Below are 65,541 nucleotides of genomic sequence, written 5' to 3'. Positions count from 1 at the left end.
AATATATGTAATAAAAATGAGAAGAAAAGAAATTTAATCCAATGATGGGATTCTAAAAGTATGCCGAGTAGAGATGCTTTAAGAAATCTTTAGGTGAGAAGATTTTTTATAAAATATTACAAGCGTATTGGAATATTTATAGAAAATCTTCAATATAATTAAATTCCTTTTTCTTCAAAATTTCAATAAGAATATTAATAAAACAATTAATAAAATTTTCGAAAAAGAATAAAATGTGTGCATCAACATGTTATTATTTGCATTGCATACATGACATAATTTTCTACGAAAAGTAAATTTAGACCTCCCAAAGATGAGATTCTAAAAGTATTCCGAGTAGAGATGCTTTAAGAAATCTCTAGGTGAGAAAGAGTTCTTTTAATGTTACCAACGTACTTGAACATTTTAAGAATTATTTCAATAAAAAAGTTTTAATTTATTTTTCTCGAGAATAAATTTTTTTTAACATGACATTTTCTTATGAAAAATAAATTCGAGCCTCCAAAGATGAGATTCTAAAAGTATTCCGAGTAGAGATGCTTTAAGAAATCTCTAAGTGAGAAAGAGTTCTTTTAATGTTACCAACGTACTGGAACATTTTAAGAATTATTTCAATAAAAAGTTTTGATTTATTTTTCTCGAGAATAATTTTTTTTATATAAATAAAAAATTCAAGGAAATTATTTTTCAAACACTGAAAATTGGACTATTTTCATCAAAATCAAAAGATAACATGTTGTTAATTGATACCGTTTTTAACGGGCGTTGTAGGGGTGCTAATCCTTCCCCACGCGTAACCGACTCCCGAACCTAGACTGTTTCGCAGGCCGTAAAATTATCTTTTTAATAAATTTTAATTAATTTTAAAACTTTATTAAAAAGATATGTTTTAGTAGGTGACCAATCGCACCTAGCAAAAAAAGATTGGTGGCGACTCCGTTAATTTTTTATTAGTTTCCAAATTCGTCGGGCGGACATAAAACCGTTACGACAAATACCATCGTTCCTTCCATAAACAGCAGTCAGGAAAATTTTTTGGGATTCAAACTGAATACTGCAGGTTATACTTTGATCCATGATCTCCGTCATCTCAATCTGCACATGTGGCCTTCATACTATCCATATAACCATATTCTCCCATTGTATGCCTCTGAGTAATTATGAAGCAATCCCCAACCATCAAAATGATTCACAATATGGCCTGCATTCTATGCTCCTTGACTCTGGTTTCAATTAAACAAACCATATCTTTATTTAGTCTCCTTATTCTATCCACTACCTCTTTTCTCTTAAGAGGACAATTAAATCCTCTTGTATTCCAGGCTAACATTTCATTGCGAAAAGATGGAATGAGCACCTCCATAGGCAGAAATACCTGCCTTAAGTTGCTTCTTCCCCTTATCTATTGGCCCTTTCTCTTTACCCTTAATAGCTTTCATAAAGTCGACCACGGCAGCAGCTCGCATCTTCTTTGGCGATTGATCCTCCATTATCAAATTGGATTATGCCTCATTTCCCTTAGCATCTAATTCCTTCATTGTCTCTAAAATAGCAAATCGATTGGCAGAGTTAGCTTTACCAGGTGTGCAATTTAGAACTACTACTTTATCCTTTTTCTTCTCCACACTTGCATCTGGTTGCACCTAGCGCCACTTCCTCCATTTGGTCCACTTTATGGTAGTACGAGCCTTATCATCAGTCGTCTTTGGCACCCACACCTTTGCATCGATCACACTCATATTTTTCGGACAAGTTTTATCCTAGCGTCCAAACGAGTTGCAACAAAACCATCTTGGTGGCATCTAAGGGATCTCTACTGATATTGATCCATGGATCCATCCCACAATACCACATCCATATATCTTGGAATTTTCAGCCCTACACTCACTTCCACACAGACTTCTGTGCATGCGAACCTTTGTTGCCTAGCAGTTATTGTGTCCACGTGTAGTGGTGTCCCCAATACACTATTCAGATAACTCAGTCCTTTCTTGGAGTATAGTTCCAGAAGAACTTTACCCAGATGAATCCACACAGGCAGCTTTTCCATACTGAATTCCAAAGACTTCATACCTGGTTCCCACTTCCTTATAATGAGTGGTTTGTTCTGTATGTGCCATGGCCCATGCTCAAGTACCCAATCCCTCGCCTCTGTACTTGGAAGCTAAACGACAAACAGATTTTGCCATGCCGGTTTAATGTCTACCTCTCCATCCTTTCCCTAGAGCATATTAACCATTTTCTGACACAAACTAAAATTTGGAATTCTCCCTATGAATTGCACAATTAGAGAGCTCTGCCATAGCGTAATTCCTTCCTCAAACACTTCCTTTAGCGGTTTCACCGTCAGTCTTCCTTCCCTCGTCAATGGAGGATAATACTCCGATGCTTGATCTACGGTGGCTAAGAATAGTTTCCTTTTATAAAAACTTTGTTTTATTTATTTTAAAATATTTTAGTGTATATTTTATTTTTAGTTAAATTGATAATTACCCTAAGCATATATAAATAAAATATTATAAAAATATTAAGAAAATGCCCTAACTTTTTCTAAAGGCAATAAACTGAGTTTATGCCAAATTGTTTAAGACTGACCGAGTTTGAATCTGGGAGAACTAAGTCAAAGTCTCTGGACATAAACTTAAAATTTTTAATAAAATTATATTTAATAATTCTTTTATTACCTTTCATACAATCGATCTAGTTATAAGATATAAGATATTATTATTTTAAAAACAAATTATTTATCAAATAAAATAAAATTAACAAATTATGTTTGATGCATTATTAGTATATAAATTTCATCTACTATTAGTGAATTATATGATATTATCTCATTAATGAAATAAATTAGATGATACTACCTCATTAATGAGTAAGCCTTTAAAAAATATTAATTTTTATATATTTATTTTAAAGGTTAATAATTACTCATTAATAAAGTGGCATTATCTGATTTACTAATAGTATATAACGTTTAAATACTGACAGTTTATCAAATATAAACCCTTCTAAAAAAGATTTATATTTGATACATTACTAGTATATAAATTTTATACATTGTCACTAAGTTAGGTGATACCATCTCATTAATGAAGTAAATCGGATAATTCTATCTAGTTAACAAGTAAGTTTTTAAAAAAGAAAATATTAATTTTTGTATATTTATTTTAAGGGTTGATTTTTTTTTTATTAATGAAGCAGTATATTTGATTTACTGACAATGTATAGAGTTTATATTAAATTTAATAATTTAAAATACGACATGATGACGTAATATTAAAATGATACAAATAAAGGATATGGAGATAACACTGCTTAAAATTTTACAAAAATCATAAATATGTTTAATAAAATTAATATTTTATATTTTATATTTTCGTGTCGACATGAACTATGACATGTGATTTTCGTGTAAAACACGACTTGAACATAATGTTTTACACAATATAATAACACGAATTGTCAGGTTTAGTTTATACACTAATAGTATATTTAATATAAACTCTTTCAAAAAAGGATTTATATTTAATGTATTGTTAGTATATAGATTTTATATACTGTCAATAAATTAAATAATCACATCTCATTAATAAAGTGAGTTAAATGATACAACTTTATTAATGAGTAAGTTTTTAAAAAAATATCAATTTTGAATATTTATTTTAAAAGTTGATATTTATTCATTAATAAGGTAAGATCATATAATTTACTGATAGTGTATAGAGTTTATATATTAATATCAAATATAAACTCTTTAAAAAAGGATTTATATTTAACACATTGTTAGTATATACATTTTATACATTGTTAGTGCATAGATGAGGTATAGATAAGGAGATATCATCTGATTTATTAACGGTGTATAAAGTTTATATACTGATAGTGTATCAAATATAAACTCTTTAAAAAAAATTTATATTTGACGCGCTGTCACTGTATAGATTCTGTATATTATTAGTGAATCAGATGATATCATTTCATCAATAAAATGAATTAAATGATACTACTTTATTAATAATAAGTAAGTTTTTTCAGAAATATTAATTTTTATATATTTATTTTAAAGAATAATATTTGCTCATTAATAAAGTAGTTTCTTCTGATTTACTGACAGTATATCAAATATAAATTTTTTTCAAAAAAAATTTATATTTGATGCACTGTCAACGTATAGATTCTATATATTGGTAGTGAATTAAATGATGTTATTTCATTAATGAAGTGAATCAGATATGTCATCTCATTAATAAGTAAGTTTTTTTAAAAAAAATATTTATTTTATATATTTATTTAAAAAATTGATATTTATTCATTAATAAAATAATATTATTTGATTCATTGATAATATATAAAATTTATATACTAACACTATATTAGATATAAAATTTTGTAAAAATGTTAGTATAACTTGGTACAAAACTATCTTTTAAGAAAGACAGATGTTTACGAGTTATATTGGATCAATAGATATTTAATTAGTACCTTTATAATTTTGCTTGAGGTCCGATTCATCAATGGGTGCCCAAATAAATTTGATTACTATTAAAAATATTAAAAAACAAAATATTTTAATATTTTAATTTTTTTAGTAAAATTAAATTTACATAAAAATTTTATTAATAAAATAATAATTCTGAGCTGAGTTAAGTTTAACTTAAACTCCTATGGCCAAGACATTGTTTGGGTCAAATGAAGAACCCAATCCATGAGTATCTAAATAGGAGAGACTATTTAGTTGGGCTCATGAACAAATTTCTTGTCTTACCTCTCTATCCTTAATACAGTTTCTGCGTTGGCTACATGATTACCTACCCATTACCTAATAATTAGTAATACACTGAAAGTGAAACTTGTAAATTATATTTTTAGCTTATAATTGGCTATAGTTAATTTCTTACAGTCAAGTTAGTTATGGAGAAAAGAAGACAAAAGTGATATATAGCAAAAAAGGGATTAATTAATTGGAATCTTGCTAATTATGACACCTTATTATCTAGTTCAGATGATAGGATAGAATTAAATGGCATCCTTCTTTCTCCTTTTGTGTACTTAATAAAAAAAAAAAAAAGGTGTGATCAGAACAAATTAATTTATAAAAGGCCCGAATGACAATGTTTGCTAAAGCTCAGAAGGAAAATTTGGGAACATATATATCTGCCAGAAATGAAATGGAGACAAAGGGATATTAGCAAAAGTTTCCTACCAAACTCCAATTAAAGAGGTCAAAACCTTAAACGTGTGGGAAAATCCTATTACAGCTCCCTAATTTCAATTCAATTGGCAATGCATAAAGATTTTCAAAGTTGCGGATAATAGCAACCCATTTTTTAAAGAGAGAAAAAAAACTATATATGCAAGTAGATATTGCATTCATGATTAACCAAATTTAAGTATTTCATATTTAAAAAAAAAAACCAAACAAATGAACAAACAAATTAATATATAATTAGATAAATCCAACATAAAATTATATTAAAACCTTATCTTTCTTGCTAAGACATGGCCCCGCTGGCATAACAACTTTATGGCCTCGTTGGCATAACAACTTCTTTTTGTTGCCACAAGACATTATAAAATAGGAGGACTAGCAGCTTGGTATTTGTGACAAAACATATATTCTCCATATCTGGAAGTTCTAGCTAGAGAAAATTGGTAATGGAGGTATACTGGAGATGGGGCTGTCTGCGTCTGATAATGCTGTTTTTTTGCTGTTTTGAGTTTCATGTTATGGCTAGTACCAAACATTACATATCGGCCATCGGAGATCCTGGAATGAGAAGAGATAATCTCAGGGTGGCTATGAGTCGTGGAACCAATGCAATGAGGTAGGTGAAGAGGTTTCCGACATGGGAAGTCCAAGAATGGCGGATTGCTTCGACATTGACAATACAACATCTTCAGGTAAATCATCTTAATTGTCAAATGTCAATCATCTTTGTTATGTCAAAACCCACTCAATAATCATTCAAGCAAGCAAAAGCGTAATCAAAAAATAAATCATACACAAAAAAAGAAAAAGAATGAAAAGTGATCTGCATAAAAGATTTAATATCAATTTTTAATCCTGAAATGAGTGAATTAGTTTATGGAACATTGAAGGAATTTGATTTTAAACTATTGGCTTAATTGGAATCATATTTTTATCAAATCGATTATTAATTTGTTACGTCTCCACTAAACTTCGTCAATTCCTTATTGTTTTCTTGGAGTAAAGTCAGGTTAATTCACAAGGTGGATAATGATGATAACAAGCTCGGAATGTTAAATGGGTCGTATGGAGAAATAAAGGCAAAGGACATTGACTTATATGCTGCTGAGAAAGAAATTTATTTGGGAAAAAAATGCCAAGTTGAAGATGAACCAAGGCCATGGCAATTTTGGATGATAATGCTCAAAAGTGGTAACATGGACACATTAGCTGCTATATGCCCGGAAAACGGCAAGAAAGCGAAGCCCTTCCGGCAGGATTCTCGGTTTCCATGCTTCGGCAAAGGTTGCATGAACATGCCTACGATATACCATGACTATACTAGCATTCACGGGATGGATAACAATACACTGAGGGGAAGCTTCTATGGGACATGGGATTTAGACGCTAATGTTAGAAATGGTGTGATTGGCAATGACACTTCTTATTATAATGTGACATGGGTAAAGGAAATTGGAAAAGGAAGTTGGATTTTTGTAGACACCAATTTTGTCGGGGTCTATTGTTTTAATAATAATAATAATAATAATAATTTAAAATAAAATAATAATTATTAATTATATAAAAAAACACAAAAAAATAAAAAAACAGAAAGTAGGGTGGTTGGCTTGCTGCCGCCCCCGACCAGCCACCCTATAGCCCTCTGACCCCCACACTCACCAGCCTACAGTCACATACAGCCACCCTACAACCACCTAGATCCCCTTTTGAACCCATTCAAATACGGATTTGAACCCCTTCTAAAAAAAAAAGCCCTATCGAACCCCTTTCAACCTCTCTCTCGGAGATTCCTTCTCGAAATCTTTCGGACAGTTCTTCACCTCCAGACACACTGCCTACAATACCCTCTCAGACACCCAGACACACCAAAGAAAATCCTTCAACCCACACCAAGCACGAAAACAGAAACACAAAAACAGAAACAAAAAAAAAAGTCAAACAATCCTCCTTGTAGGGAGGAACCTCAGCGCCAGAAAGCCTTGTAAACAAGCAAAGAAATCATCAGTGTCTTTTTCATAAAAAAAAAGAGAGAAAGAGAAAGGAAACAGAAACTTTGAGCCCCAATCTACGCTGATCGGGACTGTTTCTGGTAAAACGAACGTCGAATCTGGAAAGATCTCGTTGAAAGGAGCTTCTAGAAGCTTTTTGGTCTTTTCAACCGCCGACGACCCAGACCGCTGCCGGAGCGACGGTCCGACGCCAGACGCCGACGGAACCTAAGATCTCTCCCAAAAAGCTCTGAAAATTTTTTTTCGGAAAGGGGGAAGGAATGAGTTGAAAAAAAAAAAAGAGTCTTTTATAGGGGAACAAAGAGCCAAAACGATGTCGTCTGGACCAGGGAGGATCTGCGCACGCGCCCGTGACCCGACCCGAGATCCGCGCAAACTGACCCACCAACCCGCTTTAGCCAACCTTGAATCGGTTCAGATGAACCGCCAATAAACCGATCCGAACTGTTGGATCGTCGAATCGCTGATTGAACCGTCAAATTGGTCAAACCGGTTTAGACCAGCGTTGACCGATCCAGTTCAGGTAAAAAATTTTTTTTTTTTGAATTTTTATATTATTATTTTTGTTATTTTAAGTATATTTTTATATTTATGCATGATAAATTTCTAAATTTGTTAGAATAAATGTTTAATTGTTTTAATAATAATAAATTTGAAAACAAATAATAATTAAATATATATTAAAAATGCTAAAAAAAAATTATCATTATTATTATATTTTTCCTGCCTAGATGTTGGAGGGAATAAAAAATATTTTTTTAAAAAATAATTTCGCCTAGATGTTGGAGAATTATTATAAATTTTCATAAAAAAAAAACATAAGAAATTTTTAATTAGTTTTCAAAAATTATAAAAAATTGAACATGCTCCGAAAGTCCGCCTAGATGATGGGGATTTTTAGAGATGTTCGCATTTTGCTTAAACCTTAAACACTAATTTTTAATTTTCAAAATCCTAAGTTATTAAAACCCCCTAAAAATCTAAAATCCCCTAAAATTCAAAACCTCTTAAAATCCAAAGTCCTAAAAATCCTAAAGACACGTGTGAAAATTCTATTTGAAGCAATTTGTTCCCGAATGCCACCTAGATGATGGGGTATTTAGGAAATTTTACTTCGTTAAGTCTTTTCACACGATTTCTTAATTTGCATTAATAATGAGATTAATAAATAAAAAGTATAATAGTAAATTGGGATCTTAACTATAAACAGTCGCACCTAAGCTCTGCCTAGATGTTGGAGAGTTAGGGTGGTCTCATTATACTTAAGAATTCAACTTTTAAATTACATTTCATTTTACATAACATTCATTGACATACACATTAGCATGTTATTATTAGTATTTATTTGTACTATTCTGTCTTTAATTTTTATTTGTGCTACTTTTAAAAAAAATTATGATATTACAAAATAAAATAAAAATAACATTTCAAAAAAAATAATTCTTGGTACTCTGCCTAGATGTTGGAGAGTCACCAACAATTTTCTATAAAGAGTGCTATTTCATTTTAAGGATTGTTGTGTTAAATCTTAAGCGAAAAGAGTTATTTTAAATTCTGCCTAGACGATGGAGAATTTTAAGATAATTCTTTAACTTAAAGATTTTCTTAATAGTTCTAAATAAATATTTTAGCAAAATTTTATTTTTTTAAGTGAAGGGAATTAGTGTTAAATTTTAAATTAAAAATCATTTTTATCCAACACCCAAAATAGCGCGTAATTAAATGGTACCAATTTATGGGCATTGTGGGGGTGCTAATCCTTCCCCACGCGTAATCGACTCCCAGACCCAACCTGATTTTTCATAGACCGAAATTATTTTTTTGATAAACTTTAAATCCGTTTTTATAGTTTTATTAAAAAGATAAATTTTTGGGTGGCCAATCATACCTTAACAAAGATTGGTGGCGACTCCCTACTTTTTTATTTTCCTTGATTTTAAACATCATCTTTTACGTCTGGCGGTCCCAAAATCGTTATGACAGCTTGGTGATTCCACTGGGGACTTATTTGAGAGTCATGCCAAAATTTTAATTATGCGCTATTGACAATAGTTGGATTTAATTGATTTTATTTGATATTTAATTTAATTTCTTTTATTCTATTTTTTGAAAACATTCATGTTAATAAATAAAATAAATTAGGTGTTAGTTATTACTTCATTTTGATTTATTCATGTTATTTTGATTAATACATTGCTTTACACACACTTTCCATATTCATTCGCATGCATGAGCTCTATTCCCGGGCTCCATCCCTTTTAAGAGGAAGTGAAGTAGCTATGCTCTCGTGAGGTGATAACCTCCGTATTTGCTAGCAAAATACTTCCACTCAGATTGAACCCTTTTCGTTAATAACCCATAATGGGTGAAGATCGGGGAACCTCATTAGTTTCTAATAGGCAATAATGTGATGAATAGTCTGGGAACCTTTAGACATATAAATCATAACCCAACATATCGTGAGCCATAGGAAACCTACCTAGGATAGAGCCATGCCACCTTTTTCAAAAATTACCAAAATTAGGACATTATACATTATATTATTTGGTTGTATGGTTGTTATATTATTTCTCTTACTTGTTTGTTTTGAATTCTCGAGTCATTTTTTTATTTTTTATAATCTTTGATTGTGTGCATTATATTTGAATATGTGGTATTTATTTTAGGTCAATCATTGAAAAAAAAAAAAGACAAAAGAACATTTCCAAAGATTAAGGATTTTTTTTAAATTCTTTGTTTATTGGTCGAATAAAGACTAATTTTCAAGCCTTATTTCTTTTTTTTTTCCTTCTCAAAATAAATTTTTTTTTCGTATTTTATTTCATCCTTCGCATTTCATACATCATACATGTATCTCACCCCATGTGCATTATAATAGGATAATACGTGCATTCCATCATATCCATATCAATAAGTAACACACGTATTTTACTTCATGCACATGCATCCCATGCACTTCTTGACAAGTAGTACATGCATTCTATCTCATTACGTATCTTAAGGCAGTGTTTACCTTATTAAGCTAGCATAACACATGCATTGCATTTCATACATACATATCTCATACATACAGTAGGTCCGTGCATTCCATACAAGTATGCTGCATTAGTCATAAGAATACATTTCATCATTCACGTAAATATGTCATTGCATTTCATGCATATAGATTCATGAATAATAGGGTCGTATGGAACATACATTGCATTTCATATCCCACCATTCTTGTAACATAACATTGCATTTTTTTGCATACACATTCATGGTTGACGAAAATTTTTATTTAGGTCTTTGTACATATAAAAATCCATTGTCATGAGTATATATGCATTTTGTGACATTCTCATATTCATGTATTCATAAACATACTTTGTGTGTCTTGTTTTTGTGATATTCATTCAATAAGGGTAATAGTCTAGAATTTTTTATCTAAGTTCTGGAATAAAATGTCTGTCTTGGTGAGAATCAGAGTGATGAAAATGAGAGATCAATTGGAAGCAAGGATTAGTGCTTTAGAGTTGAATCAAGAGGAATTATGGCTTGAGCTTCGAGAGATGAAACTATAGATGGCTCAATTGATAGAAATGGTTAAATGTAGTGATGGAGTTGAATTTGTTCCTCCTCAAAAACCGTTGTCACTACCGTCAAGTCAAGGTTAATTGGCTCTCGTTAGTTCCAGCACTCTGTCAGAGCATGCTAAAGTATTGGGTGATTTGAACAGTGATCGAAGTTTAGGCGAACTCAAGAGAGGAATTAGTGAACAAGCCACGCAAATGACTGAACTCAAGAGTTTGATTTCCAATAAGGAGTCACTTGGCTTCAAACAACCATCACCAACTATCTCGAGTCCTAACCCATACCTAAATCCTCCTTATGACCATTTTCAACCTCCTTTCCAAACACCTAGGATTAGACCCCCAATTTTCATGCAACCACCAAGAATTTCACACTTGAACCCATATCCACCATCTCATATTTCACAATCGCTTGTTCAGCATGATATCCCGTCATTACCTTTTAAACCCGATCTTCGACCCAGAGTTTCTCAATTCACCTCAAGACCAACTATACCAACACTTTTTCAGCAAAGCAAACCAACCATAAGACAAAAAAACTCTGGTAACACCAAAGAAAAAGCTCCTATTGATCCAATACTCATATCCTACATAGAGTTATATCCATTGCTCATAGGGAATTACCTCATTGCCCCTATCCCTGTTGAACCTCACAAACCACCTTTTCCTAAATGGTATAGCCCTAATGCCCAATGTGAATACCATTTTGGTGTTGTGGGCCATTCTTTGAAAGGTTGCATAGCTTTGAAACATAGGGTGCAGAGATTGATGAAAGTCGGATATCTGAGTTTTGATGTCAAGATGAAACCAGTTATTCATAAGAACCCTTCTTTGATCCATGTCGAAATAGTAGGCAGTGCTGCAGGTAATAGTAAAGTTGGTCAAGATGATGAATAAAAAGCTTTTTAAGCAAAGAGTTATCCTTTCTAGTAATCATAGTCAATTATTTTTTAGGTGAGACAAAGGGAAGTGAGAGCAGGTCTGGCACCTTTTGGCCCTAACCCTAGAATCGTTCATAATATGTAAACTTGATGCTTTTGAAAATGAATGGAAACTTCTTTTAACCTAGATTTTCTATGAATTGATGTATCTGTTTATTTTATTGGCATGCCTGAAAGAGTGTAAGAAAGAATGATAGTTGCAAGTATGTTTTCACCAAACTTTTGAGACAGAAAGGATATATCTAGATGACCCATTTTGAATGTAGGTTGGAATTCAAGTTTCCCCTCACTAAAGTAACAAAATTTGACTTGCATATCATGCATCATTTGCTTGAATTCATTATTTTTCATGCCAGCTAAGGACAAGGAATGATAATTGTAAATATACTTTCGTCAAACCTTCGAAGCAATTTTTTTTATATAATAGAATTCGTGCCATACATTTCTGACTTCTGGTAATTAATAAAATGTTCAAGGATAGCTATTCTAAAAAATAAGGTCAGTTGAGTCTGCACGCTTATAACATTCAAGTCAATACCAGAATCATGGAAAATGAAGATGCCAATCGAATGGACAGAGTAGAAAAGGCCCAAGGAGATATCAGTGAAACAGTTACAGGAATGCAATAAAACATGAACAGACAGTTGGCAGAATTAAAATAGATTTTAGCAAAGTTGACTAAAGGAAAAAGAATTGTTGAAACACACAGGGCAAGGGAGGAAACAGCTATTAAGACACCATTGTATCCATCTGGGTTCACATATATTCAAGACTCTCATATTCTGCAGGTACCTCCAGTAAATCATCAATCTTATGTTGGCCTTCCTGCCAAGATGCCATCAATTCAGACAAATATCAATCCTGGGCATACTTCTCATGACTTCATTACTGTGCCTAATATGGATGATTATAAAGAATTGAAAAAATTGAAAAGGGTGCCGATCCATCAAAAGATATAGTGATGAAAGATAAGTATGATCTGTTGAAAGAGAATTGAAAATAATTGAAAGCCATGATGTCTATGAGAATGCTGGCTCCAACGAGTTTAGTCTAGTGCCTGATCTCGTTATTCCATCAAAATTTAAAGCCCTAAATTTTAAGAAGTATAACAAAACTGGATGTCTTAAAATACATTTGGCTCAATACTATCACAAAATGGTTGGGTATACTGGTGATGAAAAGCTGCTTATTCATGTCTTTCAAGAAAGTTTGAGTGGAACAGCAGCTAATTGGTATCATAGTTTGAAAAGCAGTCAAATTCGTACTTGAAGAGATTTATCACGGGCATTCTTGAAGCAATACCAGTATATGTTGGAGTTGGCTCTGGACCGATTAACCCTTCAAAATATGAGAAAAAACCCTAATGGAAGCTATAAAGAATATGCTGTTAGATGAAAGAATATGGCATCGTAGGTACAACCACCTCTTACCAATAGAGAGTTGAATTCCCTGTTATGGATACCCTTCTTTTTCCATATTATGATAAGTTGATCAGTAATACTTCATCAGAGTTTACGAATTTATTATTTACTGTGGGTAGAATTGAGGATGGGATAAGAAGGGGAAGAATTATAAATACTGGTGATGAAAAAAGAAGAGATATTTTTGTAAAACAAGCCCAAAAAATAATTGTTAAAGGGCAAAATGAGAGAAATCTCACCATGATGCAGGAAGATCCAACGGATGATTATTCACAATGGTTACCATATTACCCCCAACCAATATTTTTGATCGATGATTTTTCTCAACCACTTCATCTGTGTGCTCAAATTCCTTCACCAAGAACAGAACCAAGGATCAACTTAAGCCATTCACAGAGTCGTAAGAGAAAGAAAGCCAAAGTGTATCATTCACTTTCGATACCTTACACTGAGCTCTTTACTTTGCTGATAGAGAATCATATGATCTCTGTTGTTCCTGTAAGACCCAGAAAGCCTTTGTACCCAAAATGGTATGATCCTAATGCTAAATGTGAATTTCATGATAGAGTTAAGGGGCATTCCATAAAAGATTGTACTACCTTCAAGGATAAAGTTCAAGCTTTGATCGACGCAGATACTGTAAAGTTTAAAAAGCTAGCTGGTGGTTTTGATGATTGATAGTAGTAAAGTTACAAGTTAGTGATGCTAAAGTTGAAACATCAACGGAAAAACTTTTGTTTATGTAACTTTGAATATCACCTCAAGAGTATGATCTAGATAATAAATTTTTTTTGGTCAAGTCTTAAGGTTTGCATTGCATGAGTAAACATTGTGCATCATAGTGTTTTATTTCGTGTAAGTTTCGATATATAGTTGATTTTTCTATAAAAAAAAAAGAGGAAGGATGTTAGATATGAATAAAGCCCTATGTGGTTAAGTACCGAGGCTAAAGAAATATCTTGAAAAAAAAGTAAAAAAAAAAAGAAAAAATGAAGTTTTAAGTCTAAGATGAATTGGCGATCACTATTAAAAAATTTTTCAAATACCTAAATGCCAATCTGCTCATTCAGTTGACCCCATTTCATCAGTCATGTCCCCTTGATAGCCTTGAATTCAAATTTGTGAACCTTATTTTCACTTGATATTGTTGTTATATCAAAAGGTAATTTTTTTTCTAAGGTAATGAACAAATGAAACAGCCATTGAAAAATATGTGGTTTCGAGGAAATCAAGTTTATATGACTTTCTTTTTCTTCTTTTTTTTTGGAATTCAAATGTGATAATTTGATATGACAAGATTATGCTGCAGTTCCAAAATTTTCAAATCCAAATCTTGTAAAATGCACTTAAGCATACTACCCTTTCAGCTTTTTATCCCAAAATTAACTCGATCCTTTGTCTTGAGGTATATTTGTCAGAAAAAAAATACCTCCTTACCTCTAAGGCAACTTGAGTTATGATTAACCCTTTTGTTCTTTTTTTGTGGAGTAACTTTGATCATTTGATACCTTAAACATGTTTGCCCCACATAATCCTTTTCTTATCCATTTCATATGACCCTTCCCTTGTAATTACCATTCTCTTGGGTGGTTTGCTAAAATAGGGCATCTTTCATAAAAATGTGTTACTGGCAAAATGAATCTAAGTGTGAGCTATGGGGGCAAAAAAAAAAACAAAACAAAAAAAAGAGAGAAAAAAAAATTGATTATGACTTCATGCACTAAAAAAATTTCAGCAAATCCAAAAAGGTCATGACAAAGTCAAGGTTTTGAAAAAAAAAAAAACCAAAAAATTTTTTTTAAGATAAAAAACCTTTTTTCAAGTTCATTTTCTTGAAGAGTAGTCTTCAATTTAAGTGTTTATGCTTGAAGTGACAAATGGCTATCTTTCATTATCTCTTCACAAAAATAAAAATTTATCTCTTGTTACCCTTTTAAGCCTGATTGAATTTTTTCAAACCATGACTAAAGATCACCTTCCATATTGGGGGTAAAAAAAAAAGAATGCATTTGAAGGATAAGAATGAAAATGTCTAATGGAATCTCATGTGATAGGGGCACAAACCCAGTATAAAAGTTCATAAAAGTTTTGAATCCATTCAGTGAAAAGATGTAAAAAAAAAAGAAAGGAAAGGAAGAATAAAAAAAAAAAAGAAATGAATGGGTGGAAAGCATAAAATATAATATACCTTAGAGTGTATCCTTCCAATGAAAAATGATCCTTAGTTTTAAATACCCTCAAATACTTGTTTTGGGCTTTTTTATCCTTTTCTTTGGCAACCATGAACCTTAACCTACATTACAACCTTTAAAAAGTCCATATTGGATTAGGCATAAAAGCTTAAACTTGAAAAGTTTCTCTTGAAAAAATGAACATGAATTTTTTTAGTTTTTCTTTTTGAAAAAAAATTCTTTTCCTCTTTTGGATTAGATTTGAATTCTCAAGTGCATGGTGTGTAAAAAAAAAAAAAGAGAAAAATAAAAATAAAAGTGGCTCTAAGGTGAAAACCCTCAAAAGGGCAGTCTAGAGCCAACCCTAAAAGGTCACTCCTGATGCTAATTATGGTGGATGCTAAACAAAAGTAAAGCCAAACATTTTTGAAAGACCTGAAATATCAAAGCCATAGAAGTCTGAGATGGGTTGATTATTCCCATATAACCCTTTAAAATCTCAAGCCCTTAAAGCTGATCTTGACATCTATCAAAATGTCGCATTTGGAGACTAAGAAAAATATTGAATATGTTTGATTTTCAAGGAATTCATGCTTTTAGAAAAGCTTGTGTTTCATTTGTGAGCTTATATGCCTCTTTCACTCCCTCCAAGGATTGAAACATTTTGAATCAACATCACTATCTATAGAACTATTACATCCATTTGGAAAGAAAATCCTCACATTTTTCATTTTTTATAGGGATCGTCAAATTATAAAAAAAAAAATTTAAAGCCTAGTTTATCTGGCCATTAATGAAGCTTTAAGCCCAGCTTATCTGGCCATTAATGAAGCTTTAAGCCTAGTTTATCTGACCAACAATGACATTTAAGCCCAGTTTATCTGGCCATCAATGAAGCTTTAAGCTCAATTTATCTGGCCATCAATGAAACTTTAAGCTTAGTTTATCTAGTCATCAATGAAACTTTAAGCCCAATTTATCTCGCCATCAATGACACTTTAAGCCCAATTTATCTGGCCTCAAATGAAGATTTAAGCCCAGTTTATCTGGCCTCAAATGAAGTTTTAAGCTCAATTTATCTGGCCATCAATGACATTTAAGCCCAGTTTATCTGGCCATCAATGAAGCTTTAGAAGCTTTAAACCTAGTTTATCTAACCATCAATGAAACTTTAAGCCCAGTTTATCTGGTCATTAATGAAGTTTTAAGCCCAGTTTATCTGGTCATCAATGAAGATTTAAGTCCAGTTTATCTGACCATTAATAAAGTTTTAAGCCCAGTTTATCTGGCCTCAAATGAAGTTTTAAGCTCAGTTTATCTGGCCATCAATGACATTTAAGCCCAGTTTATCTGGTCATTAATGAAGCTTTAAGCCCAGTTTATCTGGCCATTAATGAAGTTTTAAGCCCAGTTTATCTGACCATCAATGAAACTTTAAGCCCAGTTTATCTGACCATTAATGAAGTTTTAAGCCTAGTTTATCTGACCATCAATGAAGATTTAAGCCCAATTTATCTGACCATTAATGAAGCATTTAAACCCAGTTTATCTGGCCATCAATGATATTTAAGCCCAATTTATCTGGTCATTAATGAAGCTTTAAGCCTAGCTTATCTGGCCATCAATGAGGCTTTAAGCCCAGTTTATCTGGTCAAATGAAGATTTAAGCCCAGTTTATCTGGCCATCAATGAAGCTTTAAGCCCAGCTTATCTGGCCATTAATGAAGCTTTAAGCCCAGTTTATCTGGCCATTAATAAAGATTTAAGCCTAGTTTATCTGGCCATTAATGAAGCTTTAAGCCCAGTTTATCTGGCCTCAAATGAAGATTTAAGCCAGTTTATCTGACCATCAATGATATTTAAGCCCAGTTTATCTGGCCTCAAATGAGGTTTTAAGCCCAGTTTAGCTGGCCTTCAATAAAATTTAAGCCCAGTTTATTTGACCCCAAAAGAAGTTTTAGAGTTTCAAAGTTCTATCCAAAATAAAAATTCTCGATGCATAACCTTTTGAAAGATCTTGCATTTGCATTACTTGTATCATGAAAAGACATTTAACCTACAAAAAAAAAATAGAGATATTCAAATTTGCATTGCTCATCTGTGCATCATGAAAGGGATATTTGCATTTGCATCAATTACATCCGTACCATAAGAAAGACATTTATATTTGCATCACTTGCATTTGCACTTGCACAAGATATTTGCATTCGCACCATAAAAAAAATCGTATTTGCACAACCATGGCATCCGCATCCTAAGAAAAGGTATTTGTAGAAGCATTTACATGAAAAAAACATTGTCATTGTCAAATATAGTTGCATCAAGCATTGGTATTCTTACATTTGCATTGAGATTTGTATTTTTATCAACATTTCCATTAGCATCATTTAATCAAGATGGACATTTGTATCATTGATTGCATTCATTAACTCTGATTTTAAAAAAAACATTTTCAAAAAAAAAATTAAAATTTTTAAAGTTTCATTGCCTCTGATTATAAGGAGCATTCAAAGATTTTGAGATTTGTAAGACCTCCGGGCATAATCTTTAAAAGCCTCTACGCATGACTTTCAAGATTAAAAGATTTTCAAATTTTAAAGTTTCATCGCCTCTGATTATGAAGAGCATTCAAAGATTTTGAAATTTGTAAGACCTCCGGGCATAATCTCTAAGACTTCCGGGCATAATCTATAACACCTCCGGGCATAATTCTATAAGACCTCTAGGCATGATTTCTAAGACTTTCAGGCATAAATTTGATTTACGGTGTTATCCCGATCAATTCTTTATCTTTTGACTTGCGGTATTATCCCAGTCAATTCTGTAAGACCTTCGGGCATGATTCTGTAAGACTTCGAGCATGATTTGTAAGACCTCACGGCATAAATTTGATTCGTGATATTATCTCGATCGATTTATTATTTTTCGACTTGTGGTATCATCCCAATCGTTTTGTGTTTTTAAAAACAAAAAAAAAAAAATGATTCGAACAAAATCGTTGTCTTTGTTTTTGCCCTATTCCTGATTCTCAGTAATGTGCAAAGATGGACAGCTATAGACATCGATTTTGTCCGGGTCTACTGTTTTAATTTTAATAACAATAATAATAATAATAATAATTTAAAATAAAATAATAATTATTAATTATATAAAAAAACATAAAAAAATAAAAAAACAAAAAATAGGGTGGCTGGCTTGCTGTCGCCCCCGACCAGCCACCCTACAGCCATCTGACCAGCCCCCACACTCACCATCCTACAGCCACCTACAGCCACCCTACAACCACTTAGATCTCCTTTTGAACCCATTCAAATATGGATCTGAACCCATTCTTAAAAAAAAGCCCTCTCGAACCCCCTTCAACCTCTCTCACGGAGATCACTTCTCGAAATCTTTCGGACAGTTCTTCACCTCCAGACACACTGCCTACAATACCCTCTCAGACACCCAGACACACCAAAGAAAATCTTTCAACCCACAGCAACCACGAAAACATAAACACAAAAACAGAAACAAAAAAAAAGTCAAACAGTCCTCCCCGTATGGAGGAACCTCAGCGCCAGAAAGCCCTGTAAACAAGCAAAGAAATCATCAGTGACTTTTTCATAACAAAAAAAAGAGAAAAAGAGAAAGGAAACAGAAACTTTGAGCCCTGATCTACGTTGATCGGGGCTGTTTCTGGTAAAACGGACGTCGGATCTGGAAAGATCTCATTGAAAGGAGCTTCTGAAAGCTTTTTGGTGTTTTAAATCGCCGACGACGGCCGCCGGCGATGACCCAGACGACGACCGGAGTGGCGGTCCGACGCCGGACGCCGGCGGAACCTAAGAGCTCTCCCAAAAAGCTCTAAAAAATTTTTTTCTGAAAGGGGGAAGGAATGAGCTGAAAAAAAAATATGAGTCTTTTATAGGGGAACAAAGAGCCAAAACAACGTCGTCTGGACCAGGGAAGATCCGCGCGCGTGCCCGTGACCCGACCCGAGATCCGCGTAAATCGACCCACCAACCCGCTTCAGCCAACCTTGAACCGGCTCAGATGAACCGCCAGTAAATCGGTCTGAACCATCGGATTACCAAACCGCTGATTGAACAGTCGAACCGATCAGATCGGTCCAGACCAGCGTTGATCGGACCGTTGACCGGTCCGGTTCAGGTAAAAAAAAAATTTTTTGAATTTTTTTATATTATTATTTTTGTTATTTTAAGTATATTTTTATATTTATGCATGATAAATTTCTAAATTTGTTAGAATAAATGTTTAATTGTTTTAATAATAATAAAATTGAAAACAAATAATAATTAAATATATATTAAAATTGCTCAAAAAAAATTATCATTATTATTATATTTTCCCTACCTAGATGTTGGAGGGAATAAAAAATATTTTTTTAAAAAATAATTTCGCCTAGATGTTGGGGAATTATTATAAATTTTCATAAAAAAAAAAAAAACAAAAGCAATTTTTAATTAGTTTTCAAAAATTATAAAAAATTGAACATGCTCCGAAAGTCCGCCTAGATGATGGAGATTTTTAGAGATGTTCGCGTTTTACTTAAACCTTAAACACTAATTTTTAATTTTCAAAATCCTAAGTTGTTAAAACCCCCTAAAAATCCAAAATCTCCTAAAATTCAAAACCTCTTAAAATCCAAAGTCCTAAAAATCCTAAAGACACGTGTGAAAATTCTATTTGAAGCAATTTGTTCCCGAATGTCGCCTAGATGATGGGGTATTTAGGAAATTTTACTTCGTTAAGTCTTTTCACAAGATTTCTTAATTTGCATTAATAATGAAATTAATAAATAAAAAGTATAATAGTAAATAAGGATCTTAAATATAAACAATCACACTTAAGCTCTGCCTAGATGTTGGAGAGTTAGGGTGGTCTCATTATACTTAAGAATCCAACTTTTAAATTACATTTCATTTTACATAACATTCATTGACATACACATTAGCATGTTATTATTAGTATTTATTTGTATTATTCTGTCGTTAATTTTTATTTGTGCTACTTTTAAAAAAAATTATGATATTACAAAATAAAATAAAAATAACATTCCGAAAAAAATAATTTTTGATACTCTGCCTAGATGTTGGAGAGTCACCAACAATTTTCTATAAAGAGTGCTATTTCATTTTAAGGATTGTTGTGTTAAATCTTAAGCAAAAAGAGTTATTTTAAATTCTGCCTAGACGATGGAGAATTTTAAGATAATTTTTTAACTTAAAGATTTTCTTAATAGTTCTAAATAAATATTTTAGCAAAATTTTATTTTTTTAAGTGAAGAGAATTAGTGTTAAATTTCAAATTAAAAATTATTTTTATCCAACACCAAAAATAGTGCGTAATTAAATGGTACCAATTTATGGGCGTTGTAGGGGTGCTAATCCTTTCCCACGCGTAACCGACTCCTTGATCCAACCTGGTTTTTCATAGACCGAAATTATCTTTTTGATAAACTTTAAATCCGTTTTTATAGTTTTATTAAAAAGATAAACTTTTGGGTAGTCAATCACACCCTAACAAAGATTGGTGGTGACTCCCTCCTTTTTTATTTTCCTCGATTTTAAACATCATCTTTTACGTCTGGCGGTCCCAAAACCTTTATGACAATTTTTCATCATTTTTTGAAGACCTCATCGAGGTATCCATGGCTAATGCTATACTTAAGATCTGATGCCACAATAGGGTTTTCTGGTGGGTATCATTATCAGACAAGGGGTATGTCTAAAATTGTAAGTCATTTCTTCTTCTCATTACTTCAATTTTCAATCTAATGAAATATATAGATACAAGTTTTACTTCTCTTTAGGATAATTGAGGTCTAAAAAACTTCAAATCCATGCTTCTTCCTTCGAATTTTTCATATGTAAAGTTAGGAAATAAAAATAATTAATTGGAATAAAAATGATGGTCCAAGTATTACTCGTTCACGGTAATAATACATACAAATGCATACCGAATTTCAATCATGTTTAAATAGAGTTCATTAATTTTGATAGACTGTCAAGAAATTGTTTTTTCACAAATGTGATTAAGAAACTGATACATCCCAAAGAGTTTAAAAACTTCACTGCTATTAATGGATGAAATAATTTTTAAAAAATATTTATAATTCAATAATTAAATTGTTCCACATTTGACATATAACATAGGTTCCAAGGTCACCCAATTTCAAAGTGAGATTTACACTAAGCATAACCAAAGGAGGAGGTCCAAAAAGCCAGTTTTACCTCTTAGACATGGGAAGTTGTTGGAAAAACAATGGAAAGCCTTGTGATGGGGATGTGACCACAGATGTTACAAGGTACAGTGAGATGATCATAAACCCTAACGTCGAAGCATGGTGCAAGCCGGACCATCTCGATGCCTGCCCGCCTTACCACACACTTCCGAATGGGACTCGTATCCATCGAACTGATAAGAACAACTTCCCCTACGATGCTTACCATATTTATTGCTCCCCAGGTAATGGTGAGCACCCTGAGGAACCATACAATTTATGTGATGCCTATAGCAATCCTCAACCACAGGAGATATTGCAGATTTTGCCCCATAAAGTTTGGGGTGATTATGGGTATCCTACCAAGAAGGGTGAAGGTTGGATTGGAGATCCAAGAACTTGGGAGCTTGATGTTGGTAGACTATCTCAAGCAATTTATTTTTACCAGGTATGCAAATCTATATATATTTTTTTTTGTACAAAAGAGGTTGTAATGTAAAAATAGGAGAAAAGTTACAAGTGATGTGATTTAAACCTCAAAATTATTGGATGCTACTCTTTAAGTGTGATTGTATAAATAAATTGAATTAAGTTTCAAGTTTTATAATTCATAACTATAATCAAATAAATCTTACAAAAAGTAAAAAAATTATAATTAATACTTGCCAACTATATATTTACGGTTGTTTTTTCATACTAATTTCTTATACATGTTGGTTGATATGGCAGGATCCAGGCACAAAACCTGTGGAGAGACATTGGCCATCAATTGATTTGGGTGTTGAAATATACATCAGCAATGATGAAATAGCAGAATGGACTGTTAGTGATTTTGACATAATCATGCCCAAAGATTATATATCGTAATTCAACCCTAAAAATTAGCAAAAGAATTTTAAAAAAGAAAAAGAAATTGAAAATTCTTTTCCTCTCTCCCTTTCCCTCATATATATGTACATCAAAAAGTGATTAAAGATCAAATTGTATGTGGAATGTGCAGAATTATTATTCTCCAACCCTATTGAATTCCAAAATGTTCAACTTTCAATTCTATTTGCTTTTCTTTATTTCAAATAGCCATGTCCTTCTCTACCAACCTTCATAGTTCCTTTTCTTAATTCAGTCTTGCCAAACTTAGTTTTCGCCGATGAAGCCATGAAAGCGTTTCTTGGACGAAGCCATGAACATCCATTAATTTCACAAACAATCCTACATTTTTCATGTGAACCAATACAAAAATTTCAAAAAAAAAAAAAACATTTTTTCTTAAAAACTTTTGTTTCAAATGGATGTTAACAAAAAATTAATTCAAACTTTTCACAAGCAAGCTTAAAAGAGCAAATAAATAATTGTGTGATTTATTAGTAGAAGACTCTTGATTCTAGTGAAAAAAAAGTAAAATAAAATGCAAACCCTAAAAATAAACTTGTCTTAAGGTCAGACTACGCATTGCCAAAAGTTTCCTTGTTCCAGACTACCCTTTGATTTGTATTATGCCCCTCTTACTAGATGATACTGATAGGGTTAGGATGTACCTTACCTTAGTTTAAGTTATGCACGATTCCTTTCTCGACCGAAAAAGGAAAAAGACATGTCAAGTCTGGGCCCAAAAAAGTCACCCAATTTGCCGCGATTCAAAGCCAAGCCGACTCGGTTTATCATAAAATGTCAACAACGTTAACCCGTCCAACTAAAAATTTGAAAACCACCTTACCCAAATCAACTCAAATTCTTGAATTCCAAATGATACAAAATCGAAAAGTTCAACAACGAAATGATTCAAAATTAATTCGAAATAATTGAGACCAAATTAAATATAATTTTATTTAGAATATTAATTTAATAAAATAATAAATATAACACAAGCAATGATTTATTAAAATTATTAAAAAATTTATCAAATTAATATACATTTGTAATTTACAATATGATTTAAAATAAATTTTATATATTTTTAATTATAATGGGTGAATATATCAATGTAATATTTTGGAATAAGTTATATAATTTCTTATAATTATACATGAGTATCAACTATCATGTAATAAAATTAATAACACCTTTTGTTCCTAAATTTTAAATCAAATTCTATATTAGTCTCTAATCTTAAAAAGTTTTAGTTTGATCCCTAATTATTCAAAATTATCTTATTTTGATCTTTTTCTCTATGAATCGTTTAAATTGATGGTCAACACCAATTGATGCCATGGGAATGACGTCAATTGGCATCTCATATAGCAGAAAAAGATCAAAATAAAACTTTGCTTAAAAGTTTACAAACCAAGGATGCTACTATCTTGAAATTTTTTATAATTTAGATATATTTTATAAAATATTAAATTTAAAATAATATTTTATATTTTTATTGTAACATAATTTGTTAATAAAAAATAGATTTTCAAAAATTAAAATTAAGTTAAAATTTTCAAAATCCTTTTAAAAAAATTCATACCATTTTAAATACTAAAATAATATTTTTTTATTAAAAATATTATTTTACGTGGAAATCATAATAAAAAAATATTATTTTTTATCCAAAAAATTTATTTTGAATTAAAATATTAAATATCTTCTATTGTGATCACAATCTTAATGTGATACATATAGAAAAGAATGATTGTGATAACATTCTTAGTATATTGATTGGGCAAAAAAAGAAGTCAAAAGATAACTACAAAGAATGACTTGAGCTTGTCGAAATGGGTATAAGAATGTTCTTCATCCAAAGACTCGTCTTAGCATTAACACCCAATATTTACCTTAAAGCTTCATATCAGATTAGCTTAATTGAAAAAAAATTCTTTTTTTAAAGATTTTTCAAGAAATGAAAACTCCAGATGAATACTCTTCAAATATCTTATGTTGTGTGCAACTTAAATAACGGAAGCTAGTAGGGCTCTAAAGTTATGATTATCATCTCTTGATGCAAGAGTTCCTTCTTATAGCAATATAATGGTCTTTACTTGATAAGGTGTACTTGGTTTCTATTGATTTGTGTACCTTTTTTAAAGAACTTTGTTCTAAAGTTCTTAAAGAGTATAAGCTTGAATTACTTAAGTCTTGGGCTACATCAAGTTTATGTGAAATGGAGAAGATTTTTCCTTCATATTTTTTTATAATAATGGTACATTTAGTTGTCCATTTGGTAAATGAAGCAAAATTGTTGGTCCAGTCATTTATCGGTAGATGTGTCCTATTAAGAGGTATGTCTTAAAGTGTTATAGATTTTTTTACTTAAAATTCAACTAGGATGTTTGCTAATGATTTTTTCTATTGAACTTCCATTTATATAGGTTTTTTTCTTACTCTTAAATCATATGTGCACTATAGAACTTATTTTGAAGGTTTAATTACAGAAGGGTACTTAGCAAATGAATGCATAATTTTTTGTTCAAGATACTTTGATGGGATGAAAACTATTTTTAATTGACCCATTTGAAAAAAAAATAAGAATCCTTTGATAGAGGAAGAAATATCCATTCTTTCTACCATAGAAAGACCATTGGGAACATTAAAACATAAAGGTAAACGAGTCTCACGAATTATACTTGATGTTATAACTTTGGTTCAAGCACATTGATATGTGCTATTTAATTCTGCTAATGTTGCTCCTTTTATAAAGTAAGATCACTTATCTACATACATATTATACTTGATAATTTTTTTTTTGTAGTATATTGTATAGTCTTCTAAGAATTTTTTTCATATAAAAAATATGAGCAATTTCTTAAAAGGTGTAATCGGTCTCTTCCGCTTACACTATATGATATACAAAAGTTACAAAGTGAAACTTTTCATGATTGATTTCGTGATCATGTAAGTTGTACATTATGGTTTGGAATATGTAATTAAAGTTTTTATAGTTCGATTATTATTTTAACCAAATATGAAATTAGATAGGTTACCATTTTGGATCAACAAGGAGATGCAAACATCATAGATTAACTTAGATAGCTTGTTTGTAGTCCAACTAATATTGTTAGGAAATCACTAGTTATATCGTTAATGGTTTTAGATTTCATACCAAGACACATGAGAAATACTTAAAAACTCAAAATAGTGGGGTTGTTGTAACAACCAAGATGATAAGTTATGCAAGTACAAGAGATGCACAACCTATTAAGAGAGAAGTTAACTATTATGAGATTTTAAAAGACATCAATTAGTTGAATTATACTAGTAAAATGAAAGTTATGTAATTTAAATGTGATTGGATTTATATAAATAGAGATTGCAAGAAGGATAAATTTGATTTTCCTCTTATGAATTTTTCACATCTAGCTCATAGTGAAACTAATTTGGTTTATGATCTTTTTATCTTTGAATCACAAGCTAAGAAGGTTTTTTATGTAAATGATGAAAAACATAATGGTTGGATTATTGTCAAGCATGCAAAACATAGAGATGTATTTGATATGGGTGATGAATCATCTTTATATAAAGAGCAAGAAAATGAAGAAATCTATGTTGAATTTAATGATACATATGATACTTCAAATTGGGTTAGAAGTGAAGTTGATGATAAAGGAATGAAAGTCACAGTGGAAATGGAAAATAAGCATATAGAAGAAGATCCTATAGATGAACATAATGGGGAAGACATTTTTTAATTCTATGTAATAGTTTAAATTGTTGTTAAGGTTTTGCAATGTGAGACATAGTTCATTAAATTTTATTTTTATGTTACTAGTTTAAATTACTTAATTTTGTGTGATCATGTGATATATTAAATTGTACTTTATGCTTTATATGGTTTGTCACTATCAAGTTCTCTGTTATATTATACTTAGTATATTTTATGTATTATTAGACTTGAGATGGTAAAGTGTAGATGATTGAATATCATTAAGGCAAATCATACCTCTTATTCTTAACTGTAAACACAATCTGAAGAATAATATGTGCCTGTAGATCCAAAAACTTCACAACATAAGCGTCTACAAGAATCTTAAGAACCAATTTCTCAATCTACAAATAATAAAGATCAAGATGAACAAGTTGAACATAATTTAGGTATAAAAATACTATATTCTTTTAGTACAATTTTTTTTGTGTTATAATGTTGTACTTGTTTAAATTTTTAATAAATTTAATTACTTTCTTTACATGTAATTTTTTAATGTAAGAAATGTTCAACATAAAAAAGCTCGAGGTCCTACACATATGGCTAATATTTGAGATTTGGAAGAAGGGAAGCATGTTGTTGTTAAGGTCAAAGATGATGCTATACCTATCAATGATGAATCTTGCTCTTTAACTCAATTCATTGGCAGCATGGTGAGAATACCTAACTTTACACCAATTAATTATACAAATTGGCATGAAATGTCGAATGCTAAGAAGAAAAAAATGTGAAAAACATTATAGGTATCAATACGATAATGTTTTAGTTGCTGGCTAATGCCATGACAATAATCTTTTAGTTTCTAGTTAATAGTAGCAATTCATGTAATATATATTAACATTTTCTTTCTAATTATCTCTTTCAAATTGTAGTCAAAGTTTGAATTTCACAAATCTGATTCTGATGAGCTCATTAATGAAAAAATATTTCAAAAAATTAAGTCTTAGGTACTAACAAACATGGGTAGTAAATAGAGACAATGAAAAAATAAATTGAAGTCTAAACTTTATGATGAACACAAAACACTAGAAGAAATGGCTGCAAAGGTTGATGATTTTCAAGTAGACAAAAGTTAATTCATATTTCTTGCTACACATTGGTTGACTATTAAAAAGAAGATAAATGTTTACAAAATATACAATTAATTTGTTTTAACACTATAATGATAATTGTAAAATTATTATAATATATCTTTTATTATTCATTTGTTTAAAGAAACAAAGTGAGATAAACAAAACAAACCGCTCAAAATTAAATAAGCCTTATTGCACAGAAACAAAATCATTCTCGAAGATCATTTAAACTTTGGTACATAGATCAGTTATCCTTATCTCACTCAGTTAAATGAATATGAAGTTTACTTTTTATATGTTTGATTTTGTCATTACAATAATTAATATTGTACCTTAATAGAAACAAAAAGCTAATGGAATTTTACCATCACGTGTTAAGATGCATATTATTTCTTATACATGTAAAGATGAAAGTATTGTGAATGACAAGGCAGTTGAAATTATGGTATTTAATTTAGTTATTACTCGCTTTTATTTATGTTTAATTTTTTTTATACTAAAATATTTGTTTACAATTTTAAGAACTCATGAAACAAAGATTGACTGAAACTAATGCTTAGAACTCCGAAGAGAGTTCATGAAAAGATGATGTTTATTTAAAAGTTAAAAGATTGGAGAGAAAATGGTGTGTTTGTTGTATGGGTACAGTATTTAATTCATCTAAACAATATGGTTCTTCATATTCTGAATTGATTCAACATAAGAAAGGGGTATAAGAATTGAAGATTGAAATTAAATATTTGAAAAAAACTTTAAGTACTATCTTATCGATACTTAAAAAAAAAATTTCTAATGAGAATATGGATATCTTAAATACTATTACTCACATGGTGAATAAAGAAGTGTATATAACATCTATTTTAGTTTATATATATGTAAATTGTCATCTTGTTCATGAATCTTGAACTTTATTGAAATTTTTTTTGAATTAATTTCAAGTTCCTGCTACTAATAGTGCTCACGTGAAAGCTATCATTATTTAAATTCAAGTCATCAACCTAATGAAAATAAAAATGGTAAACTCGTCATCACATGATATATATATGAAAATATTTTGTTTGATACTTGTTTCGTAGATAGAATGCCAAAATTAATTTTGAATCTAGGTTTTGAATAATGTAATTGTGATCTTGAAACATGACCCATCGTCTTTGCCATAATTATTAAATTACACTACGATTAAAGCCTGTTCTTTTTCTCTTGAAAAGGCATTTTTGTCTTTTTTTTCTTTGAAAAGGCTTTCTTATGATGTAAGCATGCTTTGTAGTTGTAGACTTGAATGTTATAATGAAAATATTTATTTAATGATAGTTTGTTGACTAAAATAATTTTAGGTTGGTTTCATTAAGTTATTATTTAGAATTAAACTAAAAGAATAAGGAGATTACATATGCAAATTAGGTTATTTTCTTGTTCATTCATGTATTATACTAATGAATAGGATGTTCATTCATGCATTACACTAATGAATAGAATGTTTATAAAATTATTTTTGTTGGTATATAAATGGATGATTACCTTCTATATATATGAATGAATAAGATGTTTATAAAGTTATTTCTACTGGTATATTAATGGATGATTAACTTCTTACCTTTTGTATATATAAGATAATTTATGAGAATTCTAATTGAATTTTTTTATACTATGCAAATGCTTTTTTGTAAAAATCTATGATGAGATCATTTATTTAGAAAGCTATTTATTTACTCGACGTATTATGTTTGTAGGGGCATTTGGTTTTGTTTTGGATGTTATGCACTTTGTTGAAATAAGGCTGTTGTGTTTCGTGATACTTGATTGATATATTGAATACTATTAGTGAGCTAGGTTAATTAAGCTTGTTAGTTATATTATGTAGCTACACTTGTTGACTTTTTCAAGACTTATGATATTTTGTATGAATTAAAATATTTTGGTTTTCAAAAAGAGCTTGTAATATGTGCATGTATGTTTTTTCTTATTGAGGTGGTTTTGCAATTATTTGTTCATTTATAGATTTTTTAAGATTATCTTGTTTAGAGTTCTATTAAAGTTTTAAGGTAATTAAAAGGTTTTTAAGTGTCTGGTAGTGCAAACTTATGATTATGTTTTTTAGGGTGAGGTGGTGTAAGTCTTTATTTATGTTTATTTTATCGATGTTTGTTTTATTAGACTTGGTATAATAACTTTAGTTTTTCACTTATACTAAGTTTGTGAATTATAAATAATTTAATTGTAGTTTTAATGTTATTAAATATTTTTTACTTTAATTTTTTACTTTATTGTGTTTCTTTTTGTTTATATGAAATATATTATATTATGATTATAAATAAATTAATATTAATAATTGAAAATATAATTTTAAAAAATTTTACTAACATCTTAATATTTATATTGATACACTTGATTGTATAACATCTTAATTTTGGTAAAAGTAAGAAAATTAAAGCATATAATTTTGTACTAATAGTTTTCTAACCATCGATATAGCTAAAAAAATTAAAAAAAATACAAGTCTATACTGAAGGATGCTAAGCATCGGTATAGGTAAAAAAAAATTACAAGTCTATATTGACAAGCATTAATCGTCGGTATAGGTAAAAAAAATTAAAATATATAAGTTTATATTAACGGGTACTAGCCGTTGGTATAGGTGAGAAAATTAAAACATATAAATCTATACTAACATGTTTTAAGTGTCAGTATAAGTAAAATCTATACCAATTACCATTAACCGTCGGTATAGATAAAAAAAATTAAAATATATAAATCTATACTGACAGATATTAACTGTAGCTAAAAGGTATAATAGTAGAACACGTAATAAATGCTATACCAACATGTATACATTTATTGACAATCTTAAACCGTTTGTATATCTCTATAAATTATTTCGACTTCTTAAAAATTATTAATATAGATCTATACCGATAATACATATATTAACAATTAAAAATTTATTACAGTACATATATTGACTGTCAATATAAAATTTATGATGCTATAATGATGATAGATTTTAAAATTTTACCAACGTCACTGCATGTCAAATTTTTTTAATGTTACATCAAATTTTACAAGGCATTATATTCAAATTTTTTCTATCTATAAGGTGACTATAATAATTTCTTCAATAAATATACCGAATTATTCTATGCATGCGCCTTACATCTTTCTTGATAATGGTAGACATCAAATCAGAAAAGTAATTAAGAAACTTTTCTTCAATGTTTTTCTCCTTATAAGCAACTACTGCATTGAAAAGAGAGATTGGTTTACAAGAGTACATGTATGTACGTGATGGCAACGTTCCAGTGCATATACACCATAAATTAAGTCAGCGAAGTCTTAATTTGATCGTTAGATGTCCAATCAATGCTTTTGTTTTTAGTGCAAATTTTCTAGTTTCGGGAAAAGACCGGCGCCATAAAAGTCTTAAGTCAATTGTTAAATCGGACTTCTGTTCATTCATAAAATGAAAAGTGTACATTTATCAATTAATTGATTTTGTTTAATATAAAATAAATCATAATTTAAAGATTAAAAAAAGATTATAAGTATAGAATTTAAATTTCATCTATTAAGCGTTATATATTTAAAATATTTGTACGAATAATGTGAGTGAACTTTAGATTCAATTAATTAATTTTTAATATACATAAATATACCTATTTCTTTTACATACAAAAATAAATCTATTAAGATACTTGTCAATCGATACCGGTGGAGACTGGAGTCTAAAAATTCATAAAATAATTTTTTTTATAGACGAACTCAAAATGAATTAAAAAAAAAAATCGGAAAGAATGAAAAAGAGGTTGAAGATAGCAAATTTGTACTAAATAAGTTTTAACGAAAAAGAAAAATAAAATAAGTTAAAGGATAAAAAAATATCATTGAACTATAAATAAAAAATTATTTAAAATTTTAACATTTTATTATAATTAATCAAATTTTTAATCTTTTATTTTAAACTAATTAAACTTTTAATTAGATGAAATTTACTCATGTGATAAAATTAAATCAATTAATCTTCAAACCTTTAAAGGATTTTAAAAAAAAGTAAGAGAAAAAGTAAAGAAAAAAATTTGTTTTATTTAATTTTTATATATGTTAATTACATTACTTAAAAATCTTTCATTTATTTTATTGAAGTTACATATAATTTTTAAAAAAATTCATGATATTAATTTTTTATCAAAATAAAGATTTAATTAAATGCAAATAAATATTAGAGAATTGATAGATTATAATAAAAATTAAAATTTTAGATAATTTTTAATTATAATTTAGGAGCCTTTTATATACTTTAGCCAAAAAGAAAAAAGAAATATGTCAAAGAAATTAAAATTGAAAATGAAGAACAAGTACACGTAGTTTCAGTGGATTTAGATTTTTTTTACTTTTAGTTCGGGAGGTGGGACTTTGGTCTGTATCTGCATCGGGCCAGAAAAAAACGAGTCAACAATGAGTTTGACATTAATGCAGTTTCTTTTGCAGTATCATAAACGGCAAGTCAGTACTCATTACGTCTGCTTCAAGTCGATAGTTCTGCGTGGTAAAACTTGCCATGATTATGTAGGTTTCTATGTGTCTGCAAGATGTAAAAGCCTGCAAAACAATGGATATTCTGTCGAGTTTTTTCTTGTTAATCCATATTACTTCACTAGTTCTGCTCTCTGGGTTCTCCGATGGAACGGATCTTCTGAGCTCCACTCAGTCTCTTAGTGATGGCAGGAGCCTTGTTTCCAAAAGCGGAATCTTTGAACTGGGCTTTTTCAGTCCTGGAAGCTCAAACAACCGTTACTTGGGAATTTGGTACAAGAATATCCCAGTCCCAAGTGTGGTTTGGGTGGCAAACAGGCGCGAACCGATCAATGACTCATCTGGTTTGCTAATGATAAACAGCACAGGCGATCTTGTACTGCTCAGTCAAAGCAATGGTGTTGTTTGGTCATCAAACTTGAAGAAAGAAGCTAGAAATCCAATAGTGCAACTCCTAGATTCTGGAAATCTTGTTATCAGAGATGAAAGGGATGGTAATTCAGAAACATTTTTATGGCAAAGCTTTGACTATCCAACTGACACAACTCTACCAGGGATGAAAATTGGATGGGACTTGAAAACAGGCCATGAACGACAACTGTCAGCATGGAAGAGCTCAGATGATCCAACTCCCGGAGATTTCACTATGGGGGTAGCGCTGTACAACTTCCCTGATACATTTGCATGGAAGGATTCAAAAAAGTACTTCAGAAGTGGTCTCTGGAATGGCCTTAGATACAGTGGTGTGCGCGAGTCAAGGTCTAGTCCTTTTCAGTACAGCTTCCCGTCGATGGTTGAATTAAACTTTGTATGGAATGAGACTGAGGTGTACGATATCTTTTACGTCAAAAATAAATCGGTGATGGCAAGGAGCATTTTAAACCAAACTACATATCAGTCTGAGTTCTACATATGGAATGAAGAAACCAGCACTTGGATGCTAACTGGGTACATGCCAAGGGACATCTGTGACACTTATGGATACTGTGGTGCATATGGGAAATGTGACAATACAGAATCGCCACCTTGTGAATGTTTAAGAGGATTCAAGCCTAAATCACCACTGTATTGGGCTCAAGGATGCGAGCGCAATAAGCCACTAGATTGTCAGAATGGGGATGGGTTCATCAAATTTGATGGACTGAAATTGCCAGATACAACACGTTCTTGGGTTAACAAAAGTATGAATCTCAAAGAATGCAGAGACAAGTGCTTAGAAAACTGTTCGTGTATGGCCTTTGCAAACACTGATATTAGAGGAGGAGGCAGCGGTTGTGCCATTTGGTTGGGTGATCTGATCGATATAACCCAGTTAAAAACCAGTGGACAGGATCTATATATTCGAATGTCTTCTTCTGAAACAGGTATATAAGCTAACTTATTAATTTTTTTTTTCCTTTTGAGCGGTTAACTTATTTTTCTTTTAATATATTGAAACATATCTATGAAGGAACAAAATATGAGAGTATTAAAGTGAAGATAGCAGTTCCAATTGCTATTTTCATAGTTGCCGGTTTGTCTCTTCTCAGCTATTACATCTGCAGATCCCATGCAAAAGGTAACTCTACTGCCCTGTTTGCCTCAAAATCACATTTCATCTATGATTCTAGAACATATCTGTTTGGGTTAAATCCAGACTTTAGGGCACAATTTGAAATCACAAGGTTGTCTTTGGTACTTATGTTCCGACACTCGAGTCAATATAAGAAGGAAGAAGAAGGGAGCAAAATAGGAGAGTAGGGGAAATGAGAGGAACCGTACGAGTGACTTGGATTGCCTGAACAGATTGTGAGGGTAATTTGAGCGAAGACGTGGCCGGGTTCAACGAACTCGACCTGAGGTGGAGAGATTTCAAGCCGACGTGGCCTGATCCGACCTGACCTTGTCCGTTGACACCCAATGTCCAGACAACAAGTTAGTTTGGCCATGTGGGCATCAGGTGAGCTACCATGCTGGCCAGACATGCTTTGATAAATCAGGTCGGCTTATCACATCGATTCGGCCAAATGATTAAAAGAAAAATATCCTCTTGATTTGCTAGTCATGGAAAAGACTATATTACTCTTAAGAATATAAAATACCTCTATCAATATATGAAGCTGTTTAGGAGTATTAGAGAAACTTTGCTTATTTCTTTGGAAAGGAATTGCATAGAAAGTATAAGGTCTTCTTTGCAATATGCTTAACCAAACTGAAGATCGTGAAATATAACATTCCATATGGGCTAATGTCAGCAATTTTCTACTAAATCAGGTGGACCTGGAAAAGTAAAGGGAACCAACAATGAAGGGCAAGAGGAGGAAGGGATGGAACTCCAAATGTTCGACCTAGCTGTAATAGCTAAAGCCACCAATGACTTTTCAAACGACAACAAGCTAGGAGAAGGTGGTTTCGGGTCTGTTTACCGGGTATTTTGTGACATCCTAGTGAAAATAAAAAGAACCAATAGCTTCAAAACATCGTAACAACTGTGTTCTGCACTTTTTCAGGGTAACCTGCTAGATGGACAAGAAATTGCTGTGAAGAGGCTTTCAAGAAGCTCTAGACAAGGGTTAAATGAGTTCAAAACTGAAGTAAAACTTATAGCCAAACTTCAACATAGGAATCTTGTAAAACTTCTTGGATGCTGCATTTGCGGAGAAGAAAAAATGCTAGTTTATGAATATATGCCTAATAAAAGTTTGGACTTCTTCATTTTTGGTATTGAACTCCGTCAAAAACCCAACAACAATAACTTTTCTCGCAAAAGATCTTTTATTATTCAAGTAAGTAGTCTAGTTTGAAAGATTTTGTTGGACATTATAACTGATGTGACCTTGTTACATGGCAGATAAAACAAGAAGTAAGCTATTAGATTGGCCGATACGATTTCACATTATCTGCGGTGTTGTTCGGGGGCTTCTCTATCTACATCAAGATTCAAGATTGAGAATTGTACACAGAGATCTTAAATCTAGTAATGTTCTTCTCGATAGTGTGATGAATCCGAAAATTTCAGACTTCGGCCTAGCTAGAACTTTTGGAGGAGACCAAACTGAGGGCAACACGAGCAGAGTTGTTGGAACATAGTAAGTGTTCATTGTTTTTCTTAATTTACCACTAAATCTTCATTGATGTCTTCTGTTTTAACGATCTTCTGTAGTGGTTATATGGCACCGGAATACGCTTTTGATGGGCAATTCTCATTAAAATCAGATGTTTTTAGTTTTGGAATACTGGTGTTGGAGATCATAACTGGAAAGAGAAATAGAGGATTCTACCAACCTAACCATGGCTATAACCTTACTGGACATGTAAGTCTCAGGACCTTCGCCCGCTAATGTACTTGGAAACTAAAAAATTAAGAATAACGGAATCGTTTTTTGTCAAAGGCATGGACATTGTGGAAGGAAGGAAGGCCTTTAGACTTGATTGATTCATTTTTGCAAGAGTCGTGTGCTCCATCGGAAGTGTTAAGGTGCATCCACATTGCTCTCTTATGCGTGCAACAGAATCCTGAGGACAGGCCATATATGTGTTCGGTGGCTCTAATGTTGGGTGGCGAGAATCCATTAAGTCAACCCAAAGAACCTGGCTTTTTTATGGAAAAGAAAACGCTTGAAACAAATTCTTCAGCAATCAAGCTTGAATCACCTGCTACCAATGATATCAGTATCTCGGTGTTGGAGGGTCGATAGAGGATTCTTGAACTACCTATATGATTCATGTTGCCATTGTCTTATCAAAATTAATCGTTTGTTGATACCTTTTTGAAACTTATATTTCTAAATCATGAGAACAGATTATATGTTTTGTGTTTCTGATTTTGGCAATTAGTGAAACTCAATCGCCTCAACCCAAAAAAAAAGAAAAAGATTTTTTAGGTTCCACCAAACTCTGCGTGTAGTTGATTTAATCCATAAATGTTCAAGAATAAAATTAGATGCACTCTTCATGCACTTCTATTGTGTAACAAAATATAGCATTGAAACAGAGTAGTCTTCATACTACTATGCATATTCTGATAACATGTACACATACGAAAGGATTTGAAGTAAATTTAAAAAATCACAGATGAAAAAAATAAAAAATTTTAAATTGGGAATGGAAATGAAACGCGAACTAATAGAAAGCTTATGATAGAATGCCAAACAAAGCAAAGTTATGTTTAAACTAACTGAAGCAAGTTAGGGAAGTGATCAACCTTAGCAAAATCGCCTTCTCGTCGTACCGTGAGGATATGAAACAGGAGCGTTAGGCGAATACGAGTGCTTGCAGTTTGCTGGATTATGAGATTAGTTTCCTCCTTGAGTTGTTCACATTCTGTTTCTATTGTTTCTCGTTTTTCTCCAACTTGCCCTTGTCCTTCTCTAATTGCTTTCTGCTCCTTGCTAATGTCTTCCATCTCTCGTTTCTATTCTTCAAATTTCACTTATTCAATATTACTAATAAAAGAATTTTTTATTGGAAAACGATGCGACCACCATGATAAATACAATTAACCAAAATAAATAATTAATTATCTAAATAATATTTAGGTAATATTTTCTCAATAAATCATATTCAAGCTAAACTACTCTAGTGATATTCGAGATAAAAATAACTATCTCAGCAACTAAAATATAAATATAACAGTTCCTTGATGATATATAGGAATAAACTATAGTTACTTGTACATGGACCCTAGTCTGGTTTATATATTGTTTGTGAAATACATGATCTCAGAGTAATTATGGTAAACAAAAATAGAATAGAAGAAACCGATCAAAGTGAGAGTATTTCTTTGCGTGATTGGAGAATGCATGAAGTCAAGCAAACACGAATGTGGAAGAAAAATCCAAGAGCATGGTGAATCTGTTTCTGGTAAATTAATATCTTTTCATGTGGAAAATATAATATTGTGTCTCAATAGGAATTTAATAAAAAACAAATAATTTAATTAATAGATAGTAATAGTTAATGAATAATAATAAAAAATTAATTATTAATAATTACTGCAAGAAAAATTATTTTTGTCGGTACTTATAATTGTTAGTAAAATATCACAAAAATGCCGATGTTACTATTATCCACAATTCTTTGACTGCCGATTAGATGAGTATCGATAAAAATTTTTCAAAAGTTAAACTATCAGTGCCAAAATTACATATGAAGTTACCGGAATGAGTTTTCCCATTGTTTTGAATTATTATTATCAGTAAAAAATTCTTAAAGACATTTTAAATTGTTGATAAAAGTCATATTTTATTTAAATATTTTACATTTATTAAGTGGGTTTCTGGTGTTTTAAATTGCCTTTATATATAAAAAGCATTTAAAGACATTTTCAAGTGTCAGTAAAAATAACTATTTTAATAAAAAAATTTTATATTTATTAAGTTATATTTATACTTAAAATCACTCTTAAAAATTTTATTTTATTTTTTAATATTTTTGCTTTTGTAAATTACCATTTAAAAATTTAAAATTAAGAATGTTTAATATTTCGTAATATCAACAAAGGAAATCTTGCATTTAGATAATTTGCAAAATGATTTTATCTTGCAATCAAAATTACCAAAAAAAAAAAAAAGTATTACCATATAATCAAAGTTAACAAAAAGAATAACATGATAAGAAAGGAACATATCATTTGAACCTAATAACAATAAACAGCATCCTAAACAACCTTAAGGAATTCATCTAATTAGAAAACAAACCAAAATGGTATCAAAATACCAACTATTAACAAGTCTGATGCAGCAGCTTTATCCCAAAAAGCTTCCGTCTTTCCTTATAGTGACTCCAATGAACTCTACCCACCTTAAACCTACAATGTAAAAATTTTAACTCAAATTAAATTTAGTATCCCATTGAACCGGAATATCTTTTCAAGCTAAAGAATCAAGCTTAAATCAAATCTCAGATAGCAAAGTTGCAGAGATGCAAAAATGACTAGAGAATCAAAATTATATCACAGCCAAAGACCTTGAGAGGAAAATATGTCTACATCAAGGTGGGTGACTAACAGAACTACATAAGAGAACAGGATTAGTCAAATGTCATTATTCACGTCCATATATGATCTGCAAATTCCTTAAACATTTCAGAACTGCTAACTGCTATGCTGTCCGAAAAACAGGAGGCCAAAATTGAGCCGATAGATAATCATTTGGATCATATTTGGCCTCATTCATTGATGACCAAATTAGCATTTCTCATAAAGAGTTACAAAAAGAAGTTAAGTGCCTTAATCATGCTCAGTGACAATGTCCGCAAGAAACTCCACAGGATGGAGCCACTGAGGAGCATAACCAAAAAAAAAAAAGAATTTACCGGTCAAAAATGTCTCTATTGGTGCATGGCGAAAGACAGGCTAAAAGGGATATTTTTTTAATATTGTGTTAAATTTGCAAATATATGTTGGAATATATAGTTAAATCGATCCATAATCCAGCTGTTGCTGGCTCCAATCCTGTAAAGCCACCATTTTCACTCTGCAATAATTTTATCAGGCAGTTACATATTGAAATCAAGATATATGGTTATACAAGTCAAAGCTTTTGGAAATGAATTTGGAATGCTCTATAACCACTTTCTGTCATTCAAGCTACTACTGGAAATTCAAAGTATATCCATGTCTAAAGGTTACAAGTAAAGCATAATTCAAAGGCACAATTTCCGATAATGCTAACATAACATCGACAGCATCATAGAATTTCTCTAGCTCCATTTTCTCACCAACTATTTTCGGTCGCATCTTTGAGAAACATAGGCAACACTGTAGAATAATAAATTTATGCTGTTAGGAATGAGAGTTTTTTTTTTTTTTTTTTTGTTCCCATCTTTTGAATCTAGAAATAAATTTTCAAGTGCTAGCTAAAACCTCAATGGTTTTGTTTAGTGACAACCAGAAGAGAAAGATCAAATTAATTAAGAAACTTGCAAAAGAATTACAAGCATATATTTGAAGAGGCACCAACATATAACGATTTGCAACAAATGTTTAGTATATATTTTTAGGTACAACCTCTGTTATTTGGACTCAAATATGACTCCAAAACAGATCTTATAAAAAAATGAAGAATATAAACACCACAGCCTACAATACATGTAATCCTTCTATTAATCCAATCTCTTGATCATTATATTAATATCATGTACTTACCAAAACGTCTTAAGATCACTTACCCACAATAGCTGCTTCTTTGCTATTAATCCAATGGCTTCATTAAAAATCTGAAATCAGCTTTTTGTGTATATATGGTAGAAATATAGAGATAGATAAGTTCTTCAATATGGTCTAATCACCTATAGAGATAGATAAACTTAATGCCTAATCAACTAAACCAAACTGGTTTGAAAGAATACAAATATAAACATTAATACTAACACAACAAATTCAAGACTTGCCTATACTATCATTGAAGAAATCTCTTTTAGTTATAAGAAAACAAGATCATAATAGATTCAGCCTTCTTCTTCAATTAATTCCACACCCATATTGTATAAATCTCTTGATATTGCATTCATTACAATTTTTTAGTATCTATGCTAAGGATCTTAAGCTTAAATTAACAATTGATCTAAAATTTAAGAACCCATCATTTATTAGACCTTACACCTTATGTTTTAGTACTATGCAATTTAAAGTGGAGTGTCCTATCACACCATAATGGTAGTCACAATTGGCATTTTGGTCATACCATATCGAGTATGTGACTTTGGTGTTGCATAAAGAGGGGCAATAAGGTGGCCTCTCATTAACTGGGAATACAAATCGGTGTAAGACATGAAGATTGGATCAAAATGAGGCTTTTCTTGGTTGTTATTATTTTGTGGGTTTCTTTGGTTATTGATTCAATGGGTTGGTTTGGCAAACGATTAAGTTGGTGTTATAAGGGTGTAATTTGGTGGTTGAGGACTAAAGCTCGGCCTTATGGTGGTTGTTGGAATGCTTGGTAATAATATGATTGCTGGGAGATTTGGTTGGTAGTAGGGTAATAAGAAGAGTATTGTGGGTTTGGGTTATATGGAACGGATGAATAAAGTGAGGAATTTTCATAAATGACTGCATGTGCCTCATGCTCTTTCTTTTTTGGATTTGCTATCTTCTTAGTGTCGGAGGTTTCAAGCCCCTTAATTTTGCTATTCTTGATGGCATTATTTATCATTTCTCTCGAGATCACCATATTAGAGAAATTTTTTGTTACATTTCCTACCAGCTTGTCATAATATGGAGCTTTTAGTGTGTTGGCAAATAGTACAATGATCTCTTTTTTAGTTATGTTAGTTGGACTTGGGCCTTCGTATTTTCTCTAATGATGCACATATTTTTTAAAGGTTTTTGTTGACTTCTTTTTCATATTTTGTAATGATAGCCTATTTAGGCCATATCGATGACATGCTTATTTTAGGCGATGAAAGCTCTGGCCAAGTCTTTCTACGAATAGATTCAACTCCAGTCTAATTGTACGTACCATCTTACTGCTAATCCAATTAAATTATCTTGGAAATAATGTATCAAGAACTTATCATTTTAGGTATGACCTGTCGTCTTCTGATAGAAGATGGTAATGTGTGCAAAAAGACATTTTATTCCATCATATTTATCAAAATTTAAGGTTTTAAATTTTGCTAGAATAACTAATTTAGGCACCAGTCTAAACTCATTAGCGTCAATACTCTCGTAGATATTGCTACCTTCTACTGCTTTGAGCTTTTCTTCAAATAGGTCATACTTGTTTCATATTTTTGAGTTCACAACTAGCTCAAACATGTCATGGAATTTTTTTTGTTCAATAGGGTCATCTAAATACAATACCAAGATGGGGTTAACAAAGGTAAACCCTAAGTTAACATTCACGTGAATTTGAGGTTGATTAGCATAAGGACTGATATAAGGGTAATGTTGTACAGTCAGTGTTGCAAATGTATGCCACATGAAGTTTAAGCTTAAGGTGGGGTGAACCCTTGAGGGTACAATGGTTCTTTCATATTAATCTTTTCTTTCAATCCCAATGTACCAATAACTCTTTTACCTTTTAATGGACTAGATAACAATTACCTCAATTCAGCCATCTGCGTCTTAATACTCTATTGTATATCTATTAATCTTTTCCTTATTTCTTTTTGTGCTTTTTTTGCCCTCTCAAACTTAGCTGTGTTCTCTGATTCCATGACTCGAGCTTGAGAATAAGTGATATCTTTGTGCGGGACTAATTAACTTGGATTCTTTGGCTTCGTTATCCTTGAACCTTAGTTTATTAATCATGAATTAGAGCTCATGATACAATATCATTGTTATTATTAATCTTTGCTTTTATTAAATTGCATGCATGGAATGAATGTAATGTAAATTGAAGCATTGTTTTGGATTAATACAAACAAAAAAAGCTTTCATTAGCCATTGGAATCCCTATACATCATCCAATCATTCTTACATTAAAACCATAAAAATAGTTAACCTAAGCATATTGCTTCCTAGCCTTGCATAAAAAGTCCAACAACCGCTAGCTATAACCCTGGGTCAATATAATCTCTCGTTCAAGTACTTCTGTTTTCTCTACCATTTTGCTAGCCTTTTGGACAGCCTTATAAATTTGATAAGTCAAGTGTTTTATGTATTGTTGCCTCTTTAAACTTTTCGCTCCTCACATTTTTAAGTATCTACTTCTATATTATAAACGCAGGCCTATTCATCTTCATTTTCTTACCATTTGGTTAGAATCTTATCCATGTGATTTTGATTTTCAAGTAGTTAGTGTTTTAGCTTTATCAACTTTTATTCTAATATCTTTTGCACAGTGGAATTCTTGCTTTCTTTTTCCTTTAATTTGACCTTCAATTACTTGTTTTCTTTGACAACTTCGAAAAACTTATCCTTTTATGTCTGTTGGTCCTGTGTGAGGGTGACGATAACTTCCTTGTTCTCTATGACTCTATCTTTTTAGTACTCCATCATTTTTCTTAAATCTTCGATCTCTTTCTTGGTCATCTTAATGGTCCAACATCTATTATCAGCTTTTATGTTTTATTTGAGATCTTTCAAATCTCTTTTCAACACATTTTTTTCCTTAGCCAGCTTTTGAATATACATCATCTTTCATCATTAAGTCATACCTTAATTGATTAACCTATTCTAATATTGCCATCTTTTTTTCTTCATTTTTTTTTATCTCAAACTCTTACTAGGCAATCTCAAGGGCTATCAACACTGGCTTCGATATGGGGATGGACAGCTATTTTGAAATATATTTTAATAATGGCCTAACTTCATTGATTCTTTTTTGCTTTTCATGAAAGATATCCTTCTGTTACATTTTCACATATCTGGTCGGATTCATTCGAGTGATCTATTTTTAAGCTTTGATGACTTCTTGGACTTTCTTCATATAATTGAGTGCACCATAGTCGAATTTGAATAGGTTGAGTCCATGAGTTATGGGAACAAATTATCGAAAATCATATTGTTTTTGGACTATAAAAGGTGTATAGTAACTACCCATTATATCCCTAGCAATGGAACCCATTGTTAGTCTTCACAGCTATATAATATTGGTTGAAGAAAACATCCATAATGCTCTCCAAGTTATGGCCTCACTTGTGAGATTCATAAAAAATGACATCCAATACCTTTTTGTCTAATCTCTTCATCATTCTTTAGTAACAAACTTATTGATCAGAACAAAGTGAGTAGAGAAAGGTCAAAATGACATTTTTTTTCCCAAAAGTGAGTCTGAATCCAAATGTAGAGTAATTGAGCACATCTTATGAATCGGCCTTCACCTTTCTTTTGACAATAATTTCATGATTTGATGGTTTCAGCTAGGATGGTAATGGATGGATTTATGCCTTTGTCTAATTGCTCGAAGAAATCAACCACTAATACTTTTAAATGCGCCCATACCTTAAAAAATATTTACATGCCCCAGTATTTTATGAAATATTGCCAACCCATAAATTGCCAAAGCAAACATGTCTTACCCACAATTATCATTCAAATGTTTCTTTATGTGTTCTAGCAAAAATGTTAAAGGAATTGACTTGATCCCATTCTTTTTTTTTTTTATGTTTGTCAATTTCTTTGATCCTAACTTTCATGATCGTAGCTAACTTTTTCCTATATCTAGTCATTTTTTGCTCTTTTCGATAGATCATATCTTGATTGACAGGTTTTATCCAAAGCAAAGATGAGTAATTTTCGATTATGGGGTTCAAATCTTCTTGGTTGAACATAAAGCATCAACAAGATAAATCTCAAAACTGCACTGTTGATCTAATCAGTTGTTTATCAATTTTTATCGACATAAGTAATGCCATATCCCTATATTTCTTAGAAAAATATTCCATTATCACTATTCCCCATTGTTTCTAGATAACCTCTAATTCTGACATGTCACTTTAACTCAAATCTATGTATATTGACTATGGAAGCATCGAAATATGACCATTCCCTAAACAATCCTTATCTTTTTCCTTGGTATTTTCTGACTAGTCCTTAACCTCTAAATAACTCTTACATATGAGTGATACCACTATAGGCTTCATGAGAGCTTCTCTTGTTAATGGTTGGCCCAAAAATACCCCACTAAGAAATATGATGCCTATATGATGCATGTTGTAGAATTAAGGGCAACAAAAAAAATTAAATAAGTCAGTAATGTTAGCAAAATAAATAAATAAATAAATAATCAAGCATTGAAATAACATAGCAGATAATAGAATAAAATATACATAGTGTTTTAGCTTTAGGTAATTTTTGTAAGAAAAATGACATGGCTCTATCTTGGGTTAGCTCCTTACGGCTTACGATATGCTAAGTTAAGATTTATATGTTTAAAGGTTCCTAGATTGTTTATCACATTATTGTCCATTATAGACTAGTAAAGCATCTCAATCCTCATTCATGACAAGATATAAATGAAAAAAGTTTAATCTGAGTGAAAGTGTTTCACTAGCAAATACGAAAGTTATCACCTCATAAGAGCGTAGCTACTTAACTTCCTCCTAATAAGGACAGAGCTCGAGTCTAGAGCTTATCATGCAAGTGCTTGTGCAAAGTGGGTAAAGAAATATAACAATTAAAACAACATAAGTAAAGAAAAAAATAAATGACAAAATAAAAGTATGGATGTAACTAATGTGCACTATTTTTCAAAAGAATTAAAATGAAAGGAATTAAAATTAAATATCAATTAAACCATTAAATCCAAAACATGGGATAACATATGTTTAATTTTTTTCCTCACTCTAAAAAAAAATCCCTAGTGGAGTCGCCAAGCTATTATAACAATTTTGGGAACCGTTTGAATAATTTACAAAAATAACGAGAGTTGACACCAATCTTTTTTATTAGGTGCAACTGACCACCTAAAAGTTTATCTTTTTAATAAAATAGTAAAATGAGTTTAAAGTTTGTAAAAAAAATATTTAATTTTTGAAAACAGAGTTGAGTTCGGGAGTTTAGTTACATGTGGGAAAGGATTAGCACCCACACAACGTCCATTCAAAAACGGTACTAATTAATCATGCATTATTTTTGGTTTTGAATAAAAATGACTTTAATTTTAAATTTAATAATAATTTCTTTCACTTTTTGAAAAAGAAAATCAATTTTATTAAAAGTCTCTATTTAGGAATATTGTAAAATTCTTTAAGTTAAAAAATTATCTTAAAATTCTCTGACATATAGGCAGAATTTAAAAATAACTCTTTTCACCTAAGATTTATCACATCATTTCTTAAAAATGAAAATAACATTCTTTGTAGATGATAATTGTTAGTGACTCTCAAATATCTAAATAGAATTTAAAGATAACTATTTTTGCCTTATATTTATCACATCATTCCTTAAAAATGAAAAGAACATTCTTTGTAGCTGATAATTGTTAGTGACTCTCCAACATTTAGGCAAAGTACTAAGAATTATTTCTCTTGAAATGTTATTTTTGTTTTATTTAAAAATTTCATATTTTTGGAACAATATTTTTCACGAAAAATATTTTTATGTAGAAAAACTAATGTGCTATAATTAACAAACAAATAGCAAAATTAAGAAACATAAACATGTGAGATGAATGCAACAATTAATAAATAGATGCATATATACCAATTGATGCTATGCATGGATGCAATTTAAAAATCGAGCCCTTAAATATAATGAAATCACCCAGACTTTCCAACATCTAGGTAGAGTTTTGATACAACTATTTATATTTAAGATCTCACTTTTATTTAATCTATTATTATTTTGGATTGAGGAATTATATGAAAATTTTAAAGAAATAAAATTTTCTAAATACCCTATTATTTAGGAAGCATTTGAAAATGAATTACTTCATAGAATATTTTCATGCAAATCCTTTGAATGATAGGATAGTGTTTTGGGTGGATTTAGGATTTAGATCAAATTTAGGGTTCCATGGTTTTAAGGTTTTAAGGAAAATTGACAATTATTGATAACTTAAATATCTTCAATCATCCCCAATATCTAGGTGAACTTTTGAAATAGATTCGATTTTCAATTTTCCTTTTTCCTTAAAAGTTTTTAATTTTTTATACATTATAAGACAAAATAAATAATGCAAATGCGAACTACAAATAAATGAAACTACCAATTTAAGCCATCTTATGTATATTTAATCTTATTTGTTTATTATCATTTTCCTTAAATTAAAATTAAAAATGAAGGAAGAGTGAGTTTTTCTTTTTTTTAATTAATTTTTTAAATCTTTTTTAATTCCCTAATATTTAAGCGGAATTAAAATTTCAAAAACATGATTTTGAATTCCTTTTAACATCTAGGTAGAATCTCCAAAATCATTTCAAAAATTATTTTTATTTTCCAAAAAAAAATTTAAATTGATATCTTACTATTTATTATTAATGCATAAAATACATACATGACAATATCAACATAAAGTAAATAATGCATGTAATTATATTTTTTTCAAATGAATTTTATTTAGAGTGGCAATGACATCTTTCTTGTAAAAGTGTTTATTTTATTTTTTATTCACAGATCTAGGTGGAATTAAAAATAAATTTTTTGGGATAAATTCACATATACATTATTAAAAGAACCAAAATAATTTTTTTGTAAAAATAATATTTAATTTATTATTTATAAAACCTTCCTTTACGAAAGACAAACTTTGTAAGTCATAAAGTTATCATTATTTTTATTTTTATTTTTAGATTTATTTTGACAACTTCAATCATCCACAAATATTTATTAAAAAAACAAAAACAACACAAAATTAAAATATAAGTAATTATCAAAATAATATAACACATATAACAATATAATACATAAAAAAAAAGGTAAAAAAAATACCAATTTAGCTTTAAGCTCCCAAATTGGCTTAGATTCTATCAAATGCAACTTAAGCTTGAAACGACCCACCAATTACAATTTTCACAACTTCCTATCCTTTTCCTTTTTTCACTAAACCAACCCTAATTTTAATTTTCCAACGTTCATTTCCAATTTCCCTTTTTTTACTTTTCAAAACACTATTTCCTTCCCTTTTTGTCTTTTAAAACCATTTTTTTTATTTTTCAAAAATCACCTACAAGTAATTGGTTCAATCAGTTAGACTCATCTTACTTGATGAAGAAGTTTCGGATTCGAGTCCTACAGATGATTATTTATTGAAATTATCTCGAATACACAACCTACAGCCACTTGTCTTAGACTATTAGATACGACATATCTTATTTTAACCTAAGAGACTGAACAATCGATCTATCCCGAATTCTTCTTACCAAAAAAAAATTTCTTAAAAATCCCTAAATATCTTTTCTTTTTAAACACAAAAATCAAAATTTGACTTTGCAAACTCTTATTGCTTCTTTCCTCTTTCCCTTTATTCATTCTTCTCCCATTTTTCTTATCACCAATTGCTAGGCTCATATAAAAGAGGTTGTGTTAGGGCGCAACAAGGGGCTAGGCCGATGGAGGTTTGTGGGCAAGGCACCCACTATGTTGACTTCCCATTTTTTAATATTTTTTTATTTTAATAAATTAAATAAATAAAATTAAAACAAAAGCTAAAAAAATATAAAATAAAAAAAATGAACCCTCACATGGACTCTGATTTGGGCTTTGATTTTAAGCCCAAAAAAGTTTGTTGGATCCCAATTTAATTGATATAAAATTCAGACCTACAGATTTAAACATTATATTTAATCAAAAATTAGGTTTCAATCTGCATAATTTCATATCGGTTTTAATGTATGTAATCAAATCTGACAAAATTCAACATATTTAAAATTGATCAGTAAAGTCAAAGTCTAATTCAAAAATTTCAGACAAAATTAAATATTTACAATTTTTTTTATTATCAAGTTACAGTTTATTTTGTATTAAAAAAATTTCATACACTTCAACAAAGTCCAGTAAGCAAATTTGATTTACATATCATATCATTCATTACTGGCTTGAAATTTTAGGATATTGTGTATTTTCAACTATGTTCATTCCACCCCTAGATAAATGTTTCTTTTCAGTCATAAGTATTAGTCACAAGTGTTTTCCCTTGATGCTCATTAATGAATTTACCCTAATGATATTATATATTAATTAAAAATAAATTTTTCTAATAGTTCAAAAAATGTAAGGAAGATAACATTTATTTTTATTCTAGTATCTTAAAATTTGAATTTTGAATTCACGACCTATTAAAAGTGTTTCAAATCCATTCACTGTATAAATTGTCTTTAAAATTTTAATTGATATATCATATCAATGTTATGTGAATATTCACGTCATATAAATTTTGACTTAAAAATTCAAATGAATACATGTTATTTTGTTGTGTTGTATTTTTAAAAATGTTCATGTGATGTTGAAATAATAAATTTTTTTATATTTTAATAATATCTACATGAATGAATGAATTTAAACTGGCATAGAATCAAAGATTAAAATTAAAAAATTGGAATAAAAATATATATATTTTACGAAAATGATAAACATACTATGTAATTTACTCTGATTATTACCAAGTTTATGATAGGGGGAGCTTTTAAGTTGAACAAGCTTTGAAGGAGTGATGTTGGAAAGACAAAGCCGAGATGAGAAAAAGAAAAAGTTGAAATGAATTTGAAAGATTAATTAGTTTAGAAATTACATTTTTGAAGGAGTTGAAGTGTGATGCCAAAAGATTGATATTTGGGTTTAGGTTCGTGGTGAGATTGATTTTGGTGATATTAAAAATAATAATAAAAATAAAATTGATTACTATATCAATGAGATTAAAATCAACGATGAGATATGTATTTGAATGCAAAAATTATGATAACATTAAGATTAATTTTAGTAAAAAAAATTATTATTAAAAACATTAAATTAAAGTTTAGATATAATGATTTTCTTTAAAGTTTAAATATAATATTTTTTATATATAATGTTTTTAATGATTATTACATTAAATTTATTTATACTCATATTAAATTAAAATTATTTATTTCTTATTTTTTTATTTATATAATTATTTATTTTAATTAATTACTCAATTGTAACAATCTTTATTTATTTATTATACCGACAACATTATTTATAATTTTTGAATAAAAAAATAAAAGATAAAATGACAAGAATATTTGGATCCTTACACTATATCTTTAAAGGTAAAAAAGAAAAAACATTGATAATATTAAAAGACATAACTGCGATAGAGGAGGTCTGGTGGTGAATTGAAGGTATGGTGCAATGGATTCCTCTAACCAAATCTCACCGAAATTTTATTTGGATTATAAAACTGGCTTTATGGTTTCCAACTGCACCCAACTGCACCTCACCGTGGGTGCAGTTTAATCTAAATGCAACCGGATTGGATTCCACCGTATTTTCAATGTGATACGATTAAGCTCATCGTACCATCAGTTGAATTTAAATATTAACTCTAATAAAATCAAATCAACATAAATATTTCATTTAAAAATTTTTTCAATTGCGATTATAATGATTTTTGTTTCAATCATAACTACAGTCATTTTTATTATTGTTTTTAATCTCACCGCACTCAAAATCACTACTCGTCCAAATAGAACCTAATTACCAATAAGCCTCAACAGTTGGCCAGTCCTTAGAATCAAATGCTAACAGCCTCTATAATAGCCGCACTGCTAACGGGTATGCATTTGGAAATTTTTGTGAAAATGGCACAACGTGTTTTCTCCGCACTTCTGTCAAGTATTTTCTTGCTTTATCATTTCAGACCTGTAATTGTGTGAAACAAATATCACCAATTCGCACTCTAGAAAAGAAAAGTAAAGTAAACCCCAAGGAAATAAAACACACACACACACAAACACATACACACAAAAAAAGGAGAGAGAGCAAGATGCCATACTCCAAAAATGGTTTCTGTTGAAGATGTTCCCAAAAGATCATTGATCAATAGTTGTTAATACCTCAGGAAAGATGTAGCCAATGCTTCATATATCAATAACTGGTGTATACTAGAGATTTAAATAGTGGTCGCAATCACGTTTTCGATCACATCGCGTATATTACGTTTTCGGATATAACGGAGATCATTATGGTCACTACGGTCATTGCAGTCGTGAATTTTTTTTTTTTTTGCATAATTTATTATAAAATGTAATAATTATACTTATAATTATAAAAACTCTTATTCAATGATTTTAAAAATAATTTATGACACTCTATGTTTTTTATATTTTAAAAAAATATTCACAATTTTATTTAGATTATAAAAAGCATTCATATTTAGTTTATCCATAAAATTTTTCTTGGTCAAGTTTATATTCAATATTAATTCTAGACAAATCAAATATTAACAGAACATAATATCTTAAATACCAAGTATCTATATTTAATAAAATTACAAACTTAAAAATATAATAATTTCAAATTTCATCAACTACAATTATTGATATATATTTCAAAATTTACCACATGGTAGAATGACAAGAGAATCAAATTCTCTATCTTCATTTTGAGAGCCAAGTTAACTCCATCTCCATCCCTGAGGCATTTGTTCTTGAAACATTTGAGGTTGAGGATATATTTGAGGATGATACATTTGTGGTAAATGATACATTTGAAGTGGATAATAACCATATAGAGGTGGATAACCATGAAGAGGTTGAAAATTAAGTTGTTCCAGTGGATAGTAATGTCCTTGAGTACTAGCAGATGATTCACTATACTCAAAATTACTAGAATTTAGTCTCCTACCTAAAAATGAAGAACCTCTAGAAATATTATAGTGGTCCTTCTTGGCTTTTCCTTTTGATCAAGCTGTACATACACTTTGACCTTCACTAGATTTAACAAATGAATTTACTCCGTATTCTGCCATATTAATGAAAATTCCACCAGTAGCAGCAAACCCAAATTCTCCTCCAAGTGGGCTGTAAGGTCGATTTACATTCATATTATCACTAAAATTCACCCCATCACTATCACCATCACCATCTTCTAGACTTAAACCACCACCATCATCACTCTGACTTGGTGTTGGACTTGAACTTGAATGAGACACATTCTTTTCTTGAGATTGGCGTGATTGTTCCACATTCATTTCATTATCAGAATTATTTGCGGGTAACCAATCAGAGTTTTGACCATCTAACAGAGGATTTTTTTTTCTCTTGCAGCCATTCTGTTAGTGGATCATCATCTTCAAAAATATGGTTAAGGCTAATAGGATTAAAACTATTATTTATCTCATCAATGTTCATTCTTTTCTGATGTCTCATCCTCAGCCTCATGTTATAATAGGTATATACAAGTTTCTGAAGTCTTTCAAACTTCAATCTATTTCTTGCTTTGGTGTGAATATAGCTAAATATGCTCAATTACCTTCACAATTTGATGCAGATGTTGTTTGACTAAGCACTTTGATTGTTAGTTTTTGTAATTCAGGAACACAAGTGCCATATATTATCCACCATTCAGCTGTATAAAATTATTTAAATTAAATTTGAATATGCTATACAATTAAATAATATAAATAAATTATAATTATTTAATTTACTATTTACCTTTATTCATTTGCTTCCAACCTCTTTATGCTTGTAGAGTACCAAATGTTTCATGCTTGTCTCTAAATAATAATAACTACATCGATTGAAAATACAATAATAAATGAATAAATAAAAAATAATTCAATTTGTAATACATAAAATAAATGTTAAAATTTTAAAATAGTATTAAATACTAACCTGATTAATCATCCTGATTTAAGTATCTATCAATTGTTCTAATCTTTCAATAACTACTTTTATACCTTCTAATATTTCTTTAAATACATTTGCAGAATGTTCTACTCCAAATTAAAATTGTGGATTTAGATAATAACCTAAACATAATTCATAACAATATTATATTAAAGTAATAAAAATAAATATATAAGCAATTTAAGTACAAAAAATAAACATATTTTTTAAATACCATCTATATTCTTGGTTTACTTACCAGCTGAATGTAAGTTAGAGTGCATGAAACTCCATCTATTATCAATAATCTTTTCCTATTCAGCAGAATAACGATAATTTTACTGAATTGCTTGTTTAGCTCTATCTACAACCTCATAAGTAAAGCACATTGTTGGTTTTTCATCACCATCCATAAGGCGCAATACTTTTACCAAAAGCTCATAAACTTTTATTATATCGTCTGCTTTTTTTCAAAAATCTTTTTCCAAAATAATTTTTTTGGCTTCATAAGCAGGTCCTAATTTTTGTTGTCCCCATTTTGAATCTTTAAATTCTTATATATTCATCAATAAATTTTTAGAGTAATATATTTTAAATTAATATTTTAAACAATGATATCATAAAAAGATCCTAATTTTAAATAGTTGTACTAATTATTAAGTACTAACCTTTGAATTGAACATCTCTCTTAAACCTTGCTTTTGCCTCATTATTTTTTCTAACTATATGAAATGAGTGACAAATCGGGTAAAAGCAAGACGAAATATTTGCTTCCCTTGTGTATATTTTTTCATCAAATTAACAGTCCAAATGTGATTGTATATAAAATAAGCCACTTTCTTTGCATCATCCAAAACCTTTGCCACATTTTTTTCTTCCCAATATCTTTAAGGCACAAGTCCAAACAATGAGCTGAACATGCTGTCCAATACAAATGCTTTCTTTTCTCCATTAGTCTTTTTCCTACGGCCTTAAATGCTGTCTCGTTATCAGTAACTATTTGAACAATGTATTTTTTTCTAATTTTTTTAACAACTTCATCTAATAATCTGTAGTAAAAATTTGCATCTTTACTACGAACACTTGAGACATCTATAGATTTCTAAAAAATGGTCCATTTACTACAACAAACAAGGAAATTAATGATATGCATTTGATTCAAACTATTGGTCCAACCATCACACATCAAAGTGACACCCAATTCATTCCAATGAGCTTTTAATCCATTAACCCATTCATAAATTTGTTGATACTCAGACTCTAAATACACATCTGAGACCTTATAAGGTGTTAGAAGTTTTACATGTTGACCAACTTCTGCTGCCACAGAAATCAAATTATGCAATCATAGAGAATTTGCTAACTGAAAAAGAAGTTGAGCATATATCAAAAAATTTGATACTGATTCACTCATATTTCTTCTTAATGTCTTTAAAAATGATTCACTTACTTTTAGTTGTCTTGAATTCTTACTTCTAACCAATTCAGGTATAGCTCCCCTTAATGAAAATTCAAACTCATTTGGAGTTGATTTCCTTATTCTTTCTTCAAAATATTCAGCAACTGAGCCATGAGAGCTTTGTCCCTCTTCATATGTGTTACTGCAACTACTAGTTCTTTGTCTGAATTCTTGTATTCTATGACACTCATATTGTGATTGGATACTATTTTGCAGAGCTTGTCTAGTAGCGATGTCTTCATCAATAAATCCTTCATAATCATCTTCCCCTCTTAACTGTGATAAAAATTTATTTTTTTCCTTTTGTTGTTAACTTTTTTTGATTTGCTATCTTGAAGAAGTTTTATCATACTTTTCTCTTACTATACCTATTAATAATATAGTTAAAAAAAAAAAGAGAAAATTAGTTACACATGCTTATGTAATTTTATAATTTTTATTAAGAAATTAACAATAATATTTTCAAAGGAATTATAAAAACATAATATACCAGTTGTCATAACGTCTAGATCCAGAGATCCATCGCTAGACATTGACTTAAAGGAGTCACCACCAATTTTTTTATCTAAGTGCGACTGATCACCTAAAGAATCTATTCTTACAGGGAACACCTAAATTTAAGGGTCCCTAAAAGAATAGGTTCAGGTCTACTAACCAGAACAAGGTTCGAGAGTTCGGTTACGCGTGAAGAAGATTATAGCCCCTTCACAACGTCCATCGAAAGATGGTACCAACTTAATTTTGTGTTATCCAATAAGCTTTTAAAATTTACCAAGTAATTAATTATTGAGAAATATTCTCAATTGACTCTAATACTTTTAGCAGAAAATTAAGAAAATCCCCTCACTTCAAGAGTATGCAAGAAAACTATTGTTTCACTTGCAGAGGCTCCATCGTCGGATTATTTAAAATTAAAAAAAATAAAAAGGAAGAAAAAAATGATTGTTTTTGTGCAGGAAAAATTGATACTTTCAATTTTTTTTCAAAAAAAAAAACTTTATTGAAAATTTATTTTTAAGAAAAATTGATACTTTCAACTTTTCTCCAAAAATATATTTGAAAACTTTAATTTCGAGGAAAATTGATACTTTCAACTTTTCCCCAAAAATATTTTTTTTGAAAACTTTAATTTCGAAGAAAATTGATACTTTCAACTTTTCCTCAAAAAGACCTTTTTTGAAATTTTATTTTTAAGAAAAATTGATACTTTCATCTTTTCCCAAAAAAATTTTTTTTGAAAACTTTAATTTCGAGAAAAATTGATACTTTCAACTTTTCCTCAAAAATCCATTTTTGAAAACTTATTTTTAAGGAAAATTGATACTTTCAACTTTTTTCCAAAAATATTATTTTTTTTAGAAAGCTTATTTTCAAGAAAAATTGATACTTTCAATTTTTCCTCAAAAATATTTTTTTTGAATTTTATTTAAAGAAAATAAAATAATAAAATAAAAATGAAAATAAAAATAAGGAGAAATAAAATAATTAAAATAAAATAAAATAAAATAAAATAAAAAATATTAAAAAATTCTAATATAATAATAATAATAAATAAATAAATAAATAACGAAAAAAAAACCTAGGAACGGCTCGGCTTAGCGGCTCGGCTCGACTTGAGGAGGAAAAATAGCTCGGAGACTCGACTCAGGATTCTAACACACCAAAACCTTTTTTAGCTTCATTTTTTCTTTGTGTTTGCCTTTTTTCTGTGTGTTTTTGTCTGTTCTTTCAGCACCTATTTATAGGGATTGATCAAAAGAGTTTTTGATCAATCTCAACTCTTTCTGGGATTTGGATTCAATCTTTAAATCCAATCCCAACTCTGTCAATTCTCAAATTACAGCCAAATTCATTCCAATTTTTTTATCCTAATCTTAACCGAAAATTAATCAAAATAAAAAGATAAATATATTAATAGATAACAAAAAAAATAATTAGATAAATAAAAGAAATAGATAAATAAAAATAAAAAATAAAAGTAGATAAATAATAAAAATATTAATAGATAAAAAAATAAAGAATATATATTAAATAATGAAAATAAAAATAAAAACCCATTGGGGCCAGCTAATTGGATCCTAAACCGAATCCAATGGGCTTAGACCCAAATCCTATTGGACCATGCCCAATAGGTTTGGGTCCAGACTAAATAAGGTGTCTACACCAGTAACGTTGGGGTATTGTGCAATATTACCAGTTTTTATGAGAATGTATTCTTTGAAACGTATTATTCCTCATTTTACAACTTTATCATAAAGTTTACATGAAATATTTCCTCTTGTATTTGGCACAGGTGTTCCAAAATGCCAACTTATATCATCACTTGGTGTCCTCTACTCCTTTACTCGAGAACTCTTCACGTGGTGGCATACTTACTATTTTATATAAAAACAAAATAAATTTATATTTAGAAATATTAATATTACTTATTACATCATTAAAAATTGATTTTACACTAAATTTTTTAATTTTTAGTTTTTAATCTTAAGAATATTATTAAATAACTTAATCTTTTTTATACACTAATAGATATAAAATTTTTTTATCACAAATAACTTTTAATAATTATATAATAAATACAATCTTCAATAATTATACAAAAATAATAAGATTTAATCTAATATCAAAAGAATTGACAACAATATAAATATCAAAACAACAAAAAAATTTGTTAAATTTCATATACAAAATTATAAATGAATATATAACACAATCAAAATATAATATTTAATTTTAATTAATTTTTGTCTAACTTATACAAAAAAATTTATCAAAAATTTTCATCTAAAATCTTTATATATATCATATTAAATTATTAATCCCTTAATTTTTTTTAATTATAAATTTTCAATCCCTCTAATTAGATTTTATCTAAAATAATTTTAAAAATTAAAAATTTTCAAACTTATATTTTAATAAAATTTTCAAACCTATATTTTTTATTTTTTAGTTTTTAATTTTAGTAAGAGTAATAGATCATAAAATGCTAAATTTATTAAATAACTTAATCTTTTTGATACACTAATTGATATAAATATTTTTATCACAAATAACTTTTAATAATTATATAATAAATACAATCTTCAATAATTACACAAAAATAACAAAAATTAATCTAATGTTAAAAGAATTGACAACAATATAAATATCAAAACAACAACAAAAAATTAAAATTCAGATACAAAATTATAAATTAATATATAATACAATCAAAATATAATATTTAATTTTAATTATTTTTCATCTAACTTATACAAAAAAATTTATCAAAATTTTTCATCTAAAATCTCTATATATATTATATTAAATTATTAATCTATTATTTTTTTAATTATAAATTTTTAAAAACTCTAATTAAATTTTATCTAAAAAATTTTCAAAATTAATTACAAAATTAAATAAAAAATTCAACCCCTACCCCCCAACACTCCACCACACCCAATCCCTTCCCACCTCCCAACACCCCACCGCACCCAATCCCTCCCCATGTGCGTAGCTTTCTAGAATTTTCTTCTTCTCTTTTTTCTTTCATCTTTCATTTTCTCTCGCATCTCTTCATCATTATCACTAACCCAATACCTATGGAATAGCTCGTTCGTCTCTCTCAAACTCTCACAACATAACAGACATCATTTTACAAAAAAAAAAATTTTAACTTTCTTTTCTTACCTTATTTGATCTTGAATGTTGATTGAAAACTTGAAGCTGATTTGAATTTAGGTGCCAAAGTACCGATTGAATGGTTGAAACTTGAAATATTCGTCTATTTTTTAGCTCATTTTCAAATTAATTTTGATGCTATAGATTTGAGAGTTTGAGTTTTATTTTTTGCTTTTGCTTTTATTTTTACTTTTGCAGGTTTATTGCTTTGTTTTGCCGAGTTGAAAACTTGAAATTTTGTTTTTTTCTCAAACTATTAGATCCGTGAATAGGAGAACTAAATAGCAGCAATAACGATTCGTTATTGTCGCTATTCTCTGTTACATCATAATTTATGACCGTTACATGTCCGTTATTGTCACTATTCTCTGTTATATCGTAATTTACGTCCGTTACACTTTGTTTTTGTCGTGAATAAAATTCTCAACTGCATTTTGTCCAATAACAATGACGGATGATGATGCAACTGTTATTTTGCGGTCACTATTCCGCTTTTAAACCGGTATTTGAATTCTTGGTGTATACTGCACACAGTTGCCAACAGAAAGTAGACTTAACAAGTAAAATTTAAAAGCCACACCCCCACGTAAAGCACTCCAGAGAAACAAACATAACCTGACACAATTACCTGAATGACATATTTCAGCTTCCAAGAGAGCTCAAATTCCTCCCTGAACAACAGTTATTTTGATCTAGGCATTACTGCTTATTAAATAGCACCCAGGTATTCTTTATATAAAACAAAAAATGTTTTGATTTGTTAAGTATGACATAGCTCTAACGAGATGGTAACTCAATGAGCGTACTCCAATATTCAGCAATACATCCATAATTGAATTTCATAAAACATTAGAACCAAATGATATAACGAAAATAGAAGGTCTATAAAAAATTAACCAAAAAAAAATCTGACATATTGAACTCATAAGTGAACCAGAAGATGCTACAAGATTTGACCTTGACCGCAAGTAGCAGATAGCCAAACAACAAATCTATGCCAACCTTTTGGTCGATGATACCATATATCATGCTTCACTATGTTGCCATTTAAGGAACCAAAGGCCATGCATGACACAAAAACCATACCTTAGAAAAGAAAGATCCACACAGCTCAGGAGCCCTGTACAATTGTGTAGCAACATGGTCCTGCAGGGAACATCAGAAAATAAAGGAAAAATAAAGGCCTGCTAAAAAAAAACTACATACGGTCCAAAATATTCTGGTTGGGGTGTCACTGAATGAAACTCTAGCAAGCCCAAAGTCACAAACTTTAAATTTGCAATTTGCATTTGCCAATATATTCTTTGGTTTAAGGTCACGATGGTACACATTAGCTGCAACCAGGAACTTAGCGATCGGTATAAATTTGCAATTACTTAAAGCACCCTTCCAAACCAATTTCCTTTCAATTAAAGAATGTCAAGATATGAAGGCTAGGTAACAAAAACTAAGGCAAATGGGATTTACTTCTATTTCAAGAGTGAGGAACTTCCACCTTTCATTAAGAACAGTAAAAATGTTGACAATATGGGGCTCACAAGGTAAAAGCCATTGACAAATGTTTCATAACACTATAAAATATAAACACATAAGATAGAAGATCAACTGAAAACAAACAACGTTTTACCTATATGCATATATTTCGTTGCACGAAGCATTTGGCAAAGGAAAAACTGGTGATGTTCACACGTTAAGTCATTTTTAGCTTTGATGACATGAGCTCAAAACAACAGATATTGATAAGCAGAGATCTCAGTTATTGATATGAAGAGATTTGTTTCTGAAGAGTCAATGGATTCTGAAATGGTCAAGCTTGATTTTGCTTGTAAAGAAAGGGGATTCTTCCAGGTAAAAAGCCTCTATAAACTTAAATCCTCTACACTAACAAATGTTAATACACTCCCTCAAGTAATCAAACCAGAGTCACGGTTAATTCTTTTTTTTTTTTCTTTAATAGCTTAGTTGGAAGACATCTTTCAATCTTCTTGTTATGTTTGCTACTTGATCTCACTTTTTCTTTTGTTCCTAAAAATTTAAGGATTTTATATTTTTATCGCAGCAGATTTTAGTATTCTCTCTGTTTGCAAGGTCTCTCCTCTGTTTAGTCTGAATTCTTTTAGAAATAAAAATCCTGCCTGGAATCCCTTGATCAACTCTATGTTTATATCACCTTTATATCACTTCTTATTCTTCTGGGTATATTAACTCCTCTTCAAATATGTCCATCTTGTTATCACCGTTGATGTTTAATTTGTTGAAATTCCTGCAGCTAGTAAATCATGGAGTGAGCTTAACTTTGTTGGAGAAAGTAGACACAGATTCAGGACTTCTTCAACCTTCCAATGGAAGATAAGAAAAAGTTCTGGCAGTATCCTGGAAAAGTTGAAGGATTTGGACAAGCCCTTGTTAGCATCTGATGATCAAAAGCTCGACTGGGGTGATATCATCTACATCATCACTCCACTTCATTTTAGGAAACCTTACTTGTTCCCCAAGCTCCCTCTTCCTTTGAGGTACTCTCCTCTACATTCCTTTGCGTGACAATGCAAGCATTTTGCCTAATGGGCTTTAACTTGAATTTTCCTACTGTAGAGAGACAATGGATCTTAACTCATCTAAGTTAAAGAATCTATCCATGGCTATCCTAGCAAAGATGGCACAAGCTCTTCATATTAAACCTGAGGAAGTGGAGTTCTTTGGTCGACAGGGAAGGCAATTAATGAGGGTGAACAGTGAACTATTACCCTACCATGTCATCTACTTGAGCATGTCATTGGCCTCACCCCTCAATCTGATGCTTCAGCTTTAATAATTTTGCTTCAGGTCAATGAAGTAGGAGGTCTCCACATAAGGAAAGATGGGAAGTGGGTTCCTGTTAAACCCCTACCAAATGCCTTCATTGTCAACATTGCAGACATTTTAGAGGTAATATAATTATCATGGAAGTGTTAAGACTTTACAATGCAGTAGCATTTTACCTCCAAATATATCATAAAATTTCCAAGGTCATCATCAACTGAGCCAGTATCAACTCTATAATAAGTTTCTAATACCAACCATAAGTCTGTGTGTGTGTGTGTGTATTGCTTATCTGAACTCTTATATGGCAGATTATAACAAATGGAATGTATCATAGCATTGAACATCGTGCCACAGTTAACTCCAAAAGAGAAAGGCTCTCATTTGCCACATTCTGCAGCCCAAGGTGAGATGGCAAAATGGGCCCTGTGTGAAGCTTGATCTCATAACAAACACCAGCAATATTTAGGAGAGTACAAGTTAAACAATACTACAAAGGCCTATTTGCTCGTAAGCTGCAGGGAAAATCTTATATTGACTACATGAGAGTACAACATGATTAAGGATGGAATCAGTTGATTCTAGCAGTCATAATGCAACATTTGATGGGAAATGCTCCAAGAAAGTATGCATTCCGTTTTTAGAATAACAAATAAATCTTGCAGGAGCAATGAAGTTAGTCACTCTGATGAGTTATGGTACATTATACATGCTATTATTGAATCTTGTAGAAATCCAAAATATAGACACTTACACAAACGTGTAAACCTCATTACTTACCTTATAAGAAAGGAACAAATGCTGTCATTCTGCATGTTCATCTAAGTTCTTAATCTCTCCTTTTTTTTTTCTTTTAATTCCCATGCTTATTTGGATTGAAGATCTTCTGGATACCTAGCTCAGTAACTTCAATTTACTGTTAGATCAGTACACAAAATCATCATCTTTTGAGCAAGAAATGGACACTCTGAATTAAGTTGCAAAATCAAAAGATCTATCCACTTTGCCACCAATGCATAGGTCCAATATTTGGAGACAACTCTGATGAAAAATTGAGAATCCCAGAGTGAAATTTTGTATATTTCACAAACAGCAATATATACTAATAAGCTATACACCAGGGAATAGTAAGAACTCAGAAATTAGATCTGGTCCAATCATTTAGTTTCATCCTAGCAAAGAGTTGTCATATCTATAACCATTTGAATACCAGTTTCTAAAATTTTTAAATATTTATTTCAAACTGCATGCTCAAAGTCAATGCATTCATATTTTTGTAGATCATAGCACTTCAATTATCAGTAGAACTATGATGATGCTCATTTTATACTGCCCTTTCAATGAAGATGGCAATAAAAAGAAACAATAACATCAAGAACTTGCCTTACACCATTTGAGATAGTCAAGGGCTCTCAGTGTCAAACTTCGAGCAGCCTAAAGTGCTCAGAACAGGTTACCATAAAGCATAGCGTTAGATAAAGTAAAATACATAGTTCTCCTATGAGGATCTGCACATCAAACCAATTTGAAACAAGAATGGCAATGCTCCAGGTTCCAGGCATGTCCACAAAATAATATTGAGGTTTTTAAGTGACCCTTAACTTTCAGAATTCAATGCCAAACAACCTGCCAAAAGCATAAACTTTATGCACAAGGATATCAGCATTTTTCCATGCTTCCTGCGTAGGTATTAGCCCTAAAGGTTCTTAGATTTTTACACTGTTTTTCACAGCTACAGGCAATGGCAGAGGCCCCTCTCCCAGTACTAAGCATTTGCATGGGATATACACACTTGAAAAGAATGTGGCATTTCATAGTTTATAACATGCATGCTAAGACCGTTATGTTTAGCCATCCGTATATCATATCATATTTTACAATTTAATAGCAAGTGTATTTTCAACAACTAGTGATGGCAGATAGCAAAATTGAAAACCTGGCCATTCCTTGCCCAAAAAATCAAAGGATATAAATTTGTAAACAAGACAAAGAAAAGAAATGAAGTATACAAAAAAAGACCATGTCCAAAGGCTAACAATAAATACTTTTGCAACTGATATGAGAATCACCTTATGCGAAAATATTACCTTTCTTTTGTTAATATATCATTAAATCCAAAACTTTGTTTAACATACTAGAATCAAGTACCACTACAACCAGTCAAGACATTCTCACAACCACCTTGTTCTTCTTGCTAGCAGATAAAAGAAGAACTTTGCCATCCACAATGTCTTTGGCCTCTATTCTTTTACTTTCATTATCTACTCTACAGGCAATGGCAAAGGCCCCTCTCCCAGTACTTAGCAGTTGCATAGTATATACACACTTGAAAAGAATGTGGCATTTCATAGTTTATAACATGCATGCTAAGACCATTATGTTTAGCCATCTGTATATCATATCATATTTTACAATTTAATAGCAAGTGTATTTTCAACAACTAGTGATGGCAGATAGCAAAATTGAAAACCTGGCCATTCCTTGCCCAAAAAATCAAAGGATATAAATTTGTAAACAAGACAAAGAAAAGAAATGAAGTATACAAAAAAAGACCATGTCCAAAGGCTAACAATAAATACTTTTGCAACTGATATGAGAATCACCTTATGCGAAAATATTACCTTTCTTTTGTTAATATATCATTAAATCCAAAACTTTGTTTAACATACTAGAATCAAGTACCACTACAACCAGTCAAGACATTCTCACAACCACCTTGTTCTTCTTGCTAGCAGATAAAAGAAGAACTTTGCCATCCACAATGTCTTTGGCCTCTATTCTTTTACTTTCATTATCTACTATACAGGCAATGGCAAAGGCCCCTCTCCCAGTACTTAGCAGTTGCATAGTATATACACACTTGAAAAGAATGTGGCATTTCATAGTTTATAACATGCATGCTAAGACCATTATGTTTAGCCATCTGTATATCATATCATATTTTACAATTTAATAGCAAGTGTATTTTCAACAACTTGTGATGGCAGATAGCAAAATTGAAAACCTGGCCATTCCTTGCCCAAAAAATCAAAGGATATAAATTTGTAAACAAGACAAAGAAAAGAAATGATGTATACAAAAAAAGACCATGTCTAAAGGCTAACAATAAATACTTTTGCAACTGATATGAGAATCACCTTATGCGAAAATATTACCTTTCTTTTGTTAATATATCATTAAATCCAAAACTTTGTTTAACATACTAGAATCAAGTACCACTACAGCCAGTCAAGACATTCTCACAACCACCTAGTTCTTCTTGCTAGAATGTGGCATTTCATAGTTTATAACATGCATGCTAAGACCATTATGTTTAGCCATCTGTATATCATATCATATTTTACAATTTAATAGCAAGTGTATTTTCAACAACTTGTGATGGCAGATAGCAAAATTGAAAACCTGGCCATTCCTTGCCCAAAAAATCAAAGGATATAATTTTGTAAACAAGACAAAGAAAAGAAATGATGTATACAAAAAAAGACCATGTCTAAAAGCTAACAATAAATACTTTTGCAACTGATATGAGAACCACCTTATGCGAAAATATTACCTTTCTTTTGTTAATATATCATTAAATCCAAAACTTTGTTTAATATATTAGAATCAAGTACCACTACAACCAGTCAAGACATTCTTACAACCACCTTGTTCTTCTTGCCAGCAGATAAAAGAAGAACTTTGCCATCCACAATGTCTTCGGCCTCTATTCTTTTACTTTCATTATCTACTTTATTGTTGTTCAAGTAGAGACCTCCTTGCTTCAATAGACGACGGGCAGCTGATTTGCTCTCAAACAAACCAGAAGAGACAGAAAGATCAACAATCGAAAGATTCAACACTTGATTGTAAGGCAAGGAGCAAGATGGAACGTCCTCAGCAATCCCTTCAATGGTTTTCCAATCCAATTTTGTCTCTGATCCTGGCCTCAATGCTTCAGTTGCCTTAAGAGCTTCATTCAAACCATCTTCACCATGAACAAAACGAGTAATTTCCTCAGCAAGTCTCCGCTGGACTGTATTAGGCACATAGCCTGGTCTTGTCATTGAACTCTCCAGCTCCTTTATCTCTTCCATGTTCAAGAAAGTAAGAATTTTAAGAAACCTCACCACATCTGCATCTGGAACAGAGAAGAAATACTGGTAAAACTTATATGGAGACAGCATAGAAGGTGAAAGCCAAATTGCACCATCCTCTGATTTCCCAAACTTAGTGCCATCACTCTTCAACAAAAGAGGGAATGTTAACCCATAAGCTCCTTCTGCTTGTAAAATTTTCCTTATCAATTCAGTGCCAGCAGTAATATTACCCCACTGATCACTCCCACCAATTTGAACACTAACACCTTCATTCTTAAAAAGGTATAAAAAATCATGACCTTGTAACAACTGATAAGTAAACTCAGTATAGCTCATTCCTTGTTCTGATTCCAACCTCTTCTTAACACTCTCCTTACTCATCATACTCCCCACCCTCGCATATCTACCGACTTGTTTAAGAAAATCAAGCAACCTAACCTCTTTCCACCAATCATAATTATTTAAAATCACAAAGTTTGAGTTTTTTTGAGAACCGATATCTAAATTTTTACCTAGAATCCTATTTATAGTATCCATAATTCCAACAATGTTTTTTTCCAATGTTTTCAAATCAAGTTCGGGTCTTTCTTGGCTTTTTCCTGAAGGGTCACCAATTCTACCAGTAGCACCACCAATCAAGGCAACAGCTTTATGACCACATCTTTGGAACCAAGAAAGTACAATGAGCCCCAAAAGGTTTCCCAAATGTAAGCTCTCAGCAGTTGGGTCAAAACCACAGTAAACTTTAAGAGGACCAGCAGTTTGGTCTGAACAAGCCAACCTGAGATTTTCATTGGTTATGGATTCTAGCAATCCTCTTTCTTCAAGTATTTTAACAACATTTGTGGGACTACCCAGTTGAGATTTTGATTCAAGAATATGCTGCGAAGTGTTTAGGCTACAGCTTATGGAAGAAAAGCTTCTTTTAGAAGAAGGAATAAACTTGGTGGTCGTAAAGGGAAGTAAGAGTTTTCCATGGTGGAAGCAAAGGAAAGTCCTTGAAGCCATAAACAGGGTTTTGTTTCAAGGTCAAAAAGCAACCAAAAAAAAATTTGTGTAGCTATTTTAAGCAATTAACAATGCATTCTTTGAATATGAAATAATAATATGAAAAAGAAAAAAAACAAAAACAAAAGCAGGGAAAGGCTGACCTGGGTTACTGTGGCTTTCCTTTGAGTCTTAAAGCAGAGAGAACAAGAAAGAAGATGTGGGAATTGGAAGAGAAAAAGGGATAAGCCGCCGGCTGGCTTTCGAGTAGTTGGATTTTGGAGCTTATCAGCCCATTTATTAGTATTTGGTTTTAGAATTTAGCAATAGTCTAAAGCCCAAATTTGAAATCTTCTTAAAGAAATATTTGCAACTTGCATGATAGTAAAATTGTATGTATTAAATTCGGGTTTAATTTAGATATATTATACAGTTATATTTTAGTAAAAATGTAATTATTTTTATGAAATGATATTTAATAAATTTAAAATATATTTTTATAGTCACAATCTGATCCTCTATCTTTAAATTGTGATATCTTTTGCATAAAAATAATATATTCAATAAAATACAATAATTTTATTTTTGAAACACAGAATTGCCATGTTTTTTATATTTCTTTTTATTAAAAAATTAGTATTATTTATTTTAAAATTTATTTTATTTTTATTTTTAGTTAAATTGATAATTACCCTGAACACGTACAAATAAAATATTGTAAAAATATTGAGAAATACCCAAACTTGAGCTAGAGGCGATAAACCGAGTTTGTGCCAAATTGTTTTAAGACTAATCGAGTTTAAATATAGAAGAACTAAGTCAAAGTCTCTGCACATAAACTTAAAATTTTTTTTATAAAATTATATTTAAATAAAAATGAAAAATTATTTATCTAATAAAATAATAACTGCAACTCAAAGAGGCCAAGGCTGACTGGGATTCTTAAAAATATTAGTGTAACCTGAAGCAAGACTATCTCACGGGTTAGAAAGTTTCCTACCAAACACTAATTAAAGAGGTCAAAACCTCAAACGTGTGGGAAAATCCTATTACAGCTCCCTAATTTCGATTCAATTGGCAATGCATAAAGATTTCAAACTTACGGACATTAACAACCATTTTTTAAGAAGAATAAAAACAATATATGCAAATAGATATTACTATTACAACCAATTAAATTAAGCATTATATATCATAAAAAAAATCAAATCAAACAGATAAATTAACGTATAACTAAATAAATTTAACATAAAATTAAATTAAAACTTTATCGTTCTTGCTAAGACATGGCCTCAATGGCATAACAACTTCTTTTATTGCCACAAGACATTATAAAACGCGAGGACTAGCTGCTTGGTCTATTTGTGACAAAACTTTTGTTCTCTGAGCTTGGAAGTTCTAGCTAGAGAAAATTGATAATGGAGGTAAATTGGAGATGGGGCTGTCTGCGTCTGATAATGATTTTTTCTTTTTTCTTTTTTTTTCTCTGTTTTGAGTTTCATGTTATGGCTAGTACCAAAGATTACATATCGGCTCGGAGATCCTGGAATGAGAAGAGATAATCAAAGGGTGGCTATTGAGTCGTGGAACCAATGCAATGAGGTTGGTGAAGAGGTTTCCAACATGGGA

General features: G+C 30.5%; 2 protein-coding genes and 2 pseudogenes across 4 annotated transcripts; 3 read left to right on the top strand and 1 right to left on the bottom strand.

Annotated features, from left to right (window-relative positions):
- The first annotated feature begins 5,535 nt into the window (after nucleotides 1-5,535).
- Nucleotides 5,536-22,419, top strand: LOC111276317 (uncharacterized; annotated as a pseudogene).
- Nucleotides 22,420-31,733: 9,314 nt separating this feature from the next.
- On the top strand, nucleotides 31,734-35,666 carry LOC111275973 (G-type lectin S-receptor-like serine/threonine-protein kinase At4g27290). 3 transcript variants are annotated; one of them, XR_016333743.1, is made up of 7 exons: nucleotides 31,734-33,140; nucleotides 33,227-33,334; nucleotides 34,030-34,184; nucleotides 34,266-34,476; nucleotides 34,607-34,844; nucleotides 34,972-35,069; nucleotides 35,148-35,176. XR_016333743.1 is itself a non-coding variant. In XM_089754623.1 (7 exons), exons 1-7 carry the CDS (start codon nucleotides 31,820-31,822, stop codon nucleotides 35,451-35,453), a joined length of 2,433 nt encoding a protein of 810 aa, XP_089610749.1. In that variant the 5' UTR covers nucleotides 31,742-31,819; the 3' UTR covers nucleotides 35,454-35,666. The 3 variants fall into 3 exon arrangements, 2 of the variants coding, with proteins under 2 accessions (XP_089610749.1, XP_089610748.1); XM_089754623.1 differs by having other exon boundaries at nucleotides 31,742-33,140; nucleotides 33,284-33,334; nucleotides 34,919-35,069; nucleotides 35,148-35,666; XM_089754622.1 differs by having other exon boundaries at nucleotides 31,743-33,140; nucleotides 34,919-35,069; nucleotides 35,148-35,666.
- A 22,145-nt stretch (nucleotides 35,667-57,811) lies between these two features.
- On the top strand, nucleotides 57,812-60,509 carry LOC111276321 (protein SRG1-like; annotated as a pseudogene).
- Nucleotides 60,510-62,382: 1,873 nt separating this feature from the next.
- On the bottom strand, nucleotides 62,383-64,069 carry LOC111275975 (tyrosine--tRNA ligase, chloroplastic/mitochondrial-like). The gene has a single exon (XM_022861650.2). It carries the CDS (start codon nucleotides 63,931-63,933, stop codon nucleotides 62,473-62,475), a length of 1,461 nt encoding a protein of 486 aa, XP_022717385.2. The 5' UTR covers nucleotides 63,934-64,069; the 3' UTR covers nucleotides 62,383-62,472.
- Nucleotides 64,070-65,541: the final 1,472 nt, after the last annotated feature.

This window comes from Durio zibethinus, chromosome 25, assembly GCF_047325235.1.
Source record: "Durio zibethinus cultivar Kanyao isolate XHJ-2024 chromosome 25, ASM4732523v1, whole genome shotgun sequence".
Taxonomy (NCBI): domain Eukaryota; kingdom Viridiplantae; phylum Streptophyta; class Magnoliopsida; order Malvales; family Malvaceae; genus Durio; species Durio zibethinus.
Note: the sequence above shows the minus strand (reverse complement) of the source record. Positions and strands in the feature narration are given on the sequence as shown.

Coding starts and splice junctions, on each gene's coding strand:
- LOC111275973 (XM_089754622.1), top strand. CDS start 31,820: ATGTGTCTGCAAGATGTAAAAGCCTGCAAAACAATGGATATTCTGTCG. Junction 34,185..34,265: donor GTTTCGGGTCTGTTTACCGG/GTATTTTGTGAC, acceptor GCACTTTTTCAG/GGTAACCTGCTAGATGGACA. Junction 35,070..35,147: donor GCTATAACCTTACTGGACAT/GTAAGTCTCAGG, acceptor TTTTTGTCAAAG/GCATGGACATTGTGGAAGGA.
- LOC111275975 (XM_022861650.2), bottom strand. CDS start 63,933: ATGGCTTCAAGGACTTTCCTTTGCTTCCACCATGGAAAACTCTTACTT.